The sequence below is a fragment of the Dasypus novemcinctus genome, chromosome 14 (genome assembly GCF_030445035.2).
Source record: "Dasypus novemcinctus isolate mDasNov1 chromosome 14, mDasNov1.1.hap2, whole genome shotgun sequence".
Lineage (NCBI taxonomy): Eukaryota > Metazoa > Chordata > Mammalia > Cingulata > Dasypodidae > Dasypus > Dasypus novemcinctus.
The window spans coordinates 73,354,492-73,426,580 of NC_080686.1; the positions used below are offsets into that span (position 1 = coordinate 73,354,492).

At 38.0% G+C, this 72,089-nt stretch overlaps 1 protein-coding gene across 3 annotated transcripts; it reads right to left on the minus strand.

The window, feature by feature from the left end:
- Positions 1–34,741: 34,741 nt before the first annotated feature.
- Positions 34,742–43,281, minus strand: KCNV1 (potassium voltage-gated channel modifier subfamily V member 1). 3 transcript variants are annotated; one of them, XM_058275928.1, is made up of 4 exons: positions 42,762–43,281; positions 41,100–41,581; positions 39,747–40,276; positions 34,742–36,882 (listed from the first exon to the last, which is right to left on the minus strand). In XM_058275928.1, the coding sequence occupies exons 2-4, from the start codon at positions 41,564–41,566 to the stop codon at positions 36,371–36,373; spliced, it is 1,509 nt and encodes a 502-aa protein (XP_058131911.1). In that variant the 5' UTR covers positions 41,567–41,581; positions 42,762–43,281; the 3' UTR covers positions 34,742–36,370. The 3 variants fall into 3 exon arrangements, with proteins under 3 accessions (XP_058131911.1, XP_058131909.1, XP_058131910.1); XM_058275926.1 differs by having other exon boundaries at positions 41,100–42,072; positions 42,762–42,994; XM_058275927.1 differs by having other exon boundaries at positions 41,100–42,005; positions 42,762–42,975.
- Positions 43,282–72,089: the final 28,808 nt, after the last annotated feature.

Below are 72,089 nucleotides of genomic sequence, written 5' to 3' on the forward strand. Positions count from 1 at the left end.
TGCCTGTCTCCTTGCGACAGAATTCCTTCCCTCTTTGGAACATAAATAACGCATTTTGACACAAGACTTATTGTTAAAGATGAAAGTTAATATCTTTTGAATCATTTTAATATTTCTAAGAATTAAAGATAACTACAAACTTAGTAGGTAAAAATTTCTTAAAATGTAGACTATATTTTTATAGTAGTTTTTGATATATAGAAAAAAATGAGTATAGAGTTCACATATACCTTTGTATAAAGTTTCCCACATTATTAACATCTTACATTAGTATGGTATATTTGTTACAATTAATGAACCAATATTGTTATACTATTATTAATTAAAATCCATATTTATTCAGATTTACTTAATGCCTTTTATTCCATACCAGGGACATTCAGAGTACCATATTACACTTAGTTATCATGTCTCTTCAGGCTCCTCTTGCCTGTGAGAATTTCACACACTTAAACTTGTTTTCTTCTCCTTGACAGTACTTGATCAGATACTTGATCAGGTATACTGTAGAACAGTCCTCTAATAAAATTTGTCTTAGGTTTTCTCATGGTTGGACTGGGGTTATGGGTTTGGGGAGAAAGATCACAGAGGTGATCTTTATCATATTCTATCAATGGTACATACTATCAACATGACCTATGACTGTTGACCTTGATCACCTGGCTGAAGAAGAATCAGGTTTCTTCATGCAGTAATGGAATAGAATTGAATACATCAGTATGAGCTCATGTTTAGCTGAATATAGTTACAGATAGTTACTGTGTGGTAAGGAACTAATCTTACCCAAAGAGAGGTCTGACCTTTGCCGTCATCTCCTGCGAGGTGATAAGCCCTTGGAATGCCCCGCCTAATAAGAGTGTTTTTGTTTACCTGGGAGGCTTGGGCCGCATCAGGTAGTTAATGATAACAATTATTTATTGCTGGGGCTTTGGGCCATATGGTGCCAGTTCAACCTGTGGAGGGGTTGAGTGAAGAAGGTCAGACATGGGAGCAGTTAATCATAGCTATGTGGCCAAGTCTCAGTAAAACCTCTGGACATCAAGTCTCTGTTAAACTTCCCTGGTTGGCAATGTTCAGTGTGTCTATTCCATAATTTATGGAAAGGGTTACCCCTATCCATGACTTCAATTGGAGAAGACAACTGGAACTTGCCGTCTGGGACCTGTGCTCTACACTTGTTTTTTTTTAAAGATTTATTTTTATTTATTTATTTATTTATTTGTCACACACCCCCCCCCCCCCCCCATTGTCTGCTCTTTGTGTCCATTCGCTGTGTGTTCTTTCTGTGTCTGCTTGTATTCTCATTAGGCAGCTCCGGGAACCGATCCTGAGACCTTCCTGAGTGGGAGAGAGGGGATCTTTCTCTTGTGCCGTCTCAGCTCCCTGTTCTGCTATGTCTTCTCATTGTCTCTCCTTTGTGTCTCTTGCTGCATCATCTTGCTGTGCCAGCTCTCTGCATTGGCCGGCACTCCTGTACAGGGTGGCATTCCTGTGCAGGGTGCCATTTTATGGTGGGTGCCATTCCCACGGGGGGCGGCACTCCTTTGTGGGTGAGCACTCAGCATGGGTGAGGTCACCATGCAGGCCAGCTTGCCTTCATCAGGAAGTCCTGGGAATAGAACCCTGGACCCTCCATACGGTAGATAGGAGCCCAACTGCTTGAGTCACATCTGTTTCCCTCTACTCTTTCTTTTTTTTTTTTTAAAGATTTATTTTATTTAATTCCCCCTCCCCTCCCCCAGGTGTCTGTTTTCTGTGTCTTTTTGCTGCGTCTTGTTTCTTTGTCCGCTTCTGTTGTTGTCAGCGGCACGGGAAGTGTGGGCGGCGCCATTCCTGGGCAGGCTGCACTTTGTTTCACCCTGGGTGGCTCTCCTTACGGGGCGCACTCCTTGCGCGTGGGGCTCCCCTACACAGGGGACACCCCTGTGTTTCAGGGCACTCCTTGCGCGCATCAGCACTGCGCATGGGCTAGCTCCACATGGGTCAAGGAGGCCCGGGGTTTGAACGGTGGACCTCCCATGTGGTAGACGGATGCCCTAACCACTGGGCCAAGTCCGTTTCCCTCCCTCTACTCTTTCTTACGAGTCTCTTCTCTTGGCTGATTTTATCCTGCATCATTTCAATATATTAAACTGTAATCATGAGTATTAACAGCTTTCAGTGAGTTCTGTGAGTCCTTCTAGCTAATTATCAAGTCTGAGATTGGTCTTGGGAATCCATGGCCTTGTAGTTGGTGTCGGAATTGAGGCTGGTCTTATATTTTCTCCATGGTAGATGGAATCATGTTGCTTACAAAGACACATTCAAGTCCTAACTTCTGTCCTGTAGGTGTGAACTCATTTTTAAGTAGGATCATTGATTTTTTTTCCTGTTTTCTGCTAGGCATTTTATAATTTTTCATTTTACCTTTAGAGCTATGGTGTATTTTTTTTAAGATTTATTTTATTTATTTGTTTCTCTCCCCTTCCCCCTGCCCCAGTTGTCTGTTCTCTATGATGTATTTTAATTTGATATTTGTGAAAGGTGTAAGGGTTGTGAGTAGTTTATTTATTTATTTTTGCATATGGATGTCCAATCATTCCATTTGTTGAAAAGATTTTCTTTTCTCCATTGAATTGCCTTCGGTCCTTTATCTAAGGTCAGTTGACCATATTTGTGTGGGTCTATTTCATTTGTTGGTTGTTTCTTGCTTTATTTTCCCCTCTTTTTATGCTATCTCTGATTTGGATTGAGATTTTATATAATAACATTATCTCCCATCTTAGAATATTGATTATGCTTCCTTTTTTTGCCTAGATTTTTCTATATACATTTCTCTATACAAGTTCTCTAAGTCCACTTGTATGGGTTCATGGAAAGTACAATTACTTTATAACATAATATTCCTAATTCCTTCCTCCCATCTCTTATAGTGTTGCCACCATTCATTTCTATTAACCATACAGTTTAATTACTATAATCCATCTTATAATAATAATTAATTACTTATAATCATAATTAATAAATTACTAAATTATTACTAAATCCATATAATTTATGTATTATTACCCTTATTAATTTGAATACTTATCAGATCAATTAAAATATTAAATATAAAATATCTTATTTTACCTTCATTAATTTTATTTTTTTAAGATTTATTTTTATTTACGTTTCTCCCCCCCCTCACTTTGTCTGTTCTCTGTGTCCATCTGCTGTGTATTCTTCTGTGTCTGCTTGTATTCTCATTAGGTGGCTCCAGGAACAAATCCTGGGACCTTCTGGAGTGGGAGAGAGGTGATTATTCTTTTGCACCACCTCAGCTCCCTGTTTTGCTATGTCTTCTTGTTTTCTCTCCTCTGTGTCTCTTGTTGCATCATTTTGCTGTGCTTGCTTTCTGCATTGGCTGACACTCCTGCACTGGGCAGCTTTCTTGTGTGGGTCGGCATTCTCAAACAGGGCGGCACTCCTGCATGGGGCAGCATTCCCTACATGGGCTGGCACTCTGTGTGGGTCAGCTTGCCCTAAAGAGGATGCCCTGGGCATCGAACACTGGACCTCCTATATGGTAGACAGGAGCCCAATTGGTTGAGCCACATCTGTTTCCCTACCTTCGTTTATTCTTTTTGTGATACTTTTTCTTTCTTTATATAAATCTGAGTTTCTGATCTATTATATTAGTCAGCCAAAGGAGTGCTGATGCAAAGTACCAGAAATCTGTTGGCTTTTATAAAGTGCATTTATTAGGGGTAGAAGCTTGCAGTAATAAGGTCCAAAGAGTTCAACTCAAGAGTACTTCCTCACAAAGTCTCTTGCCACATGTTGGAGCAAGATGGTGGGCAACATCTGCAAGGGTTCAGCCTTCCTCTTTCCTCTTAAGGCCTGTGGTCCCAGCTCCTTCTGATCTAAGCTGTGGACTGAAGGGCTTGTTTTTCCCCCAGGCTCAGCTGCTCTAGTTTCTTCACAAGGCCAGCTGTAAATTCTCAGGCAAATGGCTCATCTCTCTTCTGAGGCCCTAATTTTAACATAATTTAATCAAAGACATCTCAGCTGAATCTAATACAATCAAAGGGTATCACACCCAGAGGAACAGACCAATTTACAAACATAATCTCTCGTTTTTGAATTCATAAATAGTCTCAAACTGCTACATCTATATTATTTTCTTTTTTTCTGAAGAACTTCTTTTGACATTTCTTGCAAAGCAGCTGTGGTAGATTAGAGCTGTTGTATGCCAAAAAAAACCATGTTCTTAATCTTATCCATTCCAGGGTGTGAACCCTTGAAAACAGGACCTTTTGATGATACTACTTCAGTTAAGATGTGGTCCAAGTGAATCAGGATGGCTCTTAATCCTGTTATGGAAGGTCTTATAAGGAAGGCCACAAAGAAAGAAAAAGGGATCTCTGGCAGCAAGCCCCAGAATGTTAGTCTTCTGGGAGAAAGAGTTGCCTTAATGACACCTTAATTTTGGACTAGCCTCAAACCATGAGCCAGTAAATTTCCCTTTTTTAAGTCAGCCCATTTCATAGTATATTAGTCTGCCAAAGGGGTGCTGATGCAAAGTACCAGAAATCTGTTCGCTTTTGTAAAGGGTATTTATTTGGGGGAAAAGCTTATGGTTAAAGGCTCTAAAGAGTCCATCTCAAGGCTGCTTTCTAACCAAAGTCAGCTGCCAAATGTTGAAGCAAGATGGCAGGTGATCACTGCCTGGTTGCTCCTTCCTTCTTCCCCTTAAGGCTTCTTCCAATCTCAGCTGCACACTATCAGGTGAATGGCTCATCTCTCCCTGGGGCTCTAGGATCAAAACTGACAAAGTTCTCTTCTTTTTTGTGTCTTTTTTGTGTCTCTCTCTTCCCATGTCCTCTTCTCTATGTCTTTTTGCAAGAGTGTCAATTTATATCAGCCCACCAAGGGAGTAAGGCTCAATCTGAGTTATGCCCTACCGATGTGGTTGAACCAAAGCCCTAATCTTAACAGGTAATTTAATCAAGACATGTCAGCTGAATATAATGCGTTTGAAGGTTATCACACCCAGAGGAATAGATTAGTTTAGAAACAAAATCTCTTTTTTGGGGATTCACAAAAATAATCTCAGACCACCACACATGATATTTGCTTTAGAAGACAGGAAACTAAAACAGGAAATCTGTTGGCAATGAAACCATCTATTTTTGTTTGCTTAAGAATGTATTTCTTTCTCCCTCACTTTTTAAAAAAAATTTAATTTATTGAAGTATATCACTTATACATATACATAAACAATAAGTGTATAATAATAGTTGTGAACTTACAAAAAAAACCAAACATATATAACATCATACAGGGCTCTCGTAATTCACCCTACCTCCAATAACTTGCATTATTAAACCTTTTTAAACTAATGATTACAGAGCATTGTCAAAATATTAATTGTCAAAATATTACTACTAGCCAAAGTATTTTCCCCCAACCAACCCTATTATTATTATCCTTATATCATTTATATATGAACATACATAAACAATTAAGTATATAGTAAAAGTTGTGAACTTACAAAGCAAACATGCATAACATCATACAGGGGTCCCATACATCAACCCTCCATCAACACCTTGCATTGTTGTGAGATGTTTGTTACAAATTATGAAAGAATATTTTCAAAATCTTACTAGTAATCATAGTCCTTATCTTACATTTGGTGTGTTTTTCCCCCAACCCACCCTATTATTATTTTCTAAATATATTTTTTATGACAGAAGTTGTATGTAAACATAAAAGAATCATGCACATGTGCAGAATTCCCAAACAACACCCCTTCATCAACACGCCACATTGTGGTGGAACATTTGCTACAGGTAAGATAATATCATCTAATTTTACCATATCCATAGCGTACATTTGGCTTACATTTTCCATACTGCCTCATTGTCAACACAGTACATATTTCACACAGATGTAAGAATATTATATTATTGCTACTAATTACAGTCCATAGGTCATTCCAGCTGTACTTTTCCCATGCTTCTCCACATTCCCAACAGCATGCAGTAGTGATGTGCATTTGTTCTAGCTCACAAAGGACACTCTTGCATCTGTACCATCCATCACAAATCTCATCCACCTCTTGGTTTACTGTGCTAATTCAGTTCCTAGATTATTCTCCAGCATTCTGTCAATTGGCATTTACATACATAGGCTATCATTTTCAGTTGCATCCCCTATTTATAAACTAGCTGTTACTCACTATGTGTTACCATCCATTCTATACATTTCCATACTGTTACAGTAAAGCTAATTAAAACTTCTACATACATTAAACATCAATAGTCCATCCCAGTCTCCCTCTTATCTCCTTTAAGAATCCACCACCTACCACTAAGTCTTTTTTCTCTTGTTCCACCTCAGCTCCCTACTTTGCTGCATCTCATGTTGTCTTTTCTCTGTGTCTCTTTTTTGTTGTGTCATTTGCTGCATCAGCTCTCCATGTGGGAGGCTTCACCCCTGGATAGTCTGTCCTCCTTGCGCAGGGACCACGCCTTGTACAGGGGACACCACTGTGCAGGGTGACACTCCTTGTGCACAGCAGCACTCCACATGGGCCAGCTTGCCACATGGGCCAGGAGGCCCTGGGTATTGAACCCTGGACCTCCTATATATAAGTGGAAGCTCTATCTATTGAGCCATATCTGCTTCCCTTACCACCAGATCTTGAGGATATTATCCTACAATTTCTTCTAGAAGTTTTATGGTTCTTGCTTTTATTTTTAGGTTTTTGATCCATTTTGAGTTAATTTTTGGATAAGGTATGAGATAGGGGTCCTCTTTCCTTCTTTCACCTATGGATATCCAATTCTTTCAGCACCGTTTATTGAATGGATTGTTCTGCCTGAGCTATGTGGATTTGACAGGCTAGTCAAAAATCACTTACCATACATTCAAAGGTCTTTTGCTGAACCATCAGTTTGGTTCCATTGGTCTATGTGTCTGTCTTTAGGTCAGTACTATGCTGTTTTTATCACTATAGCTAGGTAATATGATTTAAAGTGTGGCGATGAGGGTTTGCTTTTCATTTTTATGATGTTTCTGTCTGTTCATGACTCCTTACACTTCCAAATAAATTTGATGTTCGTGTTTTCAAAAAATTTTTTAATGCTGTTTGAATTTTTATTGAGCTTGCATTGAATCTGTACATGAATTTGGGAATTGACATCTTAATGATATTTAGTCTTCCAATCATGAGTATGGAATGTTCTTCCAGTTATTTAGGACTTTTTTGATTTCTTTTAACATTGGGTTGCAGTTTTTGGAATACAAGTGCTTTACATTGTTGGTTAAGTTTATTACTGACTATTTGAGTTTTATCTATCATATTTTATTTTCACCACTCTTTTGACACTTTTAATTACTTTTATTGATATAATCTTCATTTCTAGACTCTCTTCCAGACCTCTCTCTCCTGTCTTTTTTTTTTCAGATTCTAGCACACCTTTTAGTATTTCCTGAAAATCTGGTCTCTTGCTTAGAAATTCTCTCAGTTTCTGTTTATCTGTGAATATTCTAATTTTGCCCTCATTTTTGAAAGACAGTCTTGCTGGATATAAGATTCTTGGCTGAAAGTTTTTCTCTTGCAGTATCTTAAATGTATCAGACCATTGTCTTCTTGCCTCCATGGTTTCTGGTGAGAAATCAACACTTAATCTTATTGGGTATCCCTTATATGTTATGCATTGCTTTTCTCTTGCTGTTCTCAGAATTCTCTCTTTGCCTTTGGCATTTGACATTCTGATAAGTATGTGTCTTGGAGTTGGTCTATTCAGATTTTTTTTGGATGGGAGAATGTTGTACTTCTTGGACATGGATATCTATGTCCTTCAGTAGGGTTGGGAAATTTTTTACCATTATTTCTTCAAATATTCCTTCTATCCCTTTTCCCTTCTCATCTTCTGGGACACCCATGATACATATGTTTACACATCTTTTGCTGTCATTTTCTTCCCTTAATCCTTGTTCAATTTTTCCTTTCTTTCCTTCATCTGTTCTTTTGTATGTTCACTTTCAGAGGCCATTTTCTTAAGCTCACCAATCCTTTCTTCTGCCTCCTCAAATCTGCTGTTATATGATTCCAATGTTTTAATTTCATTTATTGTGCCTTTCATTCCCATAATATCTGCTATTTTTCTGTGCATAATTTCAAATTCTTCTTTGTGCTTATCCAGTGTGTTCTTAATATCCTTAATCTTTTTAGCCATCTCATTGAATTTATTAAGGAGATTTGTTTGAACATCTATAATTAGTCATCTCAACTCCTTTATATCATCTGAAGGCTTATTTTGTTCCTTTAACTGGGCCATAGCTTCCCTGTTTCTTGGTGTGGATTGTAATTTTTTGATGGTGTCTTGGCATCTGGCTTACTAGAGTATTTATTCTGGATGCATTTTTTTCTCTTTAGTTTAGGGCTTCCTGCCCTTTCTCTCTTGGTGGTTGTACAGTAGTAGCCAAGCATATAGTTGGTGCTGTAAATTGTGGAGGCTCAAGGTGACCTCTTTGTGCCAAGGACCAATGAAGCTTCTCCCAATGTTCTCCTTTGTCAGGGGTAGGGACAGAGTCACAGTTGTGTGGAATGATCCAAGTCATGCAGGTCCAGACTATAGTTGCCCAGAGAGACTATTGAAGAGTCATGCCCCTATCTCCCCTGCCTGAGGTGGGGATGGAGCTGCAGGTGTGGGCAGCAATCTAAGCAATGTGGGTCCAAGATGACCGCAGCTGCCCTAATAGACTTCTGATTTTTAGTCTGTGCCAGCCAAAGTAACCTGCAGTTACCTGGATAGGCTGGTGCAGTGCCTGCCAGCCTCCTTCTTGCCAAAGGCAGGGCTGAAGACTAGTATAGGACTGCAGGCTGATCTGGGTGAAAGAAACCAGTTCCTAACATTTCTCTGATTTTCAGTCAGCCCGGTTTCCCCTCTGCCTGGGGGCAGAGTCAAAATGGTGATCACTGGCCTCTTTCTGACTTGGGCATATTCACAACCCAGCTGTTCCCAGGGTTATATCTTATCCAGCTGAGTCTACCAACCAGTAGCCAAAATTGGCAGCTAACCATCTCCTCCCCTGTTTTTGGGAAATGGAACTTCCAATTCCAGCCACAGAATAGTTCCAGGGGTGGCTTGTGCCGCCAGAGTAGGAAAATCACTGGCATTGGTGGCTTCACCGGTAATTTCCCAGAGAGCCTGGCACAGGTTCCTGCCATTCCCCCATGCTGGAGGTGGCACTGGGGTCTAGTCTGCAATCTAACCTGGATGAAAGTTCCTACCAGCACTGGAATTTTCAGTCTGCCCCACTTCCCCTCATGCCAGGTGCAGAGTTAAGATGGCAGCTACTGGCCTCTTTCTAACTTGTACAGGCTCAAACTTTAGCTGTTCTTAGGATTATACTTTAGCCTACTGAATCTACTCATCAGTAGTTAAAATTGATGCCCAACCATCTCTTCCTCCCCTGTTTTTAGGAGGTGGAGCTTTCAAATCCAGCCACGGAATAGCTCCTGAGGTGGCTTGTCCTCCATGGTGTGGAGCACTATAGTTACTAGTACTCTCTGCAGATGGACAGTCTCCTCCTTCAATTCCTTCAAGGATGTGGCAGGATGCTCTTCTGGTCTCCTGGAGCCCCCAAACAGGTGCTTCAGCTAGCTCCAGATAGCTCTGGGTGTTTACTAACTGCCCTATGGCAGGAGCTGACTTAGGAGCTCCTTACTCCTCTGCCATCTTGCTGGTTGTTTTCCCTCATTTTTGAAGGATAATTTCACTGTATACAGTAGTCTAGGTTTGTATGTTTTTCTTTAATCACTTTAAATATTTCACTCCACTCTCTTCATGTTTCTATGGCTTATGAAGAGAAGTCTGATGTAATTATTTACATATTTTCTCTAAAGGTAAGTTGTTTTTATCCTCTGGTTTCTTTCAAGATTTACTCTGTTTTATTGCAGTTTGAATATGATGTGCCTAGATTTTTTGGTACTTATTCTGCTTGGTGTTCTGAGTTTCTGCATCTGTGGTTTGATATCTGCCATTAACTTAGAGGAATTATTTGCCATTATTACTTCATAATTAAGCATTCTTTCTTTTTTCTCCTTCTGATATTCCAGTGACATGTGTTTCAATTAGTTATATGCTACACCTTTTGAAATTGCACCAATTTTTGGATGCTCTGTTATTTTTCCCACTCATTTTTTTTCTCTTTTCATTTCAATGTTGGGAGTTTCTACTCACATATATTAAAATACACTGAATTTTTCCTTGGCCATGTCCAACATACTGATGAGCCCATCAAAGGCATCCGTCATTTCTGAGACAGTCCTTTTGATTTCTAGCATTTCCTTCAGTTTGTTCTTAGTTCCATCTCTCTGTCTATACTATCCAGATGTTCTTTTCTTTTTTAATGTTTATTAAAGAAGTTGTAGGTTTACAGAACAATCATGCATAAAATAAAAGATTCACTTATAATACCCTATTACTAGCATCTTGCATTGGTGTGGTTCTTTTGTTACAATTAATGAAAGTACATTTTTTAATAATTGTACTATTAATTATAGTCAATGAATTAACATAGGGGAAACTTCTAAGGGTAAACTGGATCTCCATGTGTAAAATGTGTAACTCAAAATGGATCAAAAACCTAAATATAAGAAACAAAATTATAAAACTATTAGAAGAAAATGTATGGAAGCATCTTCAGGACCTTGTGTGAGACAATGGTTTCCTAGACTTCATACCTAAAACACAAGCAACAAAAGAAAAAAATAGATAAATGGGAATTCTCAAAATTAAAAACTTTTGGACCTCAAGAGACTTTACCATGAGAGCAAACAACAGTCTACAAAATGGGAGAAAATATTTGGAAAACGCATTTCTGATAAGAGTTTAGTTTCCAGAATATACAAAATAATCCTCCAATTAAACAAAAAGGCAACCCAATTTGAAATGGGCGAAAGACTTGAATAGATATTTCTCCAAAAAAGATATACAAATGTCCAAAAATCATATGAAAAAATGCTCAAATCATTAGCCATTAGGGAAATGTAAGTCAAAACTACACTGAAATAATATTTCACATCACTCGAATGGCTACTATTAAAATAAAACAGAAAATTACAAGTTTGGAAAGGAGTTGGAGAAATAGGAACACTCATTCATTGTTGGTGGGAATGTAATATGGTGTATAGCCACTTTGGGAGACAGTTTGGCAGTGCCTCAGATAGTTAAGTATTGACTTACCATATGACATGGCAATCCCCCATATATCCAGAAGAATTTGAAAAAGGGGATTCAAACAGATATTTACATACCTATGTTCATAGCAGCACTTCTCTCAGCTGCCAAAAGATGGAAGCAACCCAAGTGTCTATCACCCAATGAATGGGTAAACAAAATGTGGTATATATATACAATGGAATATTAGCTATAAATAGGAATAAAGGTCTGGTACATGCAACAACATGGATGAACCTTAAGCATGTTGAAAATAATCATTACAACAACCAAATTCATATGTTCTTGCACGTTGTCTACTTTTTTCATTACAGCTCTTATATTAATTGGATATTTTAAATTCCTCATCTGAAAATTCCAAAATCTGTGTCATATTTGAATCTGGTTCTTATGCTTGCTTTGTGTCTTCAGATCTTGTTTTTCTTGTCTTTTAGTATGTCTTGTGTAGTAGTTAGTGTTCTTTAGAGAAATAAAACCAACATGATATATATATTTAACTAAGAGTTTTATGATAGGACCTGTCTTATGTGACCACAGGGATTGGCAAGTCTGAATTCTGCAGAGCAGCCACAAGTTGGAAACATGATGGTGGCTTTGAATTCCCCAGTAGAAGTCATACATTGGGTAGGTGATGATGAATTCCCCAGAAGTAGCTGGCTGTCTGAAGTCCAGATAGAAATTCTTCTTTCTGATTGCTGAAATCCTCAGGTCTTCCTTTATGGCCTCTAGCTGATTTGATGAGGAGAGCCTTTCAGTTGCTGAAAGCAATCTCTTTTTTTGTCTTGAATCTAATCAGCCACAGATGTAATCAACTGACTAATGAATTAAATCTATGGAATACTCTCACAGTAACAATCAGGCAAGTGCTTGCTTAACCATACAATTGGACACCATAACCTAGCCTAGTTGAGGCATGAAATTAACCATCATACATTGTAATTATTTGTTGAAAGCAAGACATGGTGTATCAGGTAATAGGAACTAGGAGGTTACTAGGATTTTAGTGTGAGGTTTTATATTAATCTGCCTAGGAGTTCAGATGTGTTTAATGTGTACTCTAACTGTGGATGCCAGAGGCTTCAGTTTCCTCTAGAGTCTTTATTTTTGTCTTCCCTGTTGTCTCTGGGTTTTTCAAAGAACTTCTTAAGTAAAGTCTGTTTTGTAGCTCTTTCAGCTGTAATCCACTGATATACTGGAGCCTTATTGATGTGGTGGTAGTGTCATGGGGAAGCAAAGTGTTCTACTATCTTATGATTACATCTCAGTCTTCCAGTGTGTCCTTGGGCTGCAACTTTCATAAGGATTTTTACTTCTTCCTTTAATGAGACAGGAAGGATAGAAAAGGCTAGAGTTGGATATGCCTTTCTCCAGGTCAGATAAGTCTTTTCCTTAGCAGAGTAGGTCTTCAGGAAAATGATCTGGACATGATTCAAAATTGTTATATCTCTCCTACCCCTCCTAGAAACATGAAAGGATTTTTTTTTAAATCTTTACTTTGAGAACTTGGTGGGGTTCATGGAAGTAAAACCTGCAAAAGTGTGGGGTCCTCCAAAGACTGAACCCCCAGGAATTCTTACTCTCAATCTAGTCCACACTCAGGCTCTGGCAATTCATTAACCTTACCATTTATGTGTTCCTATAAGTTTGTGGCATCAGAAGTTTCTGTTCCAAGTAAGCTGAACTTGACTCTAATTCTCTATGTTTATACATTTAGATTTGGGGTGGTGGTTTGCCCAATAACTTGGATGGGTATAAGAAAGGTCATTGATTTTCATGTTTTTAAGCTTTTTATCTTGTTTAGAATAAGAGTGATGACTTTCAAGTTCTTTACATAGAGCTGAAACTGGGAGTAAAAATTTTATTTTTAATATCTAAAGATATTATTTACAGCCTTCCCTGTAGGTACAATAAAATCCAAGGGGGAAATAGCCATTTTAAAAAGTATTTTATTTTGAAATACTGTCAAATTTAAAGGACAATTGCTAAAATAATACAAACCCCAGGGAGAGAATTCCAACATATCCACCCAATACACCTTTTTTTAATAATTTTGCCACCTTTATTGCATCATTCTACCTATAATCACTCTCTCTCTCTTTCTCTTTCTCTCTCACTTGACCTCTATCTAAATCTATCTATCCACCTTCTGAACATTTGAGAGCAGGTTGCACACATTATACTCCTTGAACACTTAATACTTCAGAAGTAGGTTGGTAAGATAGGGAATTAATAGATAGATCTGGAACCTGGCAGAGAGTCCACGTGGACAGCAATAACCCCCAAGATGGCTGCTGGAAGACCCTCCCCAAGATTCTGCCACTCAGAAGAAGACTTTCTCTAGAAGCCAGGAGAAGTCCTGGATATTACCTAAGGACTTTATCATCTCGGACCCTCATGGGAGATTGATGGGAGAAGTGATCAATCAAAATGGTAAACAGCTGGAACTCCTCCCCAGCCATTAGCAAAGGGGTGGGATAATTAATCATTCAAAAAGGCAGGCACAAGGCCTGAGATCTCTCTCATGCACTCTTGCCTGTGGACCCCTGTTTCTTCCCTCTGCGCACTTGTCTCACTGTTTTTCCTCTGCCATGTGGCCACACAAGTAAACCTGGGGATTTATAATCTATAATGGAACATTGTATCCTATAAATCAGCCCACTTTATCACTTTTCAGCCCTTTCCTCTCAACCTGGGACCCCTGATCTATTATTTTCTCCCACCTCTCATCCTTCCCTACCAGAATAAATTACTGGCCTAATTCAACTAATGTGCCCTTGAAATTCATTTCTGTAGCATAGTCAAGAACCAAGTCAAAATCCAGTAACACTTCTAGGTATGTTCCTGTGAACAAGGATATTCACTTATTTAGTCACCTTAAGTGCAGTTATCAAGTACAAGATATTTAACATTGATATAGAGCTACGTTCTCTGTTCCAATTTTTTCTAATGTCTAAATAACATCCTTTTGATCCTTTTTTCTTCCATGCTTAGATCCCATCCTGTTTAATGTATTGCAAATAATTGTCACTATCTTTTTAGTTTCTTTCTTTCTTTCTTAGTTGTGAAGTCATATAAACAACATAAATCTTCCCATCCCCTTCTAAGCATATCATTCAGGGACATTAATCACATTCACAATGTTGCAGTACCTTTACCACCATCCATTACTAGAACTTTCCCTTCATTCCAAACTGACACCCTACTCATTTTGCCTTAAATCCCCACTACCCTTGCTCTTTACACTGGTAACCTGTTGTGATAGTTAGACTAATGTATCAACTCAGCCAGGTAATTGTGCCCAGTTGTTTGGTCAAGCTCCACTGGGCTAATTGTAATACAAGGACATTTATGAACTTCAGTTACCAGTGAGTTTACTGCATAGATAGCTTATTACTTGTACAACAATCAGGAAAATTGCTGTCAGCAATGAATGATGCTTTATCCAATCACTTACTGACTTAAAAAAGGAAGTGATTTCAACATTCAGAGAGAATTTCCCAGCTTGTCTTTGGACAGCCATCTCCCAGAAACTCAACAAGGACCTTCATTGGACTTTTATCAGAGCCCCTGGTTTGCAGCCTGCCTGTGGAACCTGGAATTGTGCATCCCTACAGTCACATGAGAGACTTATAAAATCTCATACTATTTAAAGATATCTCCTGTTCGCTCTGTTTCCTTAAAGAACCCTGACAAATACAGCTTGGTATGGGGAGTGGTTCTTGAGGAACAGAATCTTAAACATGGAATGCCCGAGTTTTGCAATTGGCTCTCTACTCTAATTGGACTCAAGAGCACTAATGACTCCCTTTCAAATAATGAAGAGGCCACTAACAGTCCAGGCATGAGTTGGCAATGGAGATACGCAAAATATCATCACTGGATCCCCTACTTCCACACTTATAAGAAGCAAGGATCTGGGTGAGAGTGTTTTCAACACCTTAACAGAGTTTTGTGAAGTCAAAATGTGTAGGATGTTGGCTAACTCCTCCTAGGTAGTCTGGATACAGTTACAAAAGAAAGAGATGAGCTAAATGCTTCAAATTTTGTACTTAAATGCTGTGTGAATGATCAGAAAGTTTCCATATGTGCTCTGAAAGAAAATCTTGTCTCTTGCAGCCACAGGCTTGAGATATACTGATAACCACACTCAAACTTTCATTGCACAAGGAGCAGAGTTACAAAGGAAACTAAAATCTCAACTCCACAGGGTTTCTGCAGTTAAAGTGAAGGCTTTGGTTGGGAAGGAGTGGAACCCAAGGGATTGGGTGAAGACATGGGATGATGATAATATTGGTGGGGACATTGGAACCCTAAATTCTGCTGAGGCTTTACCATATAAACCTGTGATGGCCTGCTCTGTGGAGACCACAACTTGTTAACCTTTTATCACCCATCCTCCATCCTGTCCCAGGGAGTCTAGACCTCCTCCCAGACCTGAGGCAGGTACCAGCCAAACTCCAACATTCCTGCCCAGCCTCTACCCTTCCTTGAGGAATCTGCCTTTCAATCCCAGCCTGAAGAGATTAATCCTGTCTCACCAGAAGAAAATGCAAAGGAATGCCCTGAGGTAAGTAGCTTGTAAAACATTTCTAATCCTTCTCCTTACCCAACGCCACCATCCCTCTTCTCTGTGAGACCTATTACTAGACTAAAATCACAACAAGCTGTCAAAGATGAAATACAAAGTGTGACCCATGGATAATTATTTTATACTCTGAAAGAACTGCATGAGTTTTCCAATTTATATTGACAGAAATCAGAGTTATATGTATGGGAATGGATACTAAGGGTATGGAGTAATGGTGGGAGGAATATAAAGTTGAATCAGGCTGAATTTATTGATATAGGTCCACTAAGCAGAAATTCTGTATTCAACACGGTAGCTTGAGGGGTTAGAGAGGGCTCTAACAGTTTTTTTGGGGGGTGGCTGACTGAAACATGGACCAAAAGATGGACTAGCATGTCTGAGGTTGAGATGCCTGATTTGCCCTGGTATACAGTAGAAGAGGGACTTCAAAGGCCAAGAGAGATTGGAATGCTGGAATGGATTTACCATATGAGAACTGCCCATCCACCCCAGAATGACCAGAGGACATACCTTTAACCAGGACTTTGAGAAATATATTTCTAAGACTAACTCCATCTTGCCTGAAGAGCTCTGTGGTTGCTCTTCTCTGTAGTCCAAGTATTACTGTAGGGAGAGCTGTAATGAAATTAGAATCCTTAAACATTATGGGGATTATCAGACCTCTGTTCAGTAAAAGTCAAGTATCAGCAGTTAATCACCTAAACCAAGGTGGGCGTGTTTACCACAATGAAAGGCAGATCAAACAGCACCCAGTTATGAGTCACATAGAGTTAAGTGCTGGCTAATAGACCATGGAGTACCTAGAATGAAATAGATGGGCAGTTTACTAAATTTCTTCTGGATCTGAATAGCAGAAGAGTTCTAGGTTGAGTGAACAAAATCCTAACTCAAATTACAGATGCAGAGAATCATAGCCCCTTAATCAATTACCACACTTGACAGAGTTTACAGACCCAGAGCCCCTTGAGTGAGGAGAAGGCCAACCCCTGCCTGAAGAGATTAATTAACAGGGAAGGATCCTGTTAAACTGCCCAAAATTTATACTGTTAATCTTCCTCTCATCTTTCCCCAAGGAGACCTCTGACTTTTTACCAGAGTAACTGTGCATTGGGGAAAAGGAAATGATCTGACCTTTTGAGGATTATTAGACACAGGATCAGAAGTGACATTAATTCCAGGAGACCCAAAACATCACTGTGATCCACCAGTCAGAGTGGGGCCTAATGGAGGTCAAATGATTGATGGAGTTTTAGTCAAGTCTCTCTCACAGTGGGTCCAGTGGGTCCCTGGAACCATTCTGTGGTTATTTTCCCAGTTCCAGAATGCATAATTGGAATAGACATAGTAACTGACAGACTCCCCACATTGGATTCCTGCCTTGTGTGGTGAGGGATATCGTAGTTGGAAAGGCCAAGTGGAAGTCACTAGAACTGCCCCTACCTAGGAAAATAGTAAATCAAAAGCAATACCAGATCCCTGGAGGGATTGCTGTGATTAGTGCCACCATCAATTATTTGAAGGTATGGGGGGGGGGGGGTTCCACCATATTCCCTTTCAACTCTTCTATTTGGCCTGTGCAGAAAACAGTTGGATCTTAGAGGATCACAGTAGATTATCATAAACTTAAACAGGTGGTGACCCCAACTGCAGCTGCTGCCCCAGATGTGGCATCATTGCTTGAGCAAATCAACACATCCCTTGGTACTTGGTATGCACCTGTTGATCGGTCAAATGCTTTTATCTCAATTGCCATTAGGAAGGATTGCCAGAAACAGTTTTCTTTCAGTTGACAAGGCTGGCAGTATACCTTCACTGTCCTGCCTCAGGGGTATATCAACTTTCCAGCACTATGTCATTATATTGTCCGCAGGGACATTGATCATCTCTCTCTCCCATAAGACATCACACTGGTTCATTATATTGATGTTATCATGTTGATAGAACATAGTGAGCAAGAAGTAACACAGTCTTATTGGTAAGGAATTTGCATGAGAGAGGATGGGAGTCAAGTCCAATAAAAATACAGGGGCCTTCCACCTCAGTGAAATTTCTAGGTGTCCAGTGGTGTGGAACATGTTGAGATATCCCTTCTAAAGTGAAGGATAAGCTCTTGCATCTCACCCCTCCTATGACTGAAATAGAGGCACAATGCTTAGTTGGTCTCTTTGGATTTTGGAGGTAACACATGCTTCATTTGGGTGTGCTACTCTGGCCCATTTTCTGAGTGACCAGAAAAGCTGCTAGTTTTGACTGGGGACTGGGACAAGAGGAGACTCTGTGACAGGTCCAGGCTGTTGTGCAATCTGCACTACCAGTTTGGCCATATGGTCCAGCAGAATAAAAGGTGCTGGAAGTTTCATTTGCAAATAGAGATGCTGTCTGAATTCCCCTATAGGAGAATCACAATGCAGACCCTTAGGATTTTGGAGAAAAGCCCTGCCATTCTCTGCAGATAACTATTCTTTTGAGAAACAGCTTTTGGCCTGCTACTAGGCCTTAGTAGAGACTGAAAAATTTACCAAGGGCCAACAAGTTACCATGAAACCTGAGTTGCCTATCATGAGCTGAGTTTTGTCTGACCCCCCAAACCATAAAGTTGGGCATGAACGGGAGTATTCTATAATAAAGTGGAAGTGGTATATACAAGATAGGGCTTTAGCAGGTCCTGAAGGCACAAGTAAATTACATGAGGAAGTAGCCCAAATGCCCATGGTCACCACCATTGTAATGTTACTTTCTCTTTCCCAGCCTATACCTTTTGTGACTTGGGAAGTCCCTTACAATCAGTTGACTGAAGAAGAGAAAACTTGGGCCTGGTTTACAGGTGGTTCTTCAAGATATGCAGGTACTGCCTGAAAGTGGACAGCTGTAGCACTAAAGCCCTTTTCTGGAACATCCCTGAAGGACAGTGGTGAGAGTAAATTCTCCCAGTGGGCAGAACTTTGAGCAGTGCACCTGGTCGTTCATTTTACTTGGAAGAAGAAATGGCCAGGGGTGCATTTGTACACTGATTTCATGGGCTGTTGCCAATGGTTTGACTGGATGGTCAGGGACTCAGAAGGAACGTGATTGGAAAATTGGTAGCAAAGAGGTCTTGGGAAGTGGTATGTGGATAGACCTTTCTGACTGGGCAAAAAACATGAAAATATTTGTGTCCCATGTGAATGCTCATCAGAGGGTGACTTCAACAGAGGAAGGTTTTAATAATCAAGTGGATAAGAAGACTTGCTGTATGGCTGACTCTCAGCCTCTTTCCCCAGTCACCCCTGTCATTGCCTAAAGGGCTCATGGACAAAGTGACCATGGAGGTAGGGTTGGAGGTTAAGCATGGCCTCAGCAACATGGCCATACCATCACCCAGGCTGACTTGGCTTCAGCCACTGCTGAGTATCCAATCTGCTAGCAGCAGAGGCTCACACTCAGCTCCCAATATGGCACCATTCCTCAAGGTGCCTAGCCTGCTACCTGGTGGCAGGTTGATTATATTGGACCACTTCTACCATGGAAGGGGCAGTGATTTATTTTAACTGGGATAGACACATACTCCACATATGAGTTTGCATTTCCTGCATGCATTGCTTCTTCCAAAACTACCATCCTTGGACTTACTCAATATCTTATCTACCACCATGAAATTCCACACAGCTTTGCTTCTGATCAAGGAACCCATTTCATAGCAAATGATGTGTGGGAATGGGCACATGCCCATGGAATTCACTTGTCTTACCATGTTCTCCATCACCCCGAAGCAGCTGGAGTGATAGAAGGGTGGAATGGCCTTTTGAAGCCTCAGCTACGGTGCCAACTAGGTGGCAATACCTTGCAAGGCTGGGGCAATGTCCTCCAGGAGGCTGTGTATGTTCTCAAAAACATCCACTTTATTTTCCCATAACCAGGATTCATTGGTCCAGGAATCAAGGGGTGTAAATGGGAGTGGTACCACTTGTTATCTTCAGTGACCCAGTAGGAAAATATTTGCTTCCTGTCCCTGCAAACTTAAGCTCTGTTGGTCTACAGATTTAGTCCCAAAAGAAGGAGCGTTGCCACTGGGGAACTCAACAGTGATTCCATTGAACTGCCATCTGGCCACTTTGGACTCCTCTTGCCTCTGAATCAAGAGGCAAAGAAGGGAAAAACTGTACTGGCTGGAGTGATTGATCCTGACTATCAATAGGACTGTATCTATGCAATGGGAATCAAAAAGAGTTTTCCTGGACTACAGGAGATTCTCTAGGGCATCTCTTAGTACTGCCATGCTCTGTAATTAAAGTCAATGGAAAATTGCAACAATCTAATCCAAGCAGGACTAACAATGGCCCAGAATCTTCAGGAATGAATGTTTGGGTCATCCCATCAGGCAAAGAACCATGGCTAGGTGAAGTACTTCCTGAGGCTAAAGAGTACATGGAATGGGTATTGGAAGAAAGTAGTGATAAATATGGTCTTCAACCACATGACCAGTTAAAGAAATCAAGGCTGTACTAGTCATGAATGTTTCTTTCTTGTTTTGTTGTGAATATGATTGTATATGTACACAAAATGAATTTCTTTGTTTTCTACTCCAACCTTTTCCCCTATCATATGACAAGTTGTATTAGTTTCATGTCATAATATTTAAGGATGTATTAGTTTCATGTCATAATATTTAAGAGTGAATATTATCCAAGGACTTGCACCCTATTCTGTAGTGGATTAATGTGCTTCCAGTTGTACGCAGGATAGTTGAACATTGTTAGGTGGAAATACATATATGCATGTCTGTTATTGTTTTTATTTAGAGACTAAGTATGGTTTAACGTAATGTGTATGGTTGCTGATTTGACAAAGGGTGGGCTGTGATGTTTAGGCTGATGTGTCAGTTTGACCAGGTAATTGTGCCCAGTTGTTTGGTCAAGCTAATTGTAATACAAGGACATTTATGAACTGCAGTTACCAGGGAGTTTACTGCATAGAAAGCTTATTACTTGTACATCAACCAGCAAGATTGCTGTCAGAAATGAGAGGTGCTTTATCTAATCAGTTGAATGCCTTAAAAAAGTGAGTGATTTAATATTCGAAAAGAATTTCCCAGCTCATCCTTGGACAGTGAATCTCTCCCAGAAACTCATCAAGGACCTCCATTGGAATTTCATTGGAGCTCCTGGTTTGCAGCCTCTCTGCAGAACCTGGACTTGTGCATCCTCATGGTCATGTGAGAGACTCTTAAAAAATCTCATAATATTTAAAGATATCTCCTCTTGATTCTGTTTCTGAGAGAACCCTGATTAATACACCTGAACTCTAATTTCTATCTCTTTCTGTGTGTATTCTCCAATATTTTCTTTGTAGTTACCATGGCGCTTAAATTTAACATCTTAAATCTATAACAATCTTGTTGATTTGATACCGACTTAACCTCAATGGTGTATATAAACTATGTTCCTATACCACTCCACACCCTACCTTTACATAGTCTTTTCACCAGTTAGACTCATACATTATGAGTCTAAACCATTGAAATGTCATTGCATTTTACACATTTGCCTTTTAGTTCCTATAGGAAGTAAAAAGTGGATTACAAATAAAAATACAATAATTTTGGTGTTTATATTTACCCGTGTCATTATTTTTATCAGAGATCCTTATTTCCTCATTTGGCTTCAGTCAATTGTCTATTGTCCTTTCCTTTCAACCTATATAACTTCCTGTCTCAGTTCTCACAGGGCCAGTCTAGTAGTTGTGAACTCCCTCAGCATTTGTTTATCTGAGCATGTCTTAATTTATCTCTCATTTTGAAAGATAATTTTGCCAGATAGAGAATTCTTCATTGAAAATTTTTGCTTTCAGCACTTTAAATATATCTTCCTGCTTCCTTCTTGCCTGCATGGTTTCTAATGAAAAATTTGCACTTAATCTTACTGAAGCATCCATGTATGTAATATGCTGTTTCTCTCTTAAAATTATCAGAATTCTTTCTTTATATTTGGTATTTGAGAGTTTGTTTATAATATGGAGCAGTGTGGGTCTATTTAGGTTTATTTCTTTTCTCTTTCTCCTCCCCAGACTGGATGATTTCAATGGTCTTATCTTCAAGTTCATTGATTCTATTTTTGGCCAGCTCCAATTTACTGTGGAACTGCTTGAGGGAATTTTTAATTTCTGTTACTGTGATTTTGAGCTCTATTTGGTTCCTTAGCAAAATTTCTAGCCCTCCATTGATACTCTCTTCGAGCTCATCTCTCATCTTCTCGATTTCCTTTAGTTCTTTGTCCTTATTTTCCTTTATCTATCTGAGTATCTTTCAGTACATTTTTAAAAGTCTTTGGTATGTCCCTGGTCTGATCATTCTCATTGATTGCTTCTAAAGCTTTATTCTTCTCTTTTGGACCATCATTTCCTGTTTCATTGGATGTTTTGTAATGTTTTGTTGAAACCTGAGCATTTTAATATTTTAGTGTATTATCAGTGGGATCTAGACTCTGAGTTGTCTGTTCTTAAGAATGTGTCCAGCTAGGGTTACAAGAGAGCTTTCCTTGAATCTGGTCGCTAACAATAACAATAAAACAAGAAAAAGAGAAAATACTTTTCCAGTCTTGCAGATTGACCTGTGCTAATACTCTCTCTTGGGGCAGGGGCCTCCCTGGTCCTTTCTGCATGTGTATATTGGCCTGCACTTTTGGTAGCAGGTATTCCCCCATTTGCTCAGGTATTAATGTCCCCTCTTCCCTATCATACCATTTCCTCGTGGTCCAGGGCACTGCACTGTATGCCCTACAGTCAGCAACCCTTTATCTCAGACAGCCACTTATCTGCTCTTCCACAGCATTTTGTTAAGGAATTTTGTGAGCTGACTTCTACTTGTAGGACAAGTTCTGAGATACCTAGACCCTCAGGCCACCACCAGATGGATTGGGCTATAACACATGTTCCCAGTATGTACATGAGTGTTATTCCACTTCCTCTGGAACCAGGACCAGAGATCTCTATTGGGAGATCTGAGCTGAGCCAGTGACAGGTGGGGCAGGTGGGGCAGCTGGGGTCCCATGAGATCTTATTACTTTTAACTAGCCTTTTTCTTGATTAGACACTCATTCTATTACTATTCTTTTTTTTTCTGGAGCTTTGAGAAAGATGTTTCTGCTAGTGCTTGCTGGTTGTTCAAAGTTTCACACAGGTTTTTTTTTTTATTGGTTGTATTTTGTTATGCCAGGAAATGTCTCCAAATGTGGAAATATCTCTTTGGTACAAGAGATTCATGGATAATTACTTACCTATCCTAGTGTTGAAGTTAAAAATAATGTAATAATTCATTGATAAAATCAGTTAAATCTTAGTGACAGTGACACATAGACACTCATTATAGTACTTATTTGATCTTTTTTTTTTTACCGTTTTCAGTCTTAAATAACTCATGCTCAGCTCAGTTTAAAGTGACATGTTGTCTAGGGAAAATGATACTTATACTATGGTACAAGAGAGAAAGGAGCTTGGTGGGCTATGTCTTATTATATTTCCAGTCTCTTACCATAACTCTAGAGAAAGAACGTCCTTTGTAGTTCATCTTAATTTATGTAAGTGGTAGTTTTCCTTATAAATTCCAGAAGCAAATTACCAAGAGACTCAGAAGCATATTTTTAAGATAAATGTTTTATTTGTGACATTACCTGATGCCTACCATTAATATAATACTGTGAGATGCCTAATTTTATTACTTTATAGAGAACCCAGAATGATTGAAAGGAACAAGCAAGTGCTTTAAAGTGTGGTATGCAGGGCTTGCCTCCTGGATGCCTCTCATTGTGTGGTCTTGGTTAAATTTCTGTATATTTTGGTGCTCTAGTTTCTTCACTTGTTTATACAGGAATAACAATACTTAAACTGCAGGGTATATATGGGAAGATCAAAACCTATGTTGCTGTGCTGTATTAGGATTAAACAGGAATTATTTGACAAGAAACTGGCACATAATAGAAGCTCAAAAATGATAGTTACCTTATATCAGTATAATCTGCAATGAAAAATATATTTTTGTGGTGGCCAAATAAAGACCAAACACACCCTAACTCCCCCATACATAGGTATAAGCACATATAAGATAAAACCTTTCTTCAAAACTAATTTCATTTCAGGTATGATTTTATTTGTTAATATTTGACAGCTCATGGAAAAAAATCACAAAGTAGCTATGACAGCCTTCCTCCAAATTAGCAAATATTTCATTTAATATAATGAATGTGTGTTTAGCTGTCTGGAACACACAAAGATAATACTGTGTATCGTTGGTTACCCTTTGAGCCATTCTCACCTCTTCTTCACATTGGCCAAGGTTGAAAATTCTGGCTCACTTAAATAAATTCTGTGAACCACAACAACTTCTTTTGCCTGTTTAGTATTGTTAAATGTCCTTTAATTTTACTCGAAAATCACAATAAATGTAATTTCTGACAATTATCTTTCAATGTAAATGAAGAGTCAAATTCTATTGAAATTTAACTCATTTATTGATGCAGGATTTTGAGAAGCAAATGGATCTTCTGAAAGTTTTTCTATTCTCTTTTACAAAGTAATGTTTAAAAGTTTGAGACAGATAACTGAGATGTAACTATACTTTAAATATATTTCATTCAAACTCTCTTTGTTATTAATGTTCTTTTCAATGTGATACAATATATATAGGGGACATACGGAAGATAGGATGATGACTTTTAGCCTAATGTTTATAACATTAATGTTTCTGGAACTCTTCAAATATGTTTGGCATGTTACAATATTGTTAATTCTTCTCAAAAAGCTTACCCCATTAAAAATGACATTTTTGGACAACCAGCAAGATGGCAGTGAAACAATGTGCTGCTAGAGTCAGCTCCTGCTACAGGACAGTTAGTAAGCACCCAGAGCTATCTGGAGCTAGCTGAAACTCTTGTTTAGGGGCTCCAGGAGACCAGAAGAGCATCCTGCAACATACTTGAAGGAATGGAAGGAGGAGACTGCCCATTTGCAGAGAGGATTTGTAAGTAGAGTGCTCCACGCCACAGAGGCCAGTGCCCATCCTCCACTGGAGGCACAAGCCACTTCTGCAGCTGGAACTGAAAGCTCCACTTCTCAAAAATGGGAGAGGAAGAGATGGTTAGGCACCAGCCTCAGCTATTGATGAGTAAATTAAGTGAGTTGGAGTAAAATCCTGAGAACAGCTGAAGTGTGAACCTGTCCAAATCAGAATGAGGATGATAGCTGCCATCTACACTCTGTGCCTCGCATGAGGGGAAGTGGGGTGGGCTGAAAATCATAGTGCTGGTGGGGACCAGCTTCTTTCCATCCAGATCAGATTGCAGCTCTAGCATAAACCTCAACCCCACCTCCGGCAGGGAGGAAGATGGAGGGACCTGCGCTAGCCTCTCTGGGAAATTACCAGCCAAGCTGCAGAGGCCAGTGATCATCCTACTTTGGCAGCGCAAGCTGCCTGAGGACCTATTCTGTAGCTGGAATTTGAAGCTCCATTTCTCAAGAACAGGGGAGGAGGAGATGGTTGGTCACCAATTTCAGCCATTGATTGGTGGGTTCGGTTGGCTAGAGTATAACCCCAAGAACAGCTAAAGTTTAAATTTGTCCAGGTTGGAAAGAGGCTGGTAGCCACCATTTTGACTCTGTCCCAGCATGAGAGGAAGCCAGGCTGACAGAAAATCACAGTGATGGTAGGAACCGGTTTCTTTCACCCAGATCAGCCTGCAGCCCCAGACTAGGCATCAGCCCCACTTCTAGCAGGGAGGAGGCTTGCAGGCCCTGCGCTAGCCTATTTAGGTAACTGCAGGTACATTTGGCTGGCACAGACTGAATAATCGGAAGTCTATTGGGGCAACCACGGTCATCTTCAACCTCCAGTGCATAGATTGCTGCCCATACCGGTCAGTGGTCTGATACATTTAAGATACTACAAGAGAAAAACTTTCAGCCAAGAATCTTATATCCAACAAGACTGTCTTTCAAAAATGAGGGCAAGATTAGAATATTCACAGATAAACAGAAACTGAGAGAATTTCTAAGCAAGAGACCAGATTTTCAGGAAATACTAAAGGGTTTGCTAGAGCCTGAAAAGAAAAGACAAGAGAGAGAGGCCTAGAAGAGAGTCTAAAAATGAAGATTATATTGATAAAAGTAACTAAAAGTGTCAAAGAGTGGTCAAAATAAAATATGACAGATAAAACTCATATAGTCAGGAATAAACTTAACCAATGATGTAAAGCACTTGTATTCAGAAAACTGCAACTCAATTTTAAAAGAAATTTAAAAAGTCCTAAATAACTGGAAGAATATTCCATGCTCATGGATGGGAAGACTAAATATCATTAAGATGTCATTTCTACTCAAATTGATGTACAGATTCAATGCAATCCCAATAAAAAGTTCATGAGCATTAAAAAAAAATTGGAAACACGATTATAAAATTTATTTGGAAGAGTAAGGGGTCCTGAATAGCCAGAAACATCTTAAAAAGGAAAAGCGAACTCTCCTTGCCAGACTTAAAATTATATTACTTAACCTTAGTGGTAAAAACAACATGGTACTGGCATAAAGACAGACACATAGACCAATGGAATCAAACTGATGGTTAAGAAACAGACCCTCACTGTATGGCCAAGTAATTTTTGACTAGCCTGTCAAACCCGTATAGCTTGGGCAGAATAGTCCATTCCACAAAGAGTGCTGAAAGAATTGGATATTCAAAGCTAAAAGAAAGAAAGAGGACCCCTATCTCACACCTTATCCAAAATTAACTCAAAATGGATTTAAAAAAACTAAAACTAAAAGCAACAACCATAAAGCTTCCAGAAGAAATTGTAGGAAAATAGCTTCAAGACCTGGTGGTAAGTGGTAGATTCTTAAAGGAGATAAGAGGAGGACTGAGATGGACTACTGATGTTTAATGTATGTAGCAGTTTTAATTAGCTTTACTGTAAAAGTGTGGAAATATATAGAGTGGATGGTAACATATAGTAACTGCTAGTATATAAATGGGGATGTGACTGAAAATGGTAGTCTAGGTATGTAAATGCCAATTAACAGAATGCTAGAGAATATTCTAGGAACAGAATAGCACAGTAAACCAAGAGGTGGATGAGAATTGTGGTTGATGGTACATATGCATGATTGTCCTTTGTGAGCTAGAGTAAATGTACATAACTATTGCAGGGTGGTGGGAATGTGGAGAAACATGGGAAAGATACAAGTGGAGTGACCTATGGACTGTGGTTAGCAGTAATAATATAATATTCTTGCCTTTATGCGAAAGATGTATTGTGTTGATAATAGGGTAGCATGGAAAATGTGTGCCAAATGCACACTATGGATGTGGTAACAATCAGATGATATTATATTATTTGTAACAAATGTTCCACCACAGTGTGATATGTTAATAGAGGGGTGTTGTTTGGGAATTCTGCACATGTGCATGATTCTTTTATAAGTTTACAATTTCTGTCATAAAAAATATATTTAGAAAATAATAATAGGGCAGGTTGGGGGAAAATACATCAAATATAAGATAAGGACTATAGTTAGTAGTAAGATTTTGACAATATTCTTTCATAATTTGTAACAAACAACTCACGACGATGCAAGGTGTTGATGGCGGGTGGATGTATGGGACCCCTGTATGATGTTATGCATGTTTGCTTTGTAAGTTCACAACTTTTACTATACACTTAATTGTTTCTTTATGTTCATATATAAATGATACAAAAAAAATAATAATAATAGGGTTGGTTGGGGGAAAATACTTCGGTTAGTAGTAATATTTTGACAATGCTTTTAATCATTAGTTAAAAAGGTTTAACAACAATGTAAGGTATTAGTGGTATGGTGAGGTGCTAGAGACCTGTATGATGTTATATGTTTGTTTTGTAAGTACACAATTATTACTGTACACTTACTGTTTATGTATGTTTATATATGAGTGACATACTTCAATAAATTTTTTTAAAAGTTAAAAAAAATGCCATTTTTATTACCAAAATAACACCTTAGAAAATATTTGCCAGCTGTGGTTACTTTACATTTAGAAACACATGAAATTCCTCTACTTTTGAGCTTATGATCTATCAAGATTTGTGAGGTGTCTAATTTTGCTCTACTTGTAAGCTAGCAAATTAGCTTGCTATAGGCATAACTTCAATGACTCTGAGACTCGCGATAAAGAGCTGAATGACTTTACTACTCAAAGGAGGCAGCATGAGCTTCATATTTGTGTTAGAGACCCTTGAATCTCATGCTCTATGTGGGTGAAATGAAGGTGAGCCCAGGTCAGTGCTGCACATGAAGTGGATTTGTGTGAAGCTGAGAAATTTTAAGCTTAGGAAATTCTATTCTTTTAAAAGCGTTGCAAGTGAAATGGCTCAACCTTTGAGCAAGAGGAAGACTATCTTTATTCTATAATTTTAAATTCATCAGTTGATACAAATTTTAAAAACCATACATTCATTTCCATACATACTGGAAGGATAATTCTCTGGAAAGCTGTGTCAGTCATTTTCTTTTTGTCTCAAAATATACACAGATAAAGCAGTGATACCCTTTGCATTAACAGCTGTCAAAAACTAGGAAATTGTATGATAAATTTACATTGTTTGCTTTGAAAATATTTGAAGGACATATCAACAAATCAGCTTGTTGCTTTTCTATGTGTCTTTTCAATTTAGATGTTTTGATCCTTTAATTTGTGGGTTTATCATTAAAACAACTATATTGAGGTCTGTTTTTAAATTGGGGTTTGAACATTTATTAAAACCATATTCTGAAAATCTGTCCTCATCATCTTACATACTTTTTTCTTTTTAGAATGTGGCTTAAAGAAGTTTGCAGATTACAGGGGTCATTTATTATCAGTATTTACACTATTTACACTTTTAGTGCCAGCAATAGAACATAATCATGTCTTTTAATTTTCATATCAAATTTTGTAAAATAATAAAACAATTCATTTACCATAAACTGAAAATTTGCATATCCACTAAATATCCTTTCCAATAAAAAAAGCACAAAAATGTTTGTAACCAAAATGTCCATGGAATACACAGCAATTTTGCCAGTAGTGGATGAAATTTAATAGTAATTATGATGCAATGAATTTATTTCATGATCCATTAATGGTATTTAATCTGCAGTTCAAGAAAAAATTGACCCTGTACACTAAAGTAATTCAAGTTTTACTTGATGAAATGTTTCCAAATCTTGTAGAAAGCTACATAATTACTTTAATGGGGATCTTGTTTTGGAATTAAGATGATGCCATGATTCTATTTTGTTTCTAGATCATAACTTATCCTATTTATTTAAGTACCAATTAACTCCCCCTCACTCTGCATATGTGCAATGTCCTTAAGTAGGTGTTATGTGAAATCAAATGAAAAAACCTTGGTCTATGTTCTGGAGAACAATTCTAGAGAATAGGTGCCAGCAATGGGTGGAAAAGATGATTTTGCTAATTGGATTCTGAAATAAATCTGTTGAAAATTCTCTGAAGATTTATTTATGAGATAATATGATTGATGGGAAGTAGATAAGTAGGATCTACTAGTTCATGCATTGACAATTTGGTATTGAACAAATCGGCTTAAGTTATTTCTTTAAAATATTTTATAAGTCTGTGAAAATAGTGTAGAATATTTAATTAAAGAGAGTAGAAGAGTAAATAAGTTGAAGATTTTGTCAAATGTTCATTTATCATATTTTTCTTAAAATATATTTTATCCCATCTTTTCAAATTAAAATATTCTATAAAATTAAAAAGAAATTTCACTGTTATACAGAGACTTTTTTACAGTGAGTAATCATTTTCTTTGGTTTAAAATCTTAAAGATAATTAAATAATAAAAGAAAGAAACTATGACTGCAGCCAAAGGTTTAGAAAAATGTTTTTTTTAATTTCAGTTTTCTTCTTTCTTTTTTTCGTGGTTTGTGGTCAGTGTGATGCTTTTGTGTGTTGTTTTCCTTTTTCCAACCAACCATTTTTTTAATCTTTAGGAGCAAGGCCTATTGAAATAAATTTCCAACAAAATACAGTTTCCATAGTAATTGTAACTGTCTTATTTTCACATGTACCATTTAGAGTTAGTTGACAATAATAATTATAGACCACTGTAAGATAAAACATTTGCTGTACAGCAAAGACATGTATAAAGACAGGGTTTCAGGAAAATTGTCCTGTTTCAGAGAAACTGAAATTACTTTTTCGGGAAGATTTTATTTTCTTACTTATGGAGATGATTGAAATTCTATCTGCTTACCCAGTGTGAAGTATTGAAGTGTTTACTGGTATTCATCAAGGGAAACTTTCCCTCCCCTAATTTTAAAATCACATCTGTTACCTAAATTTTTATTTATCTTTTTCTGTGTGCATGTGTGTGCCTGAGCACATTTGTGTATGCATAAAAATGTTAAACCTTATTTAGTTCAATTTTTCTTTATTTGGGACTATGTATAATGTAGAAAATTCACAGGTTACCATTATCTTCTTTTAATCAAACCTCATATAGAAAGACTATATACCTTCTAAAGTATGCGAAGCAGAGTTTTGTTTCATACAATTGGAAGAATTGCCACTAAACCGTAAAACATGAAAAGGAGATCCAAAGTTTAATTTATTTTCCTTGTTACTTCAGATTTGGTTGCATTGTGTTATTGAGAATTAAATGTTTTTGTCTAACTCAGTGGTCTTACAGAATTTAATATACAAACATGAAATTATTTTTTCTGAGTCATTGGATTCTTAATAGTGCACATTAAAACAGTATCATCCTATGTGTGATGTTACTAGTTCAGAAATGAAGAAAATGGGATATAGATTGTTTTGAAATATTCTCCTTTAATTACATTTTATTTACACTTTATTTTTTTGCTCAGGAATGAAAGTAAATAGCATGACAATATCCATTCTGTGTACCAGACCTAACTTTGGTGTACTTCAGTGCACAATGGTGATGAAAGTGTTTTCAAGGATGAAACATTTTCCCTGAGGTTATCATGAGCAGACTAGAATGATCTTTATTACTCTTTTAGGATGATAGTGGATAGTGGGAAAAGATAATCTGCTCTGATGTGAGTACTGGAGCCAGGAGAGGATGACTGCTAGTTGCTTTCCTATGCCCAACTGTATTAATGGGCTTCTATATACTTCTACTAAATATCTTCCAAATTTTCCCTCAGGATGAGAAGTCCATGGGATTCAGAGGACTCATGAGATGCAGAGAGGCCCAAGGAGACACTACTTCTGACCTACCTGGAGAAGTAGACCTGCGCAGTTTAGGGTTGGACTACAATGGCTATAGAAACATACTCTTCAGCTCTTCTGCTGAGGGGAGAATGATTAATTGACACCCTGAACTGTTGCCCTTCTGATTCCATCACCATATTCTTGCTGGGGCTATTCTTCCCAAGGGCTACTTCCAGCCAGTTACTTAGCATAGTGGGGTTATTAACACAGTCCCATTTCTGATAGATTTAATTTTGATTTTTCTGATTGATTTAATTTTGTTCAAGGACTCTCCAGCAACCTGACTGACATAGACTGTTCCCAGTGGGCAGTAGACAGAGACTTTTCCCACCCTGTCCTCCTCCTTTCTCTTCTTCTTCTCTTTCTCCTTCTCCTTCTTCTTCTCCTTCACAGATGGCAGATCTGCATCATGGTCTGAAGATACACCCCACCTTCTTTAGCTTCCCTGCATTTATTCTACACAGCCCTTTTCCCATAAATTTCCAAGAGTCTTTTGGAAAACGAGATCTTTTCATCTGCTTCTCACATAACTTGAACTACCATGGAATTTGGGGAGGTATCGGTAATTCGGTATTGGATTACTAATTATGAGAAGTTTAATGCACATCCAAGTGAAGATGTCAAATAGTCTGTTAGATATAAAAATATGAAGATGCTGGAGGTGAGGGGAAAGGTCTAGACTGAGATAGAAATTTGGGATTTGACCAAATATTAGTGATATTTAAGCCATGAAACTGAATGAGTTCACAAAGGAAGCAGTTTAGGTGGAGAGGAAGAGGAATACAGATCAAGACTGGATTGAACATTTCAATGGGAAAAGACAACTGAGAGTGGGGTAAGAGAAAAACCAGGAGGATGTGATGGACTGGAAGTCAAGTGTAGTAAGTTATTCAGGGAGGGGTCTATAATCTTGTAAAATGCTGCTGATAGATCAAGCAATAACTCTAAGAACTGATATTTGTATTTAGCAATGGGGTGGCCACTGATGGCCTTGAGAAGAGCAATATTGTGGAAGCTGTAGGAGTGAAAGTCTGACCTGAGTGGATTCGAGAGAAAATAATAAAAGAGACAGTCAATATAGAAATGAAGAAAATAAGTATAGAAAATTCTGTCAAGAAGTTTTGCTATAAAGGAGAAAAGAGAATTGGGTGGTTCATAGAGGATTAAGTAGTTTTGAGGACCTTTTAAGATGGGAAAATAGGAAAAAATAATGCTTGTTTGTATATTGATGGGAATGATCCAGTGGGAAGGGGAAAAGGTGATGGTATAGTAGAGAGATGGGAGACTTTCTGAAGCAAAGAAGTTGGAGAGAAGGAAGGAATGGACAGTTCATCCAGATGAAAGTAGGTGGGGAAATGTAGGTGCTGGCCTTTGGGCAAATCTCTGCAAATTGATTCAATTTTCTGAATGAAAGTGGAATCAAGGGATTATTTTAGAAGTTTCTATTTTTCAAGAGAGAGTGAATGGACTCAAGAATTTCAATATGATTGCCTGGAAGCATTAAAAGCCCATTTGGGGTTGTAGGCATGAATGTAAAGTGAGCACAGTCGGCATGTATTGTTTTCTTTTGTAGTCATGATCAGTTCTGCAGGGCATGCACAAATAGGCACAAAATTGGATTTAATTAGAGCTGGAGTTTTACCAACAAAATACTAGAAAGAATTAGAAAGGAAGAGAGGGCAAGGGGAGTTGAGTGGTAAGCAGGGAGTCATTATAATGTATAAGAGAAGTGAGGACGGGAGGAAGGTTAGTAGCCAATATATCCCGTTACACATAAAGGCAAACATTTAAGCAATTGCCAATGGAGTTTCTGAGTAAAGCACTACCTATATGATATTTTCATTTCATATCTCAGTTTGGCTGGAAGAGAGGTTTGGGGGTGGATTGCTGTAAGAAGGAAAATCACAAAAGGTATAACTCATACATCATTTGTCAGATGCTCTCTTCTTGGACCTAATTGAAGAATTGATAAGACATACAGTAATGAATAATATTTCAATAGAAGCAGGCTTTTCACATTAACAAAATCTATCATTAGAAATATATGTTAAAATAGTGAGCTTATCTAATGCTTTTCTTAGATACTTTAGCCTACGTAATTATTTTATGCAACAGCTAGTCGAAAAGTTTTAATGAGGAAGAATTCCACGCTGACACGCAGAACTGAAACTCCTATTTCAGTGAACTTCTTTGTGTGTCTAATACATTATATTTCATACAACTTTGTATTAAAATTATAAATACAAAAAATTTCTTGCACAATGAAATCAATGCAACAGGAACGCGAAGCCACTCCTATTAGCTATACCTCAGCAATTTCTTAAAAGTACTCTTTTAGATACTCCAGCACTATCTCTGTGTACTCAGATGTTTTTAGTGTTCTCTAAATACTTTGAGAATGATGTTAATTCTATTATTTACTACTTCTAAACAAATTAATTATGTTGCTTTGTAGCAACAAATAATTCTTTGTGTTTGAAAAATGTCAAATGCTTTAAAAATAATGGGATGTGAAATTGAGTTCCTGTCTTACTTTGTTACTTACATTAAATTTGGTTTTCATATATGTGTATTTATTGAATAAGTACACTGATTTCATTTATAACAGTGGATTTGACTAATAAATGATATTTTACATATCCACATCTTGTCAAAATTCACACATCTAACATATCACATTTGTAGAGTATCCTTTACTCTGTGATAGGAATATATATGTATGTAGATATGTATACATATATGTAAATGTTTTTTCACTTATCATTTTTTTCATCTTCCAACTCTTTATTGTTTCAAAGATAATATTTTTCCTACCTAATGATGATTATAAGGCTTCACTGTAAATATTAATTAAAATAAGCTGATATTTTATTTGGAATTTTATGGAATAAACTCTCCATTCACAGGAAGTTACCCTACCTGCTGTGAAATGAATCCCTATGAATATCTGTGTGGGAGTAATGAGCTCTGTAACATGACTTTTAGGAGTATCAATGATCAATTTCTAGTTCTTTCTAGTATTCTGAGGTGGACTGGGGTTCCGTCCTGGTTCTGCCACCTATTTATTGGCTGTGTGAATTTCGGTAAGCCACTTTGTCTTTTAATGTCTTAGTTTGTCATCTCTCCCCCTCCCCCACCCCCCAACCCAACCCCACACACATATCCTCACCTGGAATCTTAACTTCAAGAGAACAGGGCTTTGCCTTCTTTAACAAAGCATCTCTAGTGCTCAGCACATAGAAGCCACTGAATAATTATTTGTTGAATGAACAACTATATTCATATATGCAACATAAATATTATATATGATAGAAGAATATAATAATTGTAGTTGTATAATAGGAGTACTTTCAGGATAAAGTGACATAATATGTAAGTACAGAGCACAGGCCTGGATCACAGCAAGTAACTTATTATTGGGTAGAGTTCATTTCGCCTCCACTTCCCTTCAGACTTTGGGAGAGATTTATACCAGGACTAGTGGCTCTGCACCATGCTCTAGCACCTGTGAATATGTGTAAGAAGGAAAGCATTTATTTCATTACTAACCATACTTCCTAAATACTGATAATATTTAGGAAAAGTAAAATCAAGCTAAGTGGTTTATACTGTATGTTAGTATACAGTGTAAAACTCATGCCATCAATGAAAGTGTTTTCAGAACAAAAGCATACATACCAGAAAACAGGAGGCAGTACATATGAAGTTTCATTGACTTTTAAAATGCATTAAATTTTTTTGTACATATCTAAAATCTGGATGCATTTTACAATCAATAGTATCTTAAAATTAATTGGAAACTTTTTTCTTTTTTTCTTGGTAGTTCATAATATACAGAGTAGTTATAATAGAGTTAATGAAACATAGCATAGTCATATATTAAAGCAGTGCTTCTCAATGTTTTATTTTTTTATCAGCCATCCCAAGTAAACTTTTTTGACAATTTTTTCCTAATTGCACACCTGAAATTTTAAGACCACAGATAAACTGTATGTCTATGTACTAAAAATAAATTTGTGCTTTATATATTAGAAGTCTAAGACATTTTTTTCCACCTCCTAAGAACTAATTTTGCTTTTTTGGGGGTGATATTGCCCCCATTGAGAAATACAAATCTTAAAGTAATACATTTCTTGTTATTCTTTGTTTTTAAGATCTCTTTTGTTTTTAAGATCTCATTTTAAGATCCCAAGAATATTGGGAATCATAAATGCATTCTTAGCTTCATAGCTTTTGTCTTTGTTATAAAAAGGAATGTCTAAGATTATTATTAATATGTTACAAATGATTATCCAGCTGCTGTCAAAATGCCCACTAAGTTTGAACATTTTCAATTTATGCTAAAAGTTAGAAAGCTGTCCATAATAATTTTTTGTTAAAAAACATAAGGTCTTCAAGTTCATCCAGTGATGTAAATCAACATATCCTAATCTCATAATTTCAGTGTATAAATTTGGAATGTTCACTGCTTCACCTTTACATTTTTATGATGTTAAAGACATAACTTGTGCACAGTATATCCATAAACAGACATTTTTAAGACCATTTGATTTTCATGGAGTACTAAGAAATAATCTGCTTTATAATCCACATAATGCACTCAATTGGAAGAATGAAGATGTGCAATTCTTCAAAGCTTGTGTGCAGCTTTCATCTACTGCAGTTGAGGCAGTTTTGTGCTTTCCACCTCCAATAGTGATGATGGGAAGCAGAGTTTTGCCCAGGCCATTTGTGACCTGTGATTTGTACAGAAGGAAGATAAGAACACAATCTATTGCTATTAAATCAGGGTTTTATCTGTGCAAAGCTAATTGGTATATTCAATAGCTTTAACTGATGGGAAAGGTGTAATTTATTTTCTTGGAGAATATCTTTAAATAGCAAAGTTGTTTGGTATATTCTTAAATATTCTCTTGTCTTTTATCTGGGCTATGCAATTTTACTTCCATTTGTAAAATTAATGGTGCAAAGGTTTAAAAAATCAATGAGTCATAAAACCTTTAATTTTGTTGGGTATATTACTATGATATTATTTTGTATTTGAAAATCTAGACATATGTATATTGGTTCATTTGAGCTTGGTTGTAATTGGCTATTTTTGAGACTCAAATGTGAAAATAGCTACAATTATACCCTGAAGAATATTTTGGGGATATTTTGGGGCATGTAACTACTCAAGTAGGCCAAGACATTTATCAATAAAAGTTAAGACAGGTAGTTCTCAGAAAAGACTCATCAATAATATATAGGCATCTGTATGAAGGCTTTATCAATCAAGTTAGATTTACATAAGCTTTTGTCAATAAATTGAGAGTGAATTCAAAACCAGAAATCATCTCCTCCACTACTCCTAGTACTTGCTCTTTCTCTACCTTTTAATCGAAGCATCTCCATGATACTTCGAGCATAGACATCTCTCAAGTTAACGCTGATATATGAGTCAGTGGCTATATTTTTGGTGAGCTTCTTCAGAGCTTCACGTTGTCTAACAGCCGCTTCCTTGAGTTTCAAGGTGAAGTAGCAAGCAGAGAAGCGGTCGTTAATAATAGCAATGGGCAAGGCCAAGACAAGGATTCCCGATAATATACACATAAAGGCCACAATTTTGCCCATGGTGGTGTCTGGTCTAATGTCCCCATATCCCACAGTGGTCATGGATGTTGTGGCCCACCACCATGCACAAGGAACACTTGTGAAGGTTGTGTCAGGAATGCTTTGCTCAGCAAAATATTCCACAGTTGAAAATATAGAAATCCCCACAGACAGAAATAGGAGCAACAGGCCGACCTCTTCATAACATTGGGTGATTGTCATCCCAAGTGAGCGTAATCCTGTAAGAGAACAACGGTCGTCAGTCATTGCCTTCCTCTTTTCTCCCTCCCTTCTTTCCGTACTTCCTCCCTGATAACCATTAACGAACATGCATTGCACAAGAAATATGTCTCTAGCATTGGACAGTGTTCCGGGGATAGAAAGATGATTAAGTCTTAATCCCTGTCTTCAGGAAGCTCATAGTCTAATTGATGTGTCCAGGTGGAGAGGGAAAGTAAGTAGATTCATTCATTCACTTATACATTTATTAAGCACCTACTGTCTGTATGTCTATCTAGCTATCTATCTATCTATCTATCTATCTATCTATCTATCTATCTATCTATCTATCAACCTATCTCTATATCTGGTAAGAGAAGATACTAGGAGGAAGGCAGGGGCATATGATAGGAGTTTGGACTTTAGTCTATATGCTGGGTAGACTTGGAGACACCTAGGGAATTTACTCACTTCTGAGGCATTGCTACATTTTCCACTGCTACCTCTGAAGATTCATTAAACCCCTGGGAGACAGGCGCAAGAGAGTCTAATCCCATCTGATAAGAGACTAAATCAGCCACCCTTCCCCAAGGGGAGTTAAGAGGGAGCCTGTTGTAGGACCAGGATTTGAATGAACAATAAGATACCATCCCTGAAACTAGAAAGATGCTTCTACAAGTTTACCCAGATTGGGAAGCCATCTCAATATGCCATCACAATGGTCCCAGAAGTCCAAAGCAATACCTCTTAAAATAAGTCTTTACTTTTATTCACTTATTAGAAACTATTTGCAATGCACTGAAATACTGATTGTTCTCTCATTATTTTGAATTTTGCTTTTCAGATTTTGAGATATTCTTTAATTATTAACCAGCTATTTTTAAAGATCAATGAATATTAATTTTGAGGTTTAACCTCAAAAGAAAATCTTTTAGAATACCTTTAAAATATCTTTTAGAAAACTAGCCTTGATGTGTCTATAATGAATAGCATTTCTGAAATAAAGTGACAGCATATGAGGAGAAGCATAGCATTTGTCTGGGAAGACTTTGCATTTCAAGATGAAATGTTCAAAATAATTTTGTAAGATAACACAATATCAGTGATTTCATAATCTAATACATTATAGACATTAGCTCAGATAATCCTCAAAATAACTATATGAATAGGTGTAATTAATATGCCATTTTACAGATGGAGGTTGTGGCACAGAGAAGTAGTATATATATAGTACCAAGCTACAGAACCAAGATTTAAACCTAGGCTCATTGGCCCCTCATTGTCCTCCTAACTGCTATTTTATAACACCTCTTAATTTTCTTTTATAATTCATATAGTTATTTATTAACTATGCTTTTATTTGCTCGATGTAATATTAAGGTAAAATTGTCAAATATTTATGCACTTGAACTGTTCATATCTTTTCAGTGAATTAAGGCTTTATTAATACTTTGCTTTTACTTGCCTAAGAACTAAGAAAACGTTTCGAGGGAGGTGACATTGTGGAAATTACTATTATTTTCTTTTTTCCTTTCTTTTGGAAAAAAAATGTAGTCTTTACTGGGTGTTTTTAAATTGAATCCTGTGAAGAGATTATAAATACTTGAAGAAAGCATCCCATTATGTGTGTCAGAAAACAAAGAGTGGTACTTCTAAAACTTGGTGGATACCCCATTATCAAATCCTTAGTATGTCAAACTAGCTAGGAAAATACACTACCAAAATTATATTAGGATACATTCTAATTACCTCTGAGATGGATAGGGGAACATGACTGAGGTAGATTTCTCCCTATGTTTATAGGGAGAAACAACTACCATCAACTTCTTTTAGGTAGCCAAGTAAGGCATGGTTCTAAGGAAAGAAAGTGGGGAATAGGGAGCTCTAGCCAACTTATTTATATTAATATGTACTTGTATTAATATGTATTCTAGTGATATGATATCCTAGTCCAGCATTTCTCAAAGTTTTAAGTGTATGATAATGGTACCAAACCCAAATATTAAATCTGTCTTTCTATGACTAGGGCTTAGAATCTGCATTTTAAACAAGTTGACAGGGAATTCATGCTTTCATTAAGGTCTGACATATAAACTCCAGAATATCCAATAGCAACTTGTCTACCCACCAAAAACCATTGCCTTTGGGAATGTTGAATATAATTTGCACGTTTAATCGTGTGTGTGTGCATTGTATGGAGACATATGTGAAGAAAATGTTTATTAGATTTTCAAAAGCTTTATGATAGAAAATATCTAAGGAATTTCTGTTATCTCACTCTATTGCACCCCAGATTAGGGAAAAGAAAATCCTCATATACCAAATAAATCATTTGATTAGTATCTTCTCCTTCCTTCCAAAGTAGGAGATTTCCATTGTCTATTTAAAAATGTTGGGAAGGTTACCAGTGCCTGATCATGTCTCTTTCTGAGTAGCCAGAGAAGGCTCTGGAGAACTGATACTCCCTTCTGTAAAAGGAACATGTGTGGCAAGCACTTTCTTGAACATAGGAAAAAGATATGACGTATGTTTTTCTGTATCATATATAACTTATCTTTATCTTTTCATGTGTTGTTTCATGTGCATGTTTTATCTACAGCCTTCTGGAGACAGAATCTCTTTAATTTCTATACACTGGATTATACTAAATTGATGGTAACAAATAGCCAAATTGTTTCTGAATGTCTTAGGACACAGTGGTTTCCTTTTCCTCTATGGTTAGAACTTCGAGGGCTTGCTTCTACTAACACCACTTTAGAGGACATATTTGGGTAAGACATGGGAGTTGGCTTTTCAATTCAAAATTGCTTCCCCTGCGCTGTGGTCAAAGCACCCATGCTTATAAACAATGGCAAATTACAAGGCATCAAGGATATCTGAATACCTGTGGAATGTCTGCCCAGCTTTAGCATGCGCAGAGCCCTGAGCAGCCTCAAAACCTGGACAATGCGTCCCACGTTTTCCAGCTCCTGTGTGGTCTGGCTGCCGCTCAGGCTCTCCACCAGAAGGGTGATGTAGAAGGGCAAGATGGCAAGGAGATCTATGACGTTGGGCACTTTCCTCAGGAAGTGGCACCTGTCCCGCACACACAGGAAGCGCAGGACAAACTCCCCGGTGAACCAGCTAATGCACACGTACTCCAGGATTTCCAGTAGCTGCAGGTCCAGCCAGCTCAGCTCGGCTGACATCAAGGCCATATTGATGATGGACACCACCACGAAGATGATGGAGATGACGCCAAAGATTCGGGCAGCTGTGGAAGACCCAGGTTTCTCCAAGATGTTCCAGAGCTTCTGGCGGGCAGTGGGACAAGGTCCTTGTGAGAAATCCTGCTCGCTCTCATGTTGACTTTCCTGGTCTTCTGTGTCCTTCTTAAAGTCTAAAGTTTCACTCAGCTCTTTTCTCCTGAAGTATCTTTTAGAGAAGACAATGTGATGATTAGTCTAACTTTTGAAAAAATTAAAATACAGAAATAGAAGAGAATTAAACTTGGCAGTGAGGTCATGCAAAATGCAGAAAATGCCCATTCCTATTTTACAGGTTGTTTCCTGCCCTCACTCTCCGAAGTTTCTCATGTAGGATAACTACTTTTTAAAAGTCCATGACACTTCCTTTGTAGAAGCTTGCGAAAAAAGATTTATACATGGCAAAACTCTTTCAGATTAATGCATTTATTAACCATTTCTCTTGCAGCAAAAATAGATGTTTACCCTATGGAACTTTTTTCTTTAAACATAAATAAAAGGTATCCATGAAGAGATGGAAGTAATAGCAAAATAAGAGCAAAGCCACCACCGAAGTCCAATAATGTTTTGCAGTCAAGGCATAAATGTTCCAACCTTGATATTTAAAGCAGTTCTTCATCTAAATATTCCAGGGGCCCAGTTTTGATAATGATAAACCCACATCTCTATACACACATCTATTGGATCATAGCTTTTGTGACCAGTCCATTAAATCACCACATATGTATTGCAGGCTTGACCTACTCACCTTTTACATAAACTTGGTATTCACTCCCTGGAGACAGGGGACAAAGGAGTTTCAAAAGAAGTTCCATGCAACAGTTGACTTTGACGTGTGCCAGCACCTCCCTTTCCAGGCCAGAAGTGGCCCCACCTATTCCTAGGCCTGAGCTCTGCGAAGCTCGAAGCTCGTGTAAAGCCTCTAAGCCTTACCCCCGCCGCGCCCTTTCCCCCGCTCCCGCCTCCCCGCCCAGCCACCGCGCCTCAGATACCTGTCCCTGCAGCAGGAGTCGATGCTGAGCTCGTCGATGCCCCAGTACTGGATCTCCTGGAGGAAAGAAAGCGCGCACAGCTGCTCCATGACGTGCAGGCGGCCGGTGCGGTAGTAGTGCAGGACGTAGCGGAATGCCTGCGAGCTGCGGTCGAAGAAGTACTCATTGTCCACGGGGTTGGCGTCGTCGCAGAGCTCCAAGGGGCTGGGCACGGCTGCCAGGGCTCCACGGCGGCGACAGGAGGCCACCACCACGGCCAGCTTGCCCAGGCGCGTGTGCGGGAAGCAGGACAGCGCCTGCTGCGAGAGCAAAAAGCGGCTGCCACCCACGTTGACCGTGAAGCAGTCCCCGAGCGTCAGGGGCTCCACTTCGCCCTCGCTGCAGAAGACGCTGGAGTCCAGCGAGGTCAGGGAACAGCTGTCCAGGGGCGAGTCTAGCAGTGCTCGGCCGCGGGGAGGCAGCTCCATCCCGGCAGCCGCTGCCTGAGGGAGCCACAAAGTTGGGGACTCTCCGGGAACCTCGGTCCCGCGCGGGCGGTGGCGCCGCCCCTGGTGACGGCTGGGCTTTCCCGGGCTCAGAGGGAGGGGTGGCCTCCCACTGGTTCACTCCGCCTGTCTTCAGCCCCTGCCCTGCTTCCCGGCTCGCTGCTAGGGAGCTGCGAGTGCGCGGTGGCAGCGCGCCCTTGAGTGGCGAGGCGCGGAGCTTAGAGGCTGGGCGGACAGGAGGGGTCGCCCCAAGGGTGCCAATCAGGCGCGGTCCACGCCGAGGATAGCCCAGGGCACCCTGCCAGCCGCCGTGGCCCTCCGTGGCGTCTTGCTTCCTAATTTTGTCATTGAGATTCCCAGCCCAGAAAATGCAAGGATTGGATGTCCCGCTACTTGGCTGCGTGGGTCGGGGCAGGGGTGTCTAGAGTGGGGGAGGGTGACAAAATGACTCCTAGCGGAATGCAAACAAAGGGAAGACTCACGCTTGCCTGCAAAAGCACAAAGCACAAAGTTTTGAAAGCAGAGGGGTCTGAATCATTTTAACTTGGGTAGATGCATTTCTCCCTCCTTATCCATGGCGGCTTTACATGCCTGCCTGGGATTGCTGACTGAGGTGTGAGCAGGTGGGGAAGGGGAAGAGGGCCAGGGGGCCCCTTCCTTTCCCCCCAATTCACTCTCATTCCTCTGATTACCCCTCACGCTCTATTTGTCATCTCGCCCCTTCCTCAGGTTTTGACTCCCTGGCTGAAGAATAACGCTAACTAATGCTGACCTTTACTTGAAATCCCGGTGAGTCACTGAAAATAAGGGGTCACCACTGCCAGTCAGCACCCTGTCGGGGGTCACCCGTGTTGAGGCACTTACGCCCTTCCTTTTAAGCCGTTTCTAGCCTTAGAAGTTTCTGGGAGAGCAGGTGTCCTGGGCACATTCGTCGGCACACAGCTGAGCTCTCGTTTTAGGAGAAGGAAAAAGCAAAAAGGCAAGAAATAGAACAGGCGTGGGCTGGGACTGAGGTTTAAACAGTAGCCACGCCTAGTTAAAAGGTGGAAGGCGAGCGCCCTTCCCCAGCCAGGTGAGACTAGAACTGTCGTCCGGGGTGCCTTCGAGCCGCGCCCTGGCCAACCTATTGGACCTTGCGGGATGGGGTGAGGGGGGGCGGGTGGGCCAGACGACTCACCTGTGGCTCCTGGCACCTCCGAGCTGCGCTTAGCCGCCGCCTTTAGTTTTGCTGCTTTTGGTTACGCAGCCTTCTTTTGATCTTCCTAGTCTACCGGTGAGGTCTGGCTTAGCAGGTCCAGGAGGGGAACTAGTGCTCAACGATGAGCTTCATGTGAGCTCTTGCAGCCAACACGCGCCTCCACCAGCCTCCTGGCTCCTGTCCCCTGGGCTCTGGAGAAGCGAGGCCACCCCCGTGCTCGCTCGGAGCCACCCGCCTCGGGGTTCCTAGCACCAGCAGTGGGGAAGGGAAGGAGCGAAGGGAGGTGAGATCGTGGGAGGAAGCGAGGCCTCTTTGTCACTGAATATTATATTTTTCCTGAAGACGCTTTTAAGAATTTCTGTATTTGATTCCCATTTCTCTGAATCTGTGTCCTCGCAAATGTTCAAGAACGAAGTTTTCCAATTGGAGAAGCCCTGTAAATTCGAGGCTGGAAAAGTTACATTAACTGCTTAGCGTGGCGTCGGTTCAAGGTTCTCTCATGATTTCCAGCAAGCATCTCGGAATCCTGCATCTTTCAAAAATCTTTGCAAGACCAAGTGAACCCCAATCATCTCCATTGTTTTCTACTTAGTTTTAGAAGGTAATAAAGAGATGAGCAGGCGGATGGAGCTTTTTCAGTGACTGTCTGAAACTTGGCTGTTTAGCTCTGGCTTTGCCAACTGGTTGTGGGACCTCCATCTAGTATTTCCCTCATGGGGCTCAGTGCACTCCTCAGCACAATTCTGAGTTGTATTCAAATCACCCAAGATTTATTGGGTGCTTATTTTATACCAGGAGGTTTTGTAGGTACATAACTTGTGCAATATGTTAATTAATCATAATAAAAATACAATGAATAACATTTGTACCCATTTTCTGGAAGAGGAAGCTAAGACAAGGGAAATGGTATAAATTCAAAATCAATACATTAGATGTCAGAGGCAGCCCTCTTAAACACAATTCTTGGGACATGTTATTTTTGTGTGATTTTTAAATAAAAGTGTGTTACTTTTACTTTATTTTTTGCATATTTCTAGGGGTCAAGCAGTTTAAATGAGGTGTTTCCCCCCATCATTCAATGAATATTTATTGAGTATCTACTATATTCCATGCATTTATTGTAGTGGAGAACACAGACAAAAATCCCTGTCCTTGAAGAACTTACATCTATCCTGTGAGAATAAAAGGGCAATGCCAGTGAATTTTAAGAAAAACCCAAAACTATGGCATTTATAGATTAAGTTTTGTTTTTTTTTTTGACAGGTCTCCATTTGGTTAACTCTTGCTTCTAGAAAAATAAGTCTTCCATGCAGGAAATAAGGAGATTAAAAATATATATCATCCATATGTTTAGGTACTGTTATTAATATTTTTAAGGTAGCAGAGCTTCTTCTTATCCAGGGGAAAAGAAAACTTTCCAATAAGAGATCATTCTGTAGCTGAAAAATATGAACTCAAAATTCTCTTAAGGCTTATTCACATCTATGTGAAAAACTTTAATCAATTGATTAGTAATAAAGGTCTATCCAAGCTTTACAGATTATGGGGATGATGGAGGAAAAATTTCAGAATAGAATGGCAGCCCATGATTAGGAGGGAGATCTTGGAGAGATAACCAGAAGTTAGCAAAAGGCAACTCACCCTTGCAGGTCTTTTCTTTCTCTCCCAGGTCCCTGACCTGCAATTGTAATGAGTGGTGTCCTATAGAAATAGTACTAATAATAACCACCCTTTAAGGCCCTGTGCTAAGTATACAACTTCTCACAACGATCCCTTGCAGGAAGCATTGTCATCCTCAGGTACAGATTTGAACTCAGAGGCTCACAGGCACTAAGTATGGAAATTTCCCACTTCCATGGAGAGTATGTGAAGTAATATATGAAGCAATTGAAACCAGCGAAGTTTTGACTCCATATCCTAGCTCTTAACTGCTAAGAGCCTAAATAAACTGAAATAATCTTAACTAGAGTGATGATGACTAGTCAACTTGTAGAATATAAACAAAAATGACCCATTTATTCTATAAGATATAGAATCTCTTGGATAATAAAAATCCTGCCTTTCACCCTACCCTGTTCCCTTAAATTTATAGTTTCTGCTCCATCCACAGTCGCACAGGTTTTGAGTCAGAATGCCGAATGAAGAGGATATGATAAATAAGGGAAATGAGTGCTTTCAAAGGATACCTTTCCTGGTTGATTTTGTCTTGAAGTATGCCAGGAAATAAAAGGAGAATAGTGATAAGAAATTGGCGGGGTCATGATTTCCATTTCATTCTTACATTGCATGGGAGGAATGTGATTGTTCATGTAGGAGGAAGCACAGTACTGCACTGTGAAAATTTGACAATCTAATGGCTTTAGGTATATTTCCCTACTTATCAGCTGTTATATTCGGGTATTTTTCCATTGATTCTTGTTATGAAACACTCTACCAATTTTGGGCCGCATCTATTGTGGTAGGTTGAATTAGGTACCCCAACTAAGACAAGTTATTCATCTTAACCCATGTCCCTGTGAGTGCAGACCCATTGCAAATAGGTTGAAGAGGTTGTTTTTAGTTAAGGTGTGGCCCAACTGAATGAGTGGATATTCATCCAGGTTACTGGAGGCCTTATAAAGAGGATCCAGAAGCCACAGAACCAGGAGAAAGGAGAGGACATCCTCATGTGATGGATGGCAGAGAGGCAAGCCAGCCAGGGAACCCCAGAGGGCAACCAGTCATCCCCAGAATGCCACCAAGCCCAGAGGAAGCAAGTATTCAAGCCTCTGAAACTGTGAAACAATGAATTCCTATTGATTAAGCCGATCCATCTGGCTGATTTGTCATAAGAGCCTGGCAAACTAAGACCTATATCTAGTCTTCCAAAAATCTATTCACAACTTTATTTTTACTTTTGATAATTAGAGAGGGAGAGATTTAATGAGTGAATAATTGTTACTAAAGAACTTCAGAAAGTTCAACATGAGTAAATTGTACCTTTTCAGCATTAACGTCTTCACAGTAAACTCATACATTTACAGTAAAATTCCTTTAATATTTATCATTAGGTAACGATATGGACCATATTTTATGTGAAGTATGCATATCTTTGGCTCTGATTCTGAAGGGACTGACAACTAGAAGAGCCAATTATAATGATGTTTAAAATGACTTTTCACATGGTATAGCAGTTTGAGATTATTTATAAATCGCCAAAAAGAGAGATTATGTTTGTAAACTGGCCTATTCCACTAGTTGTGATAAAATTTTGAGTGCATTCGATTTAGCTGACATGTCTTGATTAAATTACCTGCTAAGTTTAGGGCTTTAATTCAACTGCGTCAGTAAGGTATGACTCAGGATTGAGTCCCTGCTCCCTTGGTGGGTGGATATAAAGGGACAAATAAAGAAGAAGACACTGGAAGAGCACTCTATAGACATGGGAGAGGAGAGAACACTGATCCTGAGATGATGGGGAAGAGAGATAAGCCATTCCCTGATAGTATGCAGCCAATGTAGGGAGCCCTGAGAGACAAGCCCTATGCCAGCCTACAGCTGAGATCAGAAGAAGCTGGGTCCATGGAGCCTTAAGAGAAAGAAGGAAGGAGAGACCAGACAGAAATTGCCCGCCATCTTACTTCAATGTGTGGCAACTTGACTTGGGTGAGAAAGTACCTCTTATGATATCTTGAATTGGACTGTTTAGGGCCTTCTAGCTGTAAACTTTTCCCATATAAATACCCCTTATAAAAGCCAACAGATTTCTGGTACTTTGCATCAGCACTCCTTTGGCTGACTAATACACATGGACAAAATGACTTCATCCTCTTTTTCTTCCTTGCATTGTGATATGTTTAAAGGCAAAAGAAAATGTGGCACACTAAAGATAATTCTATCTATTCAACTTTCATGTGCCTTCCAGGTTCTTGGAATAAATCCTCCCAACTGTGTAACATCCCACTCTAATGCAGAATTTAGCTTAATGTGGGCTTGTTCTGTATTCTTTCCAAGGGAGGAAATTATCTTTGGAAGTACCCAAGAACTCATTTCTTAGCCTAGTCTGCTGCAGAGATCATGGGCTGGATTGATGACAGTGATGCTGAGGATACAACAGTGACAATAATAGCTTCTACCTTTCTTACTCAGTCTTACTCTACCTTGTATTACCTGCATGACTTAGCAAATTTCTGACACCCTCTCAGTTTCATTTCCTCAGATGAGGAATATAACAATAGGATAACAATAGTACTTACATTTTTAAAAGAATTAAATGAGATAATCCATGTAAAATGTTTAGCACAGTGCCTTTATTGTTCTTGTTGATATGCTAGGTATCATGCTAATATCTTCACAAACATTATCTCATTTCAACTTCACATAACCCTATGGGGAAGATAATGTTATTTTTATTTACAGAGGAGATACCGGGATGAGAAGGTTGAAATAATTTCCCTAGTGGCCCACAGATAGTAGATATAAAGCTTGAAAACATTTGCTTCACTCATAGCCTTTATTCTTCGAAAGGCATTAATATGAAAATAATGCAATGATAAATCACTATTAGAAATACTTTAAAAATAACTTAAAAAGAGAAAATTTCATTCTAAACTCCAAATAATTAAGTGATGATGATATAGATCATGATATTATATAGTGGCTATATATAGTCTGTATATGTAGAATATATATAGATATATCTGACTGTGACTACATTTTTTATTAATTTGGATCTTCTAGCCATCATAAAAAATATAGATAATTGAATTGGTCAGTAAGTGATTTTCATTAAACCACAAGAGTATGCAAATATACAAATAAAAAATTTCCTGAATTACAAGGAAAATGTGTAGAGTTGCACATTTATTTATTGTTCATGAGATTAATTCCTATAATTACACTGAAGTTAAACTTTCATAAACAAGATTTAGAAGCAATGGAGCAAAAGCAGGGCAAATGCTCTGTTCATCTTCTTCTATTAGCTATTAAGTAAACCCAATATCGAATTTGAAAATTCCAATTAAATCCTTTTTACTCAGCTCTGTCAAATTCCCTTACGTTGATAGAGAGACTGAGTCATATGAAAACATTAAAAACTGTGTAAACTACAATGTGGACCATTGACCATGTGGTGCAGCAGTGCTCAGAGATGTATTCACCAAGTGCAATGAATGTCCCATGATGTTGGAGGAGGTTGTTGTTATCAGAGGAGTGGGGTGAGGGGGCTGCGGGGGGTATATGGGGACCTCATATTTTTTGAATGTAACATTAAAAAATAAAGACAAAGAAATTTTAAAAAACTGTTCTTCTTATTGAGTACGTATGATGATTTATTAATATTAGAAGTAAAATTGCATTTAAACTTATCCCTGATTATATTTAGTGTTTTCTTTCTTATCAAGGTAATTAGTAAACTTGAATTTCACCCTGTAATTGGAGAATAGGTAATTTTTGCACTTCATATATGATATGAGATGTTTTTCCTTGATTTTCCTGGATTCAACTCCGAATTTTAAAGTATCTCAATCAAGAAATATAGAAATTTACTTTTGTAAGCTCTGTGGTAAGGGTTATAATTATAAACAGATGGAATATATGTGTATATATATATGTATATATGCATACTTACAGACTACGCTAGAAAACTAACATAGTGCATTTTACAATGTGTACTGTCAGTAGTTCACATTGTCATTACTTTGCATAAGAAAAATATTAAGCAATCAGAAGCAATATAGGAAAAGTAATAGAGATAAATAAGGGGAAAGATATTTTTCCCTTGCAAGATGGTTCTTAGTTTTATAGTACAGTTCTGTTTCACAGCATCTTCATGGCATTTAAAATAGGATCTACTTAAAATTGTTTGAAGCAATTTTTTAGGACACATTTGCTGAAATCTGTGCAAAAGTATTTTTGTCAACTGCACACTGTGAAGCTGTATAGAATATCTGCTTTTCTAATTTTGGCATAAGCACATAGAACAACATTAATTTAAATATATACTTTGTATATCAAATCCATTTTACACAATTGAGATAACCCAATTCTGTTAATATAAAGATTAATATAAATTTTAAATTTGTTATACTCACTGGTTCAAAAAAACAAAATATGGGTGTGGCAGTTTGGGATTATTTTATGAATTCCAAAAAGAAAAAGATTATGTTTGTAAACTATTCCTTTAGGAGTGATACTCTTTGTATTAAATTCAGTTGAGGGGCTTTTGATTAGATGACCTGTTAAGATTGATCTAGGGTTTTTGATTTTACTAAGTCAGTGGGCATGAATCAGGTTGAATCCCCACCCCTTTGCTGGGTCTGATATAAAGGGACACTCACACGGATAGACACAGGAAGAGAGATTTCTGTCATTTTTGATCCTTCCATGTAACAGAAAGGATGAAGGCTCAAAGAGAGAGAGATGAACCGTTTTGCCGATAGTTTACTGCTGAATTAGGGAAGTGAGCAGAACAGCCGAGACTGGTATAGGAAGCCCTAAGGAACAGTCCTATTGCCAGCTTGCAGCTGAAATTGGGGAAGTAAACAGAGCATCTCAGCTTGAGAAAGGAAGCCCAGAGAAGAAGGCCAGGCCAGGCAGAGATCACCCGCCTTCTTGCTTCAACATACGGCAGCTGACTTTGGTGAGAAAGCATCTCTTAAGGTGTCTTGAGTTGGACTTTCCATGGCCTTGGAACTGTAATCTTTTATCCCAAATAAATACTGTTTATAAAAGCTAACCGATTTCAGATACTTTGCATTGGCACCTCTTTGACAGACTAATACACTGGGTTTGCAGCAAGTACACACTAATATTGTTCATTTCAAGAAAGAACCCTGGATCAGTGCTATGTATTCCCAAGCATATTTTCCCACATAGTGTAATTATACTGAAGAGAATGGAATATACAAGCTTGTCATTTTTTCAACATGAAGAATAGCAGTGAGCCAGATGGCTTCTCCTTGACATCATTGCATCTGATTGACAACTCAGTTATAGACCCTGCCTCACAGTTCTCCCACAAACAGATTTCCCAAAAATCTAAACCAAATGGGAAACCAGAGGCAACTCAAAGAATAGCTAATTTGTCCTAGCTCTACTTTTTTTGTGTGGCTTCTATAAGGTCAAACTTATCTATTTTAGTGAATGGGAATGCTTTATTTTCATTGCTGCAGCAAAATAAATTCAGACACATACTGTTTATTTATATATTTTTTTATAGAAATAGGTTTCAATGAAATAGTTTGCAAAATAATATAAATAAAACCAGTAGGAAATTTTAAATGAATTTATGAAATCATCAACTTATAGATTCAATATTTATGATGACTCTGGGCCACATAGCTATGGCTATTGATACCAGAAGCTTATAAAATAGTCAATGATTAATTACTGACTACATGCATGGAATGTTTAAGTGGAACAAGCTGTTTTATGGGTATGTGTGTATATGTGTACGGGTATGTGTGTACATACAAGTATTTTAATTTAAATGCTAAAAATTAAGCCTTTGATATACTAAAAATATGTTTCCTCATTTGATATTGCTTACTAAGTAAAAATGTCTCAAAATGTTTTTCAACATAAGTTTAAAAAAAGTTAACTTTCGGCTTGCTTTGCTTTTATTCTCTTAATAGCATTGCTACCTGGCAATGTAGGTCTTTGTAAAGTATTTATTGAAAGACTAAATGCAAAATAAAAAACAAGTTAAGATGTGTTTGTATATGCAGATATTTGGACAAGACCACAATAGAAGAGCATATGATCTTTTTATATGATGTAACAATGAGCAAATATTGCCTGCAGTCAGAGCCAGGCTCGCTGGTGAAATCATGATCTACCTTCTCCTCCCATTTGACTCAGAATTTGTTCCTGGACAGAAAGTATCACAAAATGAGTGGATTCTTTGCAATGAGTTGAGGAAAATTGTTTTTTTCACATAATAAGCCCTGGGAAAGGAATACTATTAGAATATTTGTTTTCAAAGTTCTAGCTTTTCAAATTTTGTTGTGATTCAAGTGCCTGACCTGCACTCTAAGTCAGCAGTCTTGGAATCTCTTTACACTCTTAAAAATGACTGAAGAAAGACCCAAACATCTTTGCTGTCTGGGTTATATCTATTAGTATTTATCATATTAAAACTTTAAAATTTTAAATATTTCTTAATCTTTAAAAATAATAAACCTAATACATGCCCACTCTTCTTGGAGAAAGCATCACCTTGGTGATCCCGTGATTTTGGATTCATCCTAGCCTCAAAACCATGAGCCCAAAAATTGTGGTTGTTCAAGCCAACCCATTCTATGGTATTTGTTTTTAGCAGCTAGGAAATTAAAACAAATCATGTTTGCATATAATTGTAGACATTCTACACCCAAACTTGACAGGTTAGCTGCTATTGAAATCTGAAACTGTATCAATAAACTTTTTACAGTGTTCTTTCTTGCTCTGGATTGGATTTTTTCCCCATGCGTGATTCTTAATGTCATACACTGGCCATTTGGAAATGTTGTTTCCTAAGATATGCAAATTCTCCAAAAAGTGGCATATTTCATTAAAAATATTTTTAAAACGCTTCTATTAATATCTCCACCAATTTCATCAGAAAAGTTTTAAGTAAGGAAAAGTTATTAAGCTTATGGTGGAAGGTATGCTTTCCAAAATTTTAATTTTTGCTTGGAGGTTGCATTCATTCACTTAAAAATATTTATAAAATCTGAAAAAACACAGTTTGCCTGTCATTTCTTCAAGTAAAAATGGTGATCCAAGAAAAATATGTCTAGTTCATCTTCTAAATCATAGCAATCACACAATTGCTCTTCTCTGAGACAACCATGGTACAGTGGGCATGCTGGAGAAGAGCTTTTATGCATACTTCCGATTTAGTCACATAGAATATTAAAAAGACATGTACAAAAAGGATATTTAATAAAATTAATAATTTTTGTTATTGTTTAGAAAGAACATTGCTAAGTGAAACAACTCTCCCCACTATGTCCTGCCAGTGTTTGAGAACACAGTGAAAACTAGTTCAGTTTGATGTTACTTCTTTGAGACATGCTAAAGCATCAGTAGTTTTACCCTCCATTACTTTTGCACCATCATAGAAAAAACTCAGTAAAAAAGGCAAAATGATGTCTTGGTATTAAAATAGTTTTTACTTTCAGGATCTCTTAAGAGTATCTTATTGAATTGATGTTTTCTGTAGAGAAAATTAAAGACCTAGCACATTATTCCTGAGTTGTGAATCAATTTTGAGTAATTTGGAGTCAGTGGAAGCTTTGGAGATACTTTAATTCAGGAAGATGACAATGATAAGTGAGTTATCACATACGTTACCAAAGACATAACAATATTCAGTACAATGTGTACGCTCCAGATGTGTTCTGCCTTGTAGCATGGCTGAGGTGAATTAGTTGTTTAATTGAAATCAATATCATGAGACAAAGCCATGTACTCTTTTAGAATTTTTCTATTTGATTGATCTTGCCTTTCAGGGTTTTAGTAAAATACTACATTAAAGATAAAAAATAGTTTTTGTCAGAGATGGGTTTACTTTTGAAGCTTCAAAGTGATTGCAACGTTATCTGTTTCCAGTTAATTGTATTTTTTGGGGGGGCGTTATTTTAATTATTCACAATTTTACTTATATTGGGTGTTCATTTTATTTTCACATTAATATTGAGTTAGCAGATTTTGTCAGGATAATGCATTTATGGTTCAAAACCACTAATAATCTCTAAAGTGAATGATTTTTTAGTGAAATCTGCAATTGTACCAATGGGTTAGAATTTCTCTATTGGCAATGTAGAAATGGAAACTCAGTAAATTTTGCTGCTTCTCCTGTTGTTCAGTAATTTGCAGTGAGGGACAGTTTAGAAATTTGAACCAGAAAAGTTTTAAAAACTGACTGAGAAAGGTGATGATTATCTGGCAAAGATTTTCTTTATTTACTGGAGGACAACCACCAACCTAAATGGGCAGCTGAAATAGTTAAAAGATGGAACTTTTGATGAGTAGCATGATTAGGTTGCTAAGAAACAACATGTTCTGACAGTTCAACTAAGCAGTCCATCTATGTAACAGATAGATAGGAGCGTTTTCCATAAATGTAAAGAGAAAAAGGCAGATCAGTGACCTTGTAAATTTGGATTTGTACATCTAATCGAAAGCTTGATGTGTTTATTGGGATTGTAATATTTGAGGCTTAAGTGAAATAATATGTAAAACATTTAAAAAGTTGTGAAGATTTTATTATTTATTTTTCCTGGGTGTAATGCAGCAAATGCTATTTGTGTGGTTGACTGAAAAAAAACAACAGAAATTCTCAATAGTCATTTTCTCCTGGAGCATATTGCAGACACAAAAGGCAGTTATTTTCCTCATGATTTCAGCCGCTATTACAGTCTTTCTTTAAAATCGATTCTCAGATGCAGAAAAGAGCCAGTTGGTTTCTGATTACTGCACACCTGGCATGCCCAGCACCATTGCTTTCAAGCAGCCGGCGGATCTTATTTGTTCGGCGAATCTTATTTATTGCTTGAAACTGTGCTTCAGCACACTCTTAGCAATATTTGTTCTCTATTGCTTGCTTTCGCTTTTTCTGTCTCTGTTTCAGCTCACCGTACATCCCAGATATCTAGGTATCCCGACCTCAGGTAGCCTCATAAATTTAACCCAGTGTGGCTGGAAGGAATATCAGCGCTAACTTCTAAGTTTAGGAATAGATTTTTTTAATTGATAAGGGCCAATCTCTGGCAGTCTGTGAAGTGTTTTGGTCAAGGGCAGTCTATTCTATTTGTTTTTAATAGTCAAGGGTATAAGGAGGATGTAGTTTTGGATGAACTCTTCTTATTAATATTTTCCAAACCTTTTGAACACTTTCAGGCTGTTAAAAAGTGTTTTCTGAGGAATAGGTTCTTTTATCAAATGTGTTTTGGTTAAACAAAACTAAAAACTTATGTTTTCTCTCTAAAATGAATTCCAAATCCATTCGCTCCTCTACTGATTCACTTTTATTCTAATCTGAGATAGCAGCTCTTGGTTTCCCTTAAATTTGTCCCTGCTTCCACTCTTGATTTCTACCAACTTCCGATAGTCTGTATCATGACATTTAAAAACTAAATCTTACACTTCCTGTTCCCTAATTAAAAGCCTTCAGTAACTTTTCTTTCCACAAAGAATGACATTTAAATTCCTTTCCATGAAGGCGTTGGACTGCCATCCTGGGGAGTCCTGCCGTGTTTTTAAATAGAGGGGTGGGAGTCTCTGAAGAGCATATGCAGTGCCTAATAGGGGGGGACAGGCCAGTATGTCAAGCCCTCAATGTTTTTGCAAGTAGCTTCAAGGAATGAAGCTTGGTGGTTGCTATAGTCCTGACGGGAGGGGGAGGGAGGAGTAGAATAGATGAAATGTGGGGCATTTTGGGGATGATGGAATTGTTCTATATGCGCTTCCAATGATGAATACAGGCCATGTTAAATTTCTTCAAAATTTATAAAAGTATATGGTCCAAAATGTAAACCATAATGTATATCATTGACCATGGTTAGTAGCAATATTTCAGTATGTATACATCTATTGTAACAAATGTACCATCTACATGTAAAATGCTATCAATAGGGGAAAGGGGAAAGTGGGGAGTCCCCTATATTTTGTATGTCACTTTTCTATAACCTAAAGCTTCTTTGAAGACAAAATGAAGAAACAGGAGAAAATGTCACCACATACAAGACAACATATATTATAGTGATGAAAGACATGTCAAAAACATATTAATTTTATATTTCTTATTATTTTTTGTTATTCCAAAATTTAAAAAATTGCTTGTTGTTAGGATGTATGTTGGGTATTTTTATAGTAGTTACAGTTACAAACGTCAACTGAGGGAGAACTGAGTTCCCACCCAGGGGAGCTCTGTTACATTCCCCAATGGAACAACAGTAATCCCCCAAGTGCAACGGCAAAGATCAACAAGGAAGGAGGGTCCAATAATGAGCCCTTGATATTGATGCCTATGCTTAGGAGTCTGTGTGCCTGAAAAATGAACTAGGTCTAGAGTTGTAGGGTGCCTAAGAGTTACCTCCTGAGAGCCTCCATGTTGCTCAAATGTGGCCACTCTCTAAGCCAAACTCAGTATGTAAATGCATTATCTTCCCCCCAAAGTGGGACATGACTCCTGGGGATGAGCCTCCCTAGCGCCAAGGGATTACTACCAATCACTAACTGGAGAAGCAACTAGAAAGAGACCTCGAATAAAAGGGTCAACTCAGACCAGCAGAATATCTCAGCCTACATGTTGTATCAAGTGTTAAAAACTGCTCTTTGACCTTGAATAAAAGGGGGAAATGGCAAAGACATATGAGTTGATATTGCTAAGAGTCTTACAAAAAGAGTTGGGAGGTCATCAGAGGGGTCGCGCTAACACACACCTCAGCAGGACCCCAGAAAAAGCCAAAATAGATACAACCCTAGGAGCTGGTACTCCTAAAGGCTATGGAGATCCGCAGGGTATATAATCGTGGCAGATGGAGTTGGAGCTCTGTGCCATGTCAGAGGGCCCTATTTTGGAATTTTTGCTCCTGAGTGTGATGGAGCTGGATTCAGATGTGACTTTTCTACACATGCCTCTTCTGTCACTTATACTGAACCTGTGGTTGGTGCTAGGGATGGTCCATACTCAGGAGACTTTAATCTCTGGACTGCCCATGTGTCAGCTGGGCCCTGAGCCTCAGCAGAGTGGCGACTCCTACTCTTTGGTTCTTTGGTGTTACTCAGGTCAGCTAACAGGGAGGTGAAGATGGTCAACCACCACACCAGGAAATCAAGAGTGCCAACAACTGTGAGCAGAGGAATTGCATCCATCATCCATGTGGAATCTAAGCCCCTTCTTGATCTAGAGGTGGAGGGGACATCACTATCTCAGGGTCCACAGAATGGAGAAATAAAATATGGACTATAGTGGACTTACTGATATTCTACTATAAAACTACTGTGACAAGTAATAGAAGAAATTTTATCATCGAGGTGGAGAAAGTGGTCACAGTTGTTGCTGAGGGCAGGGAGAGGTAGAAGAGATGTGATATGGGGGCATTTTTGGGATTTTAAGTTGCCTTAATGATAATGCAGGTTCAGATGCTGGACTTTATATATCCTGCCATAACCCACTGAATGTACTGGGACAGAGTGTGAACTATAAGGTAAACTATTATCTGTGTGCTGCAGCAGTGCCCCAAAATGTGCTCACTGAGTGCGATGAGGATGCCGCAATGATGAGGGAGGTTGTTGGTGTGGGAAGAGTGGGGTGGGAAAGTGAGGGGTATACAGGAACCTCTTATATTTTTTAGTGTAACAGTTTTTTTGTGATGTACGTATCTTCAAAAAAATACAATTTACAAAAATGATGTCGTGGGGAGTGGGGAGTGGGTTATATGGGAACCTCTTATGTTTTTTGTTTTTTATGTTTTTTAATGTAACATTCTTTGTGATCTATTAATTAAAAATTTAAAAAATTGCTTATATTTTATGTTCAATTTAAAACTATCATTATTTCATTTTCTTACCTATAGTTGGTTATTTTCTTAGCTTCAATTCTGAAGAAGTTTTGGATCACAGAAGGGTTACAACTGTGGTAGGAGGGGATCATTGATAAGGGATCATTGGTAAGGGGATGCATGGGAGGAGGATCACCTGGGGCACACCTATAAATCATATAAATGTATTCAAGTATTCCTGGGGCATCATCATGGTGGGTGAAGATCACACAATAACTGAAAGAATACCGAATATCTGCCACATTCTCTAATGAGACAGCAAGAACCCCCAGAGTACAGGGGCAGTGACTAATGAAGAAGGATGGACCATTGATGGGCCCTAGATATTGATGAATGTACTTATGAACCTTTACTTTTGAAATGGAAACATAGCCTAATATTAAAGAGTTCCTAAGAGTTACCTTCTGAGAGCCTCCTAGTTGCTCAAATGTGGCCTCTCTCTAAGCCAAACTCAGCATATAAATGCATTACCTTCCCCCCAGCATGGGACATGACTCCCAGAGATGAGCTACACTGGCACTGAGGGATTACTACCAAGCACCAACTAGCAATGCAACTGGAAAAAGATGTTGACCAAAAGAGGAAAAGGGTAAATTATAAACAAATTATAACAAATGAGTTTATATGGCTAAGAGACTTCAAAGTGAGTTGGAAGGTCATTCCAGAAGGTATGCTTATGCATGTCTCAGCAGGATCTCATTGACTGCCAAAGTAAATATTGGCTCAAATAATGGAGGCATCCATCACTATAGGCAGGGCAGATAGCTCAGGAGTTTGGTGCCCTGCTACTGGGCCCTGCTTGGGAATTTATGCTTCCCAGTGTGACAGAATTGGACTCAGTTGTGGTTTCCCTACACACAGCTCTTCTGCCCCTTCTATGTGAACCTATAGTTAGTGCTAGAGTTGATAGGTGTGTGGCCAAGAGACTTAAATCTTCGGGCTGTCCATGTGCCAACAGGACCCTGAATCTCAAGAGTTGCAACACCTACTCTCCAGTTCATTGGACTCACCCAGGACAACTAATAAGGAGAGGATGATGGACAATGACCATCCCAAGGAACAGAGAGAGTCTGCAACTGCAAAGAAGATAGTCCCATCCATCTGCCGCATGAAATCTAAGCCCCTTCTTAATCAGAGGTGGAGTGGGCATCACCATCCCAGAATTCTCAGGATTGGGGAATGAATGATGGACTAAAGTAGATTTACTGGTATTCTGGTGTAGATTTATTGTGATTCTAGGAATGGAAGAACTTTTATCATTGAGGTGGAGGCAGTGGCCACTTGAGGTTCTGAGGGGAGGGAGAGGGAAAAACAGGTGTAATATAGGGACATTTTTGGGACTTAGGCATTGTCCTGAATGACATTGCAATGACAGATACAAGGCATTATATATCTTGTCATAACTTACAAAATTGCACATGAGAGGGTGTAAACTATAATGGAACTATAATCCACAATTAGTGGCAGTTGCTCCAAAACGTGTTCATCAATTGTAAAAAATATACCATGCTAATGAAGGATATTGTTAATGTGGAAAAGTGTGGGAGGGTTGGGAGCAGGGCATATGGGAATCCTCTATATTTTTTATGTAACATTTATGTCATGTAAGTATCTTTTTAAAAAAATATAATGCCTTTTCATGGACTTCGAGGCTTCTGCCCTCTTACTGACCGCTCCCAGCACTCATTCCTAGCCACACAGCTTGGACATTTTGATCTTCCACTTCCTGCCTTTGCTGTTTTATTTAATCTCAGTTAGAAGGTGGGGAAGATCTGAGAGAAGAAAAGGGTGTTTTCAGTACTTAATTTTGCTTCATCCCTCTCTGACAAAACAATGTAAGCTCGAGAATGGTGGTGATTGTCTGTGTTATTCAGAACTCTGTTGTCAGGGCCCAATACAAGGACAACCACATAATTGGCTCTCAAAAAATATTTATACAATTTGTAGACAATGACTTAACAGAGACTTTAATATGTTACTGTGTAACATAGTATTTCTCAAACTAAGATTTGGAAATTTTTATTTATTTATGTAAATTAGCATCTTCCTGTGCCACAGCTAAGGCCATTACCTTTTTTACAAATAGACTGGTTATGGAGCTCACTTTTTGTTCTCTTCTGGTATATTGCAAACTTCCAGGCATACTTCTTTCCCTATAGGGTAGATTATCTCCAGGAACCTTTAAACATCAGATTGCTTGTGAATTATAACAGAGTATGTGCTCAGGTCACTGCTCTTCAATGCCTTTCAAATGCTGAGCTGAGAAAGGTATTTATGAGTGTTTGCCTGAAAAAAAAATTCAGTCCATTCTTCTAATTACTCTAAATTTTATTCTTTGATTTATACAGACAAATATGAAGACATTCATTGGGATCATGTCATTGGTCTAGTGTATATTTTATTTTTTACTGGCTTACATTTTGATGCAACTTCACTGGTCTATATTGATGGACTTTATAAGAAAGAACCTCATCGTTAGATTTACTATAAGGGTTTTGAGAATAATACACATTCTATTACACAATGTTCTGTCTGAGAGGATCCCCAGCATAAAATTCTCTAAACTTTTGGATAGAGGAATACTTAGTATCAATTGGTTTGTTTTTATCATGGATTTGGGCATATAAAGGATTTAAGCATATCAACTTTTTTGAAAATATTACAATTAATATCCATTAAGTACTTAATTTGAGCCAATTAACCGATAAACTACCTTACATGGCTTATCTCATTTAATTCTCAAAACAACCCTATGAGATAGATATGCTATTATGCCCATTTTACAGATTAAGAAACTGAGATACAGAGAGGATAACTAAATGAAATCACACAACTAGAAAACATTGGAACTGAGCTGTGAATACAGTCTAACTTCAGTAGGGTTTCTCCCACCCTACCTGGATTTAGCTTATTTTCCTAAACTTTATTTTACTTTTGTCTAATTTTTTAAAAATCTGCTTAAGTAATTTTAAGTTCCTTTGGAAAAATGTGAAGCATAATAAAATGAAAAATTAAGATATGGAACTCGTATTCCTTATGAATATTATTTCATATCAGAAAGCTTACATAAATATATAGGCAACAAACCAAATAAAAAGTATTAGGAAATGCAGTTCTATTATAGCAAGCTGGTAATTAGCTATTATTCTTTTCTAGAAGCATATTTCAACCTTGACTGTGTTGTGAATTAACTTCCATTTCTCTTGGGTTGTTTCCTCAAATTATACTCATAAAAAATCTAGCTTGGTTGTTGGCTATAATGCTTGATTATCTGTATAGACTTTAACAAAATTAATGGTAACTATCACAATATTCTAAGAACTAATGACCTAATCATCTTTTAGATATTATCATGATACAGACTTTTATACAACATTTAGGACTTCTTGTTTCTCAGCTTTATGAGTCACAGATTTTAAATTATATGAATCCTATGTATAATCCAGCCTTAAATTATTTTGGAATATGAAAGTATTGTATTAAATATAGGAATAGCTATGATTCAATGATCCAAGTAACTGCTAGAAAACTTCCCTAACTTATCAATAAGACATCTGTTATTTAAAAGTTTTAGAAAGTTTGTATGCAAAACTTCCATTACAAATTCTGACTAGCTACAATATGTTGATTGTTACCTTTAATGATAGTGCCCAAAGATGCATTAATTATACCTAATATTTCACTAGATCAACAACAAAATGAATAAAAGGTAGGGTAAAGTTCTCTTTATTTTAGTGCCTACTGCTACCATCTTTGTTGAGGATATCAGCATATCTCACATGGATTATTGCAAAGGTTTCCTAATTGATTTCCCTGCCTAAAGTTTTGCCTTTGGCCAATTTCCAACTCATTATCTACTTAGTGGCCAGAGTGGTCTTTCCAAATGGTACATTTGCCTATGTCATTCTCCTGCTTAAAATACTTCAAGGGCTACTATTGCTCTCCAGATACTTTCCCCAATTCCTTACCAAGGCAAGTCAAGCAGTTCAGGTTCTAGAGTCATCTCTAATCTTATCTCTTACCATTTTCCTCCCAGCCATCCTAAACTACTACTGCTTCTGAGAATAAGTTTGTTCTCTCTTGCAGCTAGGCCTTTGCATTCTCTATGTACAAAAATATCTGTGCCTAATATCTGACTAGATCAACAACATCTTCCATCTTCATTGCTTAACTGTTACATGTCCTTAAATTTTCAGTTTGGTGTTCCCTCTGCAGAACCTAGGTTAGGGGCACCTCCTTTGTTGTCCGAGGGCCCTCTGGGTTTACCCCATAAGAGCTTTTATCATACATTGTCCTTTATCAAGGGAGATGGAAAGCCATTTAAAGAAAATGTGTATTTCTAATTTACCTTCTGTATTAATCCACCAAAGGGGTGTTAATGCAAAGTATCAGAAATCTGTTGGGTTTTTATAAAGGGTATGTATTTGGGGTAAAAAGTCCAACTCAAGGTTGCTTTCTCACCAAAGTCAGTTGCCATATGTTGAAGCAAGATGGTTGCTGATTTCTGCCTGGTCTCTTCTTCCCCTCTGGACTTCCAGTCCTCTCTCTCTAGGCATAGGGCTTGTTTCTTTCTGGGTCCTCTATATCAGTATCAGCTGTTCTGTTCTCTTCCCAATGTCGGTTACAAGCTATTAGGCTAATGGCTCATCTTTCTGGGATTCCAGGATCAAAAACGAGAGAGCTCTCTCTCTTCCTGTGTGTCTTCCTGAGTGAGTGTCTTTATTGCAGACCCATCAAGGGGGCAGGGACTCAAACTGAGTTATGCCTTACTGATGTGGTCAAATCAAAAAAGCTCTCAAAACCAACTTAATGGCAATCTAATCAAAGTCCCCTCAATTGAATTTAATATAATCAAAGGGAATCACACCCAGAGTAATAGGTAAGTTTATAAACATAATCCTCTTTTTGGGATTCATAAATCTCAAACTGCTACGCCATCTTATTCCTTGCCCTTATTCCAGAGGTCTGCACGTAATAGGTATTCTATAGTCCCTCAGCATTTACTTAATAGATGAATGAGTTTCCTAGATATATATTTCTGTATCTGTGTTTTATAGTATCTTTAAATATTATTTTTATTTACCAGATATATTGTCATAACTCCCAATTGTCTATCTCAACTTGATTTCAAATCTCATTTCTCCTATTTAGCTGTGTCCTTTGGATAAATTAACCAAAGGCCTAGTGTCCTCATTTTAAAATCTAGATAGAAGATAATAGTGCTTAAATAATTGTGTTGTGTTGAGTAGTTACATGGGATAAAATAGATAAAACTTAATACAGGGCTGGGAACATAGTAATGGAAACTGCTTCTTCCTTTTTCTCCTCTTCTTCCTTCTCTTCTATCATTTTTTATTATATTTAAGTAGTGTAGTGCAGAGATTAAGAACCCTAGCTTTGTGGTCAGACAAATGTGAGTTCAAATTTTAACTTGGCTTCTTATTATATGCAATATTTTCTTTGAGAGTCAGTGTTCTCATCTATAAAATAGGAATAATGATAATGCCAAGCTTGATTGGTAGTTGTGAGGTTTAAAAAAAAGATAATGTAAATAAAATTCTTAGCACAATGCCTGGGGGTATAGTAGAGAATTAAAGAATGCTAGACATTGTTATTGTTAACAAATCTATCTTTCTGGCTACATGATGAATTTTTTAAAAAATAAAGATTATTGTTTCTTTCATCTTTGAAATCCTAGCATTGGTACTTTGCCTTGTTGCCTTGCATGTAATACTGTATCTACTTATAAAATAAAAAGAAACCCAAGAAGAGTAAAGGACTGAACTGTTATTGTCCATTTACAATTTAATGTTATTTAATGCATAATCCAGTTGAAATTGAGCCATTTTAGGAATGGAATCAACTTGTAGGGGTATCATTTTGGAATATTGGGATACTTTTTGGTAAAGAAGGGTAAGCCTATATCATGACACTATCTTTAGAAAAGTAGTGTCAGGAGCTGTGGCAGTTTGATATTGTTTATGAATTCCAAAATTAGATATTGGATTATGTTTGTAAACTGGTCTGTCCCTCTGGACATATTAGATTATATTGGATTCAGAGGTTTCACTTTTACTTCATTAAATAATGATTAAGGCTCTGATTGCATCTCTTCAGTAGAACATTGAGTCCTTGTCTCCTTGGTGGGCAGGGACTCACAGAAAACACTACATGGCAGAGGAGTTAGTTGGAGTTTTAATGCTGGAGCCCTGGAAGTAAGCACAAAGAGGAGCAGAGAGAAGGCTCAATTAGACACTTCAGAGACCCTGGAAAGAGAGACGAGTCATTCACCTGATAGTCTACAGCTGGCCTTGTGGGGAGAGGTGAGCAGCTGAGCTAGGAGAGAAACAAGCCCCAGGAAGAGAGGAACCCAGGAAACTTGAACCCTTGCATATGTTGGTAGCCATCTTGCTCCAACATGTGGCAACAGACTTTGGTGAGGGAAGTAACTTAAGCTTTATGGCCTTGTGACTGTAAGCTTCTACCCCAAATAAATACCTTTTATAAATGTGAACAGATTTCTGGTATTTTGCATCAGCACCCCTTTGGCTGACTAATATAGGAGGTGAGAAAAACATTGCAATAAGGTTAATTGGGCAACCATTAAGGATGAATTTCACCTATTTTTCAACAGTAACTATGATTAGCCTTGGGGCATAGTTTAAGTGCTAATCCAAGGAAACAGAATCAAGGAGTTGTCTAAATAGGCCAGTTTTGTATTGTATTATTGTTTGATGACAGGAATTCCACAGAGTAACAATTTGGTAAATAGGTCAGTATGTGGTTAGAACTAAGGACTATTTGAACAGACAATATGCCCCAGAAGGATATGCATTAATTAGTAAGCTATTAGTGTTAAATTGCTCCTAATTTGGGTCCTGTAATAGAAAGAAGCTAGAAAACAACAGCATTGTGTTAAATGCACTTTGCAACAGGGGAAAATGTAAAACAACTCTTCTGTATCTCATCTTTCAGTGATGAAAGACAAAGTTTGTTTCACTTCAATAAATTAATTGCACTATTTGAACTTCTCTACTCTCTTTAAAACTGTTAATTAAGTATGGGATAGGAATGAACAAGAGTTCTCTTCAAGACTCAATTTTGAATGTACCTCTCATTGATATGTAAGAGTATTAAACATTTTCAAAACTCCAATCAGATAAAAAATTGATATTTTCTTCAGTTTAATATCATTTATGATTATAAAAATGGAATTATCCTTTTTTTTTAAGGAGGTATTTGGGATTGAACCCAGGACCTCATATGTGAGAAGCAGGTGATCAACCACTTCTGAACTACATCTGTTCCCCTAGGGTTAAATTGTTTTTAAAAATATTTATTTATTTATTTATTCCCCTTTTCCCCCATTGCTTGGGCTTGCTGTCTGCTCTCTTTGTCCATTCACTGTGTGTTCTTTTATCTGCTTGTCTTCTCTTTAGGTAGCACCGGGAACTGATCCTGGGACCTTCCAGAGTGGGAGAGAGGCACTCAATCTCTTGTGTCACCTCAGCTCCCTAGTCTGCTGTGTCTCATATTGTCTCTCCTCTGTGTCTCTTTTTGTTGCGTCATCTTGCTGTGCCAGCTCTGTACATGGGCCAGCATTCCGTGTGGGCCAGCACTCCTGTGCAGCACTCCATGGACCAGCACTCCATGTGGGCCAGCTTGCTGCTGGGCCAGCTTGTCTTCACCAGGAGGCCCCAGGAATCGAACCCTGGACCTCCTATATTTATATGGTAGATGGGAACCCAATTGCTTGAGCCACATCTGCTTCCTGGGAATTATTCTTAAATTTAATTGACAGTTTATAGAGTAAAAAACACTAATTCAATATGAATACATAATTTAAAAAATCATATCTATACTTACACTTCTGTCATATAATAAAATTGAGGGTGAGTTTCAATTAGTAGTATAAAGAGTGCTATAGAACACTTCCTGGGGAAATAACCATTACTGGGTGAAATTATTATAAAAAACCTCTGGGACTTGTGCTAAGGGCATAAAACAAATAGAGAAACATTTATTCAAGAAAATCTACTAAATCTTGGTAACAACAGTGAGAGTCTGGAGCACTCTGCCTGATTTACTGAAAGAAGCTCTACTCTCGGTGAGTTTGGCCAAGAACATAGAGTTCCCTCTCCCCCCAAGCCCTAGTCAAGGGCAATAGTATCTTTCCATGTAGGGCAGGCTGCAAGACTTTCTCATCACCCAGGCATCCTGTAGCAGAGGCCAAATTCCATGGGTGTGTGGCCAAGAGTTAGGAAATTCTCTTCCTCTACCCAGTCCCCCCTCATCGAGAAGAGGCTTTGCCCCAGGTGCCATGCACTAGACCAGGAATACTGGGACCCCAATCATTCTCACTCCAGCTTGCTTTTTGGTTGGAGGTTCCATGTTGGAAGATAACAGCATAGAAGAATAGAGTCTACCATCCCTGCCAGTGCCTGGCTCATAAAGAAAGGGTATGACTCAGAGAGGAACAGGCCACTGTCTCTATCTCTAGTTCCTAAGGAGTGGCTCAGAAAAGCAGTCTATAAGAACAGAGAGTTCTAAAGCACCCCCCAAAGGAACTGATTTTATTTGAAATCGAGTGTGGGGGAGTGGAAAATTTGGTGGTAAGTAATTCAGATGAAGATGGTAGCTCCAGAAAAGCAATAAGCAGAGAACCAGGGCAAGAGAAATTGGAGCCTTCATACACTGCTAGTGAGAATGTAAAATGGTATAGTCACTTTAGAAAACAGTCTGGTAGTTCCTCAAAAGGTTAAACCTAGAATTATGCTATGACCTAGGAATGAAATTTTTCTTTTTTTTTGGTAAATAAAGAGAAAAGAATACATATGTTCACACAAAACATTTTACATGAATATTTGTAGCATTATTCATAATAGCCAGTAAGTAGAAAACAACCCAAATGTCCATCAGAAGATAAAATGGTTAAATAAAACATGGTATAAATATGCACTGGAATATTATTAGGCAAGAATAAAGAATGGTGTACTAAGATATGCTATAACATGGATGAGCCTTGAAAACATTATGCTAAGTGAAATAAGTCAGTCACAAAACACCACATATTGTACAATTCCATTTGTATGAAATGTCCAGAATTGGCAAGTCTAAGGAGATAGAAACTGGATTAATAATTGCTTAGGTCTCAGGGTACAGTTGGGGGAAATGTGGAGTGACTGCTAAAGTGTATGAAGTTTCTTGGGGAGGGGTGATGAAAAATGTTCTAAAATTGAGTGTGGTGATGGTTGCACAACTCTGTGAATATACTGAAAACTATTGAATTGTAAATGGGGAGAATTGTATGTTATGTGAATTATATCTCAATAAAGATGCTATTAAAAAATTCCCATTGTTTAAGCCAATCCATTGTGTGATATTTGTGATAGCAGCCCAGGAAAACTAAGAGAAAGTCATTAATCAGCTATATCCTTTGCACATATTTTCTCCAGCCTCTGACTTGTTTTTTTTTCTTCCAGCAGTACTTTTAAAAGACCATAAGTTAAAAATTCTTATGATCTCTCTCAAAGGGAAAAACTGTACTGGACAATGTTAATCAGCCAAGACTGATTTTATTCAGGGGCTGTTATAGCTGGGGGTAGGTGGGTGGGTGGAGAGAGTAGAACTGAACTTTCTGAAAACAAAGGACAGCCAGCTTTTTTAAGGACTGGGAGGAAAAGCACTGGAAGATAGTAAGGGGGGGGCTCATCACTGGGGTGGGTGAATGATGTATGGAAGTTGCAATTAGGATGATTTAATTTCACCCAGATGGTTAAGGAAAATCCTGCGGGTGCTGTGCTGTTAGGACCCCTTGGTTTGGAGTATTGTCTTTTGTGGTTATTAGGCTGCTTGAAGCCTCTAAGGGCTGGGAGAGAGGCGGAGGAAGATAAGGTACCTCTCAGGCATCTTGGTAGCCAAGGTGAGAGGGAAAGGGGAGAGAGTTGTTAGCGGCAAGCTTAATATTTAAAATGGTAAGGGTCTGAAGTTGTCTTTTCCCCACCTTTTATTCACTCCAGTAGTCTAAAGTGTTTTTCTCTGCAGTCCCTCAGCTGCATGGTTGTGCAATGGGGGAGGGAGTGGGCAAGGAGTAATGGAGCTTTGTCATAGAAAGAAAAAGTCTTGGTCATGTTCAGATAGCAAATTTATCTTTCATGTAATGCTCATATGGTGGTGTATCTAAGAAACCTTTGCATAACTCATGGTCACAAATATATTCCCCTGTGTTATATCCTAGGAATTTTATGACTCCAGGTTTCACATTTAGGTTTATGACCCATTTTGAGTTAATTTTTGTGTATAGGGAGAGATATAGATTGAAGCTCTTTTTTTGGCCTCTGCATATCTACTTTTTCCAGCACCATGTGTTGAAAAGATTATGTTCATTCCAATTACTTGCCTTTGCACCTTTGTTGAAAATCAATTGACCACATATGTGTGGGTGTATTTCTGGACTTTCTATTCTGTTCCATTGATATATTTACCTATTTTTACACCAATGGCACACTATTTTTTTTGCTGTAACTTTATAATAAGTCTTAAATTAGGTAGCATTATTACTCCATTGTTCTTTCTAAAATTGTTTTAGGAAATTCTGTGTCCTTTGCATTTCCATATGATTTTTAGAATCAGTTTGCTAAGTTCTATAGAAAAATGTGCTAAGTTTTTATTTGGATACTGATGGATCTATAGATAAATTTGGGGAAAATCTTAACAATACTGAGTCTTCTGATGCATAAACACAGTATTTTTTCCACTTATTTATCTTTAATTTCTCTCAGCAATCTGGTGTAGTTTTCATTGCATGGATTGTGTACATCTTTTGTCATATTTATCCCTAAATATTTAATAGTTTTTGGTGCTATTGTAATGGAATTCTGAAATTAAAATACAATTAATTTTTGTATGTGTATTTCAAGTCATTCAATCTTGCTACACTTACTTATCAGTAATAGTTTTTGCTGATTATATAAGACATTCTGTGTAGTGATTGTTGTCTATGAAGGAAGTTTTATTTCTTTTCCAATATGAATGAGTTTTACTTTTTTTTTCTTACCTAATTGCACTGGTTAGACATTTTTGTAAAATGTTGAATAAAAAGGAAGAGAGCAGACATCTTTAATTTGTTTGTGTTCTTAGGGAGAAAATATTCACTCTTTCACCATTAAGTTTGATGATTGCTGCAACATTTTTGTGCTACAGGTTTTTTTTGTGATACAATTTAGGGATATTGTTTTTGTTTTTTTTTTCCTGATGGTATTTTCTTTAATTAGGCATTACATTTTGTCAAATGCTTTTTCTGCCTCAGTTGAGATAATCATAGGGCTTTCTGGTTTTATCTGTTAATATGGAGAATTACAGTGATTGCTTTCTGAATAGTAAATAAACCTGGGCTAAATACTCATGACTTATTTTCTTTGTTATATATTGCTGGATTTGATTTAATTCCCCATACCTAATTTCTTCTTCCTGTGCAGCAACTTGGAATCTTTCTCAGGTCAGCAAGTTGGGGCTCATCTCTTTCCTTTGTCTTTCATGGATAACTGTCTTTTGTTGTCTGAGAGTCAATAACTTGAGTGCTATTGTTTCATATATTTTGTTGGGATTTTAGTAGTTTCAGGCAGTCCTTGCTATTCTGTCTTTATCAGAAGCAAGAAACAGGTGACAAGAAACAATTTAAAGTGTATAAATCTGCCTGTTACTGTATCCTGAAGCCAGAAAGAGCTTGAAATGGAGAGTTTTAAATCTTTCAGAGATGTTTTTGCAGAAAGTCAATGATAATACCTAATAAAAATGTCAATTTTATCAGGGAAAACAAATAGCAGGAAAAAGGAGAAGGAAGAGATGGGGAATGAGAAGGATGAGGAGATATGGATTACAGGAGAGAGAGAGTAGACCATGTAGGGCAGTGAATCAAACTGTACTGTATAGTAACCGGCAAGCTGTAAACTCCCTGAGAGCATCTATTTCTCCACTTGGCTTTTCCAAATGTTTGCCTCATGTATTTTGAGGTGCCCTGGTTAAATGCATGAATGTTTATGTTTTTTCTTTCTTCTTGATAGATTATCCATTCTATTAATATGTACTGTCCTTCTTTGTCTCTTACAATACATTTGCATTAAAGTCTGTTTTGTCCGATATTAGTATACCTACCGCCTCCCTTTTTTGGTTATTGTTTACATGTAAAATTGTTTTCTGACAATTCACTTTCAACCTCCTTGCATCCCTGTGTCTAAGATGAGTTTCTTGTAGACAGCATACAGATGGGTCATATTTCCTTATCTATTCTGCCAATCTGTGTCTCTTGATTGGAGAGGTTAATTCATTAATATTCAGTGTTTTTATTGTCAAGGCATTATTCACATTAGCCATGTTTTCTTTAGATTTATGTATGCCATATGTTGTTTGTATTCCTCTTATCTTTTTAGTTATTCTTACCAATAATCTTCCTTCCTATACTCTCCTCTAACCCTCTGTCTCCTGTTTTTTCCTTTAATCCTACAGAACTCCTCTTCTTCTTGAAGGGCATGTTTTTTGTTGACAAACTCTCTTAATTTCTGTTTGAATTCTCCCTCATTTTTGAATGTCAGTTTTGCTGAACATAGAATTCTTGCCTGACAGTTTTTTTCTTTTAGCACCTTAACTATGTCATACCACAGCTTCCTGCCTCCTTGGTTTCAGATGTGAAATCAGCCCTTAATCTTATCAAACTCCCCTTGTATGTAATAGATCTCTTTTCTCTTGTTGCTTTCAGCATTCTCTCTTTGTTTTGAGAATTGGACAATTCGATAAGTATGTATCTTGGGCTAGGACTGTTAGGATTTATATTGTTTGGGTGTACTGCGCTTCCTGGATGTGGACAACCATGTCTCTCCAAAGAGTTGGGAAATTTTCAGTCATTATTTTCTCTAACACTCCTTCTGCCTCTTTTTCCTTCTCTTCTCCCTCTGGGATGCCTATAATGCATATGTTTGTGCATTTATGTTGTCATTCAAATCTCTAAGTCCCTGCTGGGGACTTATCTATCTATTCTACTCTGTCTGATTTTGAATGTACTATTTTCAACACCACTGATTCTTTCCCCTGTCTGTTCAAATCTGCTGTTATTCTGCTTCCAGTGTATTTTTTATTTCTTACATTGTGCCATTCATCACCGTCAGATCTGTTCTATTCTTTACATGTTTACAATTTCTTCAGTATGTCCCTTCAATGTCCTCTTACTATCCTTTATCTCTTCCTTCACTTCATTAAGTTGACTGATACTTGTTTGGACATCTTTGAATAGTAGTTCCAATTCTACATCTCCTGTTTTTCAGTTTATTTATCAGACTTAGCCATGTCTTTCTGTTTCTCAGTATGACTTGTACTTTTTTGTTGGTTTATAGGCATATGTTTATCTTGATGGACTTATTTGGTTCATTAGCTTCTCTTTCTACTCTAGGGTTTTATTTATTTATTTATTTTTCTGTGTGTGATAAGGTTCCTCTTATTCTATATCCTTAAAGTTTTGTGTCCTTTGAATAAAATATTAGGACCAGAGAACAGGAAAGAGGTAAGAAGAGGAAAAGAATAATAGTAATAATAATTTAAAAAGAAAGGTAGAAGAGGAACCGCATAAGAGCTAGGAGCTTTATTAAGTAATATGAGTATAACTCATAAAAAATACAAAAGAATAAAAATTTAAAAAGCGGAACAGAAATAAAATGAAACAAGAAACAAACTATAGAAAAAAGTAGAATGAATTAAAGTCTGGAAAGATGACAAGAGAAGAAAAGAAAAAGAAAGAAGAAAAAAAGAAGAAGAAAAAAGAAAGAGAGAGAGAGAGAGAGAGAGAGAGAGAGAGAGAGAGAGAGAGAGAGAGAGAGAGAGAGAGAGAGAGAGAGAGAGAGAGAAATGAAGACCAAACAAGAAGAGGAATGAAAGAAAAGCAACAGAAGACAGAAGATAGAAAAATGAAGAAAAGAAAAGAAATAAAGTTGGTAGAAAAAATAAGTGAAAGAATAAAAGGAAACAAAGAAAGAGAAAAGACAACAAAGAAGAAAGAAAACAACAACAACAACGACAAAACCAGGATAAACACCTTCTTAGGCTGTTAGGGAGCTTTTCAGGTTGTTGGTGCTTATCAGTCAATCACCCTGCAGCCTGCCCTTCACAGGTGATATACCCGGTTAGCAGATAAAATAAAGAAAAAAGAAAGAACTGATAAAAAAATGAAAAATAACAAATCCAAAAAAGCCTAAAACAAAATAAAACAGAATCTGTCTATATGTTCCCTATTGTAAGGTGCCAGCTGGGTGCTTGATAACCTGGTGGATCCCTTACCTCAGGGAGAACCAGGGACCTTGTGTGTTCAAGGAAAGAATTCCTACACTGAGGTACACTTTCAGCAGGCTTCTGAAAGCTTATCTGGATCTTCCTACCCCTATTTCATTAGACCAATTGGGCTTCTAAAAGTTTGCCTGCACTGGAATGGTTTGGTGCCTGTCTTTGCCCCCTCACCAGCCTACTTTCTGACTCTCCCTGGGTGCCTGGGTGTGACAGCCTGCCTGATCAGATACCCCCGCCCCTCAGTGATGGTTGGGGCCGTTTCATTGATGGTTGGGGTCTTTTTTGAAATTCAAAGAGGGCTCAGCTGGCCAAACTCATCAAAAAGAAACCATGCTCCACCTTCCACCAGACCCCTCTTCCTTCCAGGGAATGCTTCCTCTCAGTTGGCTGCAGTAAGCCAGGGGTTTTACTGAGCCTATTTGCCTTGAGAGTGGGGTATATATGCTGTTTCCAGCCACAGGGGTGACTAACTCATAGTTTTCCTTTGGCCTCCTTATCTCTTTGTCTTGCTCTCTCCTGGATGATGCACAGCACTTTTCTGTTCTATAGATCCTCAAAGCAGCTTTGTAGGGTAGGTTTTAGCCCTTTCTCTGTTGTTTTTTTGTGAGAGAGTTAAGTTCTTCCCACCTACATCGATGTTGTCTTCCCAGAAGTCTCTGCCATGACTTTCCATTGGCTTCTAATGGTGGCTGGCAATCCCTGGCCTTCCTCGGTTTATGACATAACTCAATCTTACATAGCCATCTTCTCTTTGTGTGTCTGTCTCTGTCATCTCTTTCCTTTTTAAAATTTTAAAATATTTATTTTATTTATTTATTTCTCCCTCTCCCCTCATTGTTTGCATTTGCTGTGTCTGTTTGTTGTGTGCTGGTCTTTTTCTTTTAGGAGACAGCAGGAACTGAATTGGGTACCTCCCATGTGGAACAGAGGCACCTAATCGCTTGAGCCACTTCTACTCCCTGCTTCCCCCCCTCCCCCACTTCATTATGTTTTTCTTCCTTGTGTCTCTTGTTGCATCATCTTGTTGCATCAGCTCACCACGCCTGCCTGTCACACCAGCTTGCTGTCTTGCTCATCTTCTTAAAGAGGCACCGGAAACCAAATCTCAGACCTCCCATGTGGTAAGTGGGAGCTCAATCACTTGAGTCACATCTGCTTCCCTCTTCTTTCCTTTTTATAAGGACATCAATCATGATGGATTAAGGGCTCACCCTACTCCAGTATGATCTAATTTTAACTTGCCTAAGTCTACCTGTGATTACCCTATATGCAAATAAGATTATATTTTGAGGTACTGGAGATTGTTTTTGGAGGAAGCGATTCAACTCATAGAAGGCTGCCACTTATTTAGGTATCAGAACCATTGCTCTCTCATTTTTGAATTAAGCATCAACCTTGGAAATATAGTTAAACAAGTGGAGATAGTAGGAGGATTTTCCTACCTCATAAA

Excerpts from the sequence above, each read along its gene's own strand:
- KCNV1 (XM_058275928.1), bottom strand. The coding sequence starts at position 41,566 with ATGGAGCTGCCTCCCCGCGGCCGAGCACTGCTAGACTCGCCCCTGGAC. Across the intron at positions 40,277-41,099 it reads GACTCCTGCTGCAGGGACAG|ATACTTCAGGAGAAAAGAGC; the intron begins GTATCTGAGGCG and ends CTTCTCTAAAAG. Across the intron at positions 36,883-39,746 it reads GCTGGGCAGACATTCCACAG|GATTACGCTCACTTGGGATG; the intron begins GTATTCAGATAT and ends GTTCTCTTACAG.